We start from the raw sequence: 72089 nt of genomic DNA, 5'->3' as shown, positions 1-72089 counted from the left end.
TCTGATCAATACGAGGGAGAGCAAAAGGGTCAGCTGGACAAGCTTTGTTTAAATTGTGTAATCCACACACATACGCCAGGTGTGTTGGAAATATGCCCTAGAGGCAATAATAAATTGATTATTATTATTATATTTCCTTGTTCATGATAATCGTTTATTATCCATGCTAGAATTGTATTGATAGGAAACTCAGATACATGTGTGGATACATAGACAACACCATGTCCCTAGTAAGCCTCTAGTTGACTAGCTCGTTGATCAATAGATGGTTATGGTTTCCTGACCATGGACATTGGATGTCGTTGATAACGGGATCACATCATTAGGAGAATGATGTGATGGACAAGACCCAATCCTAAGCATAGCACTAGATCGTGTAGTTCATATGCTAAAGCTTTTCTAATGTCAAGTATCATTTCCTTAGACCATGAGATTGTGCAACTCCCGGATACCGTAGGAGTGCTTTGGGTGTGCCAAACGTCACAACGTAACTGGGTGGCTATAAAGGTACACTACGGGTATCTCCGAAAGTGTCTGTTGGGTTGGCACGAATCAAGACTGGGATTTGTCACTCCGTGTGACGGAGAGGTATCTCTGGGCCCACTCGGTAGGACATCATCATAATGTGCACAATGTGATCAAGGAGTTGATCACAGGATGATGTGTTACGGAACGAGTAAAGAGACTTGCCGGTAACGAGATTGAACAAGGTATCGGGATACCGACGATCGAATCTCGGGCAAGTGTCGTACCGATAGACAAAGGGAATTGTATACGGGATTGATTAAGTCCTTGACATCGTGGTTCATCCGATGAGATCATCGTGGAACATGTGGGAGCCAACATGGGTATCCAGATCCCGCTGTTGGTTATTGACCGGAGAAGTATCTCGGTCATGTCTGCATGTCTCCCGAACCCGTAGGGTCTACACACTTAAGGTTCGGTGACGCTAGGGTTATGGATATTAGTATGCGGTAACCGAAAGTTGTTCGGAGTCCCGGATGAGATCCCGGACGTCACGAGGAGTCCGGAATGGTCCGGAGGTAAAGATTATATATAGGAAGTGCTATTTCGGCCATCGGGACAAGTTTATTGTACCGGGACCACCGGAAGGGTCCCGGGGGTCCACCGGGTGGGGCCACCTGCCCGGGGGGGCACATGGGCTGTAGGGGGTGCGCCTTGGCTATATGGGCCAAGGGCACCCAGCCCCAAGAGGCCCATGCGCCAAGAGAAGAGGGAAAGGAAGAGTCCTAAAGGGGGAAGGCACCTCCGAGGTGCCTTGGGGAGGAGGGACTCCTCCCCTGGCCGCACCCTTCCTTGGAGGAAGGGCCAAGGCTGCGCCTCCCCCCTCTCCCTTGGCCCTATATATAGTGGGGGGAAGGGAGGGCAACCATACCCAAGCCCTGGCGCCTCCCTCTCCCTCCCATGGCACATCTCCCTCCTCCCGCAGCGCTTGGCGAAGCCCTGTTGGAATCCCGCTACTTCCACCACCACGCCATCGTGCTGCTGGATCTCCATCAACCTCTCCTCCCCCCTTGCTGGATCAAGAAGGAGGAGACGTCGCTGCTCCGTACGTGTGTTGAACGCGGAGGTGCCGTCCGTTCGGCGCTAGGATCATCGGTGATTCGGATCACGACGAGTACGACTCCATCAACCCCGTTCTCTTGAACGCTTCCGCGCACGATCTACAAGGGTATGTAGATCCACTCCTTCCTCGTTGCTAGATGAATCCATAGATAGATCTTGGTGACACGTAGGAAAATTTTGAATTTATGCTACGTTCCCCTACAGTGGCATCATGAGCTAGGTCTATGCGTAGTTTCTATGCACGAGTAGAACACAAAGTAGTTGTGGGCGTTGATTTTGTTCAATATGCTTACTGTTACTAGTCCAATCTTGATTCGGCGGCATTGTGGGATGAAGCGGCCCGTACCGACCTTACACGTACTCTTACGTGAGACTGGTTCCACCGACTGACATGCACTAGTTGCATAAGGTGGCTAGCGGGTGTCTGTCTCTCCCACTTTAGTCGGATCGGATTCGATGAAAAGGGTCCTTATGAAGGGTAAATAGCAATTGGCATATCACGTTGTGGTTTTTGCGTAGGTAAGAAACGTTCTTGCTAGAAACCCATAGCAGCCACGTAAAACATGCAAACAACAATTAGAGGACGTCTAACTTGTTTTTGCAGGGTATGCTATGTGATGTGATATGGCCAAAAGGATGTGATGAATGATATATGTGATGTATGAGATGATCATGTTCTTGTAATAGGAATCACGACTTGCATGTCGATGAGTATGACAACCGGCAGGAGCCATAGGAGTTGTCTTAATTTATTTATGACCTGCGTGTCAACATAAACGTCATGTAATTACTTTACTTTATTGCTAACTGTTAGCTGTAGTAGTAGAAGTAATAGTTGACGAGACAACTTCATGAAGACACGATGATAGAGATCATGATGATGGAGATCATGGTGTCATGCCGGTGACGATGATGATCATGGAGCCCCGAAGATGGAGATCAAAAGGAGCAATATGATATTGGCCATATCATGTCACTATTTGATTGCATGTGATGTTTATCATGTTTATACATCTTATTTGCTTAGAACGACGATAGTAAATAAGATGATCCCTCACTAAAATTTCAAGAAGGTGTTCCCCCTAACTGTGCACCGTTGCGACAGTTCGTTGTTTCGAAGCACCACGTGATGATCGGGTGTGATAGATTCTAACGTTCGCATACAACGGGTGTAAGACAGATTTACACACGCAAAACACTTAGGTTGACTTGACGAGCCTAGCATGTGTATAGACATGGCCTCGGAACACAAGAGACCGAAAGGTCGAGCATGAGTCGTATGGTAGATACGATCAGCATGAAGATGTTCACCGATGTTGACTAGTCCGTCTCACGTGATGATCGGACACGGCCTAGTTGACTCGGATCATGTAATCACTTAGATGACTAGAGGGATGTCTATCTGAGTGGGAGTTCATAAGATGAACTTAATTATCCTGAACATAGTCAAAAGGTCTTTGCAAATTATGTCGCAGCTCGCGCTTCAGTTCTACTGTTTAGTTATGTTCCTAGAGAAAATTTAGTTGAAAGTTGATAGTAGCAATTATGCGGACTAGGTCCGTAAACTGAGGATTGTCCTCATTGCTTCATAGAAGGCTTATGTCCTTAATGCACCGCTCAGTGTGCTGAACCTCGAACGTCGTCTGTGGATGTTGCGAACATCTGACATACACGTTTTGATGACTACATGATAGTTCAGTTAACGGTTTAGAGTTGAGGCACCGAAGACGTTTTGAAACATCGCGAAACATATGAGATGTTTCGAGGGCTGAAATTGGGATTTCAGGCTCGTGCCCACGTCAAGAGGTATAAGACCTCCGACGATTTTCTTAACCTGCAAACTAAGGGAGAAAAGCTCAATTGTTGAGCTTGTGCTCAGATTGTCTGAGTACAACAATCATTTGAATCGAGTGGGAGTTGATCTTCCAGATGAGATAATGATGTTTCTCCGAAGTCATTACCACCAAGCTGCTAGAGCTTCGTGATGAACTATAACATATCAAGGACATATATGATGATCTTTGAGATATTCGCGATGTTTGACACCACAAAAGTAGAAATCAAGAAGGAGCATCAATTGTTGATGGTTGGTGAAACCACTAGTTTCAAGAAGGGCAAGGGCAAGAAGGGATACTTCATGAAACGGCAATTCAGATGCTGCTCTAGTGAAGAAACCCAAGGTTGAACCCAAACCCGAGACTAAGTGCTTCTGTAATAAAGGGAACAGCCACTGGAGCAGAATTACCCTAGATACCTGGTAGATGAGAAGGCTGGCAAGGTCGATAGAAGTATATTGGATATACATTATGTTAATGTGTACTTTACTAGTACTCCTAGTAGCACTAGGGTATTAGATACCGGTTCAGTTGCTAAGTGTTAGTAACTCGAAATAATAGCTACGTAATAAACGGAGACTAGCTAAAGGTGAGCTGACGATATGTGTTGGAAGTGTTTCCAATGTTGATATGATCAAGCATCGCACGCTCCCTCTACCATCGAGATTGGTGTTTGCGTTGAGCATAGACATGATTGGATTATGTCTATCGCGATACGGTTATTCATTTAAGGAGAATAATGGTTACTCTGTTTATTTGAATAATACCTTCAATGGTCTTACGCCTAAAATGAATGGTTTATTGAATCTCGATCGTAGTGATACACATTTTCATGCCAAAGGTATAAGATAGTAATGATAGTACCACACAAATGTGGCACTGCAATTTGAGTCATATTGGTATAAAACGCATGAAGAAGCTCCATGTTGATGGATCTTTGGACTCACTCATTTTTGAAAAGTTTGAGACATGCGAACCATGTCTATTGGTGTATATGCATGAAGAAACTCCATGCAAATGGACCGTTTGGACTCACTTGATTTTGAATCACTTGAGACATGCAAATCATACCACATGGGCAAGATGACTGAAAGCCTCGTTTTCAGTAAAATGGAACTAGAAAGCAACTTGTTGGAAGTAATACATTTTGATGTGTGCAGTCCAATGAGTGCTGAGGCATGTAGTGGATATCGTTATGTTCTTACTTCACAGATGATTTGAGTAGATGTTGAGTATATTTACTTGATGAATCACGAGTCTGAATTATTGAAAGGTTCAAGTAATTTCAGGGTGAAGTTGAAAGATCGTCGTGACAAGAGGATAAAATATCTATGATATGATCATAGAGATGAATATCTGAATTACGAGTTTGGCACAGAATTAAGACATTGTGGAAATTGTTTCACAACTAATACAGCCTGGAACACCGTAGCGTGATGGTGTATCCGAACATCATAACTGCACCCTATTGGATATGATGCATACCATGATGTCTCTTATCGAATTACCACAATAGTTTATGGGTTAGGCATTAGAGACAACCACATTCACTTTAAAAGGGGCACCACGTAATTCCGATGAGATGACACCATATGAACTGTGGTTTAGAGAAACCTAAGCTGTCATTTCTTAAAAGTTTGGGGCTACGACGCTTATGTGAAAAAGTTTCAGGCTGATAAGCTCGAACCCAAAGCGGATAAATGCATCTTCATAGGACACCCAAAACAGTTGGGTATACCTCCTGTCTCAGATCCGAAAGCAATAAGGGATTGTTTCTAGAATCGGGTCCTTTCTCGAGGAAAAGTTTCTCTCGAAAGAATTGAGTGGGAGGATGGTGGAGACTTGATGAGGTTATTGAACCGTCTCTTCAACTAGTGTGTGGCAGGGCACAGGAGGTTGTTCCTGTGGCACCTACACCAATTGAAGTGGAAGCTTATGATAGTGATCATGAAACTTCAGATCAAGTCACTATCAAACCTCGTAGGATGACAAGGATGCATACTACTTCAGAGTGGTACGTAATCCTGTCTTGGAAGTCATGTTGCTAGACAACAATGAACCTACGAGCTATGGAGAAGCGGTGGTGGGCCTGGATTCCAATAAATGGCTCGAGGCCATATAATCCGAGAGAGGATCCATATATGAAAACAAAGTGTAGACTTTGGAAGAACTACTTGATGGTCGTAAGGCTGTTAAGTACATATGGATTTTAAAAGGAAGACGGACAATGATGGTAAGTATCACCATTAAGAAAGCTCGACTTGTCGTTAAGATGTTTTCCGACAAGTTCAAGGAGTTGACTACGATGAGACTTTCTCATCCGTAGCGATGCTAAGAGTCTGTTGGAATTATATTAGCGATTACTGCATTATTTATGAAATCTTGCAGATAGGATGTCAAAACATTGTTTCCTCGACGATTTTCTTGAGGAAAGGTTGTATGTGATACAACCGGATGGTTTTGTCAATCCTGAAAGATGCTAATAAGTATGCAAAGCCCCAACAATCCTTCTGAGGACTAGAGTAAGCATCTCGGAGTTGGAATGTATGCTTTGATAAGATGATCAAAGATTTTGGGTGTATACAAAGTTTATGAGAAACTTGTATTTCCAAAGAAGTGAGTGGGAGCACTATAGAATTTCTGATGGGTATATGTTGTTGACATATTGTTGATCAGAATGACGTAGAATTTCTGGAAAGCATATGGGGTTATTTGGAAAGTGTTTTTCAATGGAATGCCTGGATTAAGCTACTTGAACATTGAGCATCAAGATCTATAAGGATAGATCAAAACGCTTAATGGTACTTTCAAATGAGCACATACCTTGACATGATCTTGAAGGTGTTCAAGATGGATCAGTCAAAGAAGGAGTTCTTGCCTAAGTTGTAAGGTATGAAGTTGAGACTTAAAGCTCGACTACGGCAGAATAGAGAGAAAGGACGAAGGTCGTCCCCTATGCTTAAGACATAGGCTCTACAGTATGCTATGCTGTGTACCGCACCTGAAATGTGCCTTGCCATGAGTCAGTCAAGGGGTACAAGAGTGATCTAAGAATGGATCACAGGACAGCGGTCAAAGTTATCCTTAGTAACTAGTGGACTAAGCAATTTTCTCGATTATGGAGGTGATAAAGAGTTCGACGTAAAGAGTTACGTCGATGCAAGCTTAACACCTATCCGGATAGCTCTGAGTAGAGATACCGGATACGTATAATGGAGCAACAATTTAGAATAGCTCCATGTAGAACAGTTATTTGAAATGGCTCCAAATATAGCGTAGTAGCTGCATCTACAAGATGACATAGAGATTTGCGAAGTACATACGGATCTGAAAGATTCAGACCCGTTGACTATAACATCTCTCACAAGCATAACATGATCAAACCCAGAACTTATCAAGTGTTAATCACATGGTAATGTGAACTAGACTATTGACTCTAGTAAACTCTTTGGGTGTTAGTCACATGGGGATGTGACCTTGAGTGTTAATCACATATCGATGTGAACTGGATTATTGACTCTAGTGCAAGTGGGAGACTGTTGGAAATATGCCCTAGAGGCAATAATAAATTGATTATTATTATTATATTTCCTTGTTCATGATAATCGTTTATTATCCATGCTAGAATTGTATTGATAGGAAACTCAGATACATGTGTGGATACATAGACAACACCATGTCCCTAGTAAGCCTCTAGTTGACTAGCTCGTTGATCAATAGATGGTTACGGTTTCCTGACCATGGACATTGGATGTCGTTGATAACGGGATCACATCATTAGGAGAATGATGTGATGGACAAGACCCAATCCTAAGCATAGCACAAGATCGTGTAGTTCGTATGCTAAAGCTTTTCTAATGTAAAGTATCATTTCCTTAGACCATGAGATTGTGCAACTCCCGGATACCGTAGGAGTGCTTTGGGTGTGCCAAACGTCACAACGTAACTGGGTGGCTATAAAGGTACACTACGGGTATCTCCGAAAGTGTCTGTTGGGTTGGCACGAATCAAGACTGGGATTTGTCACTCCGTGTGACGGAGAGGTATCTCTGGGCCCACTCGGTAGGACATCATCATAATGTGCACAATGTGATCAAGGAGTTGATCACGGGATGATGTGTTACGGAACGAGTAAAGAGACTTGCCGGTAACGAGATTGAACAAGGTATCGGGATACCGACGATCGAATCTCGGGCAAGTGTCGTACCGATAGACAAAGGGAATTGTATACGGGATTGATTAAGTCCTTGACATCGTGGTTCATCCGATGAGATCATCGTGGAACATGTGGGAGCCAACATGGGTATCCAGATCCCGCTGTTGGTTATTGACCGGAGAGTCATCTCGGTCATGTCTGCATGTCTCCCGAACCCGTAGGGTCTACACACTTAAGGTTCGGTGACGCTAGGGTTATAGAGATATTAGTATGCGGTAACCTGAAAGTTGTTCGGAGTCCCGGATGAGATCCCGGACGTCACGAGGAGTTCCATAATGGTCCGGAGGTAAAGAATTATATATAGGAAGTGCTATTTCGGCCATCGGGACAAGTTTCGGGGTCACCAGTATTGTACCGGGACCACCGGAAGGGTCCCGGGGGTCCACCGGGTGGGGCCACCTGCCCCGGGGGGCCACATGGGCTGTAGGGGGTGCGCCTTGGCCTATATGGGCCAAGGGCACCAGCCCCAAGAGGCCCATGCGCCAAGAGAAGAGGGAAAGGAAGAGTCCTAAAGGGGGAAGGCACCTCCGAGGTGCCTTGGGGAGGAAGGACTCCTCCCCTGGCCGCACCCTTCCTTGGAGGAAGGGCCAAGGCTGCACCTCCCCCCTCTCCCTTGGCCCTATATATAGTGGGGGGAAGGGAGGGCAACCATACCCAAGCCCTGGCGCCTCCCTCTCCCTCCCATGGCACATCTCCCTCCTCCTGCAGCGCTTGGCGAAGCCCTGTTGGAATCCCGCTACTTCCACCACCATGCCGTCGTGCTGCTAGATCTCCATCAACCTCTCCTCCCCCCTTGCTGGATCAAGAAGGAGGAGACGTCGCTGCTCCGTACGTGTGTTGAACGCGGAGGTGCCGTCCGTTCGGCGCTAGGATCATCGGTGATTCGGATCACGACGAGTACGACTCCATCAACCCCGTTCTCTTGAACGCTTCCGCGCGCGATCTACAAGGGTATGTAGATCCACTCCTTCCTCATTGCTAGATGACTCCATAGATAGATCTTGGTGACACGTAGGAAAATTTTGAATTTATGCTACGTTCCCCAACAAGGTGCCGTTCTTCTTGAGTACAAGCACCGGGTTAGCCAACCACTCTGGGTGAAAAACTTCCACAATGAACTCGGCCACCAAGAGCCGGGCCACCTCTTCTCCTATGGCCTTGCGTCGTTCCTCATTAAACCGCCGAAGGAACTGCTTGACCGGCTTAAACATCGGATCAATGTTAAGACTGTGCTCAGCGAGTTCTCTCGGGACACCCGGCATGTCAGAAGGTTTCCATGTGAAGATTTCCCGGTTCTCACGGATGAACTCGATGAGCGCGCTTTCCTATTTTGGATCCAAGTTGGCATTGATGATGAACTGCTTGGATGAGTCACCAGGCACAAAATCGACCGTTTTGGTGTCATCAGCTGACTTGAATTTTAACACCGGTTCATGCTCCGTAGTTGGCTTTTTTAAAGACGTCATGTCTGCCGGGTCAACATTATCTTTATAAAACTTTAACTCCTCTGTTGCACAAACAGACTCAGCTTAAGCGGCATCTCCTTCTTCACACTCCAGGGCTATTTTTCGGCTTCCATGTACAGTAATGGTGCCTTTATAACCCGGCATCTTGAGCTGCAGATATACATAACATGGCCGAGCCATGAACTTGGCGTAAGCCGGCCATCCAAACAGAGCATGATATGGGCTTTTGATCTTAACCACCTCAAAAGTTAGCTTCTTAGCCCTGGAATCATATTCATCCCCAAAGGCCACTTCCAGCTCAATCTTACCAACTGGGTATGCCGACTTGCCAGGTACAATGCCGTGAAAAACAGTGTTGGGTTGCTTAAGACTCTTATCAGTCAATCCCATCCGACGGAACGTCTCATAGTAGAGGATGTTGATGCTACTGCCTCCATCCATGAGCACTTTAGTGAATTTATATCCACCAACCTGAGGTGCCACTACCAAGGCTAAGTGACCCGGATTATCAACCCGGGGAGGATGATCTTCTCTACTCCACACAATAGGCTGTTCTGGTCACCTTAAATAACGTGGAATCGTCAGCTCAACGGCATTGACTTCCCTCTTATGAAGCTTTTGGTCCCTCTTGCATAAACTAGTGGAAAATACATGGTATTGTCCACTATTCAACTATTTTGGGTTGCTCTGATATCTGGACTGTTGCTACTGATTACCTTGGCCGGGTTGTGGATTATAACCTCCCTGGTTACCCGTATGGCCCTGACCGTGAAAACCGCCTCCACCTGAACCGGCGCCCGGGCCATGAAAGCTGCCTTCGCCGGAACCGCCGACAGGCCCGTGACTTCCATCAAATGTGTTGGAATTTTTAAATGCCTTCATGATTGTACAGTCCTTCCACAGATGGGTGGCTGGCTTCTCCCGGGTGCCGTGTCTTGGACAAGGTTCATTCAATAGTTGCTCGAGGGTGGGACCTGACCCGCCTGGCCGAGGGGGTTGCCTACCCTTGCGCCGTTGGTTGTTGCCCTGTGCATTGGTGTTAGCCACAAATTCGTCAGCCTTACGTTTATTACCTCCTTGATTTGCCGGGTTATGCTGGTGACCCTTGCCGTTGCCGTTCTTCTTTCCCTTCCATGTTTTTTCTTCATCAGAGACGGGATCCTTGGTACTATCAAAATCAGCATACTTGACCAGAGCCACCATCAACTGGCCCATGTCATTGCAGTCATGCTTGAGCCGCCCCAGCTTTTGCTTCAGAGGTTCAAAACGGCAATTTTTCTCACACATTAAGAATGTTGAGCCGGCATCCATCTTATCAGATGAATGTATTATCTCCTTGACCCGGCGCACCCAATGGGTTGTGGACTCACCTTCTTCTTGCTTACAATTAGTCAGGTCCACGATTGACATAGGTTGTTTACATGTGTCTTTGAAATTCTGAATGAACTGGGCCTTCAACTCCGCCCATGAGCCGATGGAATTGGGTGGTAACCCTTTCAACCAAGTGCGAGCTGTTCCATCCAACATCATTGTGAAATACTTAGCCATTGCTGCATCGCTGACTTCCAACAGCTCCATTGCCATCTCATAACTTTCAATCCACGCCCCAGGCTGCAAGTCAGCCGTGTAATTAGCCATTTTACGAGGTCCCTTAAAGTCTTTAGGTAAGCGCTCATTAGGTATAGCCGGTACCAGGCAACAAACACCTCCTGTTCTTGTGGCTACTCCTGTCTCAACAGAGGTTGCTGGATAAGCCGGAAAAGTTCAATGAGTCGCCTGCTCAACTGCCAGTTGAACTGCCCGCTCAGCCTCTTGACGGATCCTCTCCTGATCTGCTAAGTTAAGGGCTCCAGCCTGCACCGGCTCATGCCTGTGCGATTGGTTATGGCGTTGAGCGTTGCTTGACATATCAGCTGAGTCCATATGCCTGCTATAGCTCGGGCTCCAGCTCGGGCGAGGGGTTGAATGGATTCTGTCTCGACTGTAAGAGTACGCATCCTACTGCGCCAGAGCCGTTTGAAGAAGTTCCCTCACCCTTCGTGTTTCAATTGCTGTCGGAGAGTCACCTTCCATCGGGAGAGCCGCCAAACGAGCCGACGCAACAATGAGGTTTTCCAAAGGATTGGAGAAGTGACCTGGTGGTGTTGGCACATAATGAGGTGGAGCGGTACTCATACGAGGTGGTTCCATGGCCCGCGGCTGAACCGGCGCTCCGGGTGTCGTGATCCGATTTGCCTCTGGCGGGTTACTTGGACCGGACCCGGGTGTGTGGAAAAGGTTCCTAGGATCGAGCGTCAGAGGTAGACGTGACTGAGTTTTTTGATACCTTCTCCTCATGACCTCGTTTGACGCGTTCAGATCCACCGAGAGCCGGAAAGTCTCCGCTTGAAGCTGCTGAGCACGAGCGTCCAAAGCCGCCCGTTCCACGGCCATCCTGACCTCTTCTGCTGCTAAATTTTCCTTGGCCTGTGTCATCTCTTCGCGTACCCGTGCCACCTCTGCGTCATGCTGAGCTTTATCCGCCGGCTCTACCACGACAGTCAACAGCGCCGTCAGCTTATCCGTGAGGTCCATTAGCATCTGAGCCGGGGGCGCACGAGGTCTCCTGACCCGGCCGCTGCCGACCCGGCGGTTGTTGCTGCTGCAGCCGTGGAGTTCTGCCCGGGCTGAGTGCCTGACTCCGGCTCGATTCGTCGGCTCAAGAAGGTCCGGAATACTGCTGCCATCAGAATAGCCCCCAAGCATGCCATCCTGCAGCTGATACAAAGAATCCGTCTTGCCTGTTGATGACGTAGCATCAGAACAGATGGTCGTCTCACCGCCATCTACTGATCCTTCCGAGTATTCACCTCCATGGATGCAACCCACAAAGGCACGCTTTACGGCGGTTCGGGCCCGGGCGGGCCTCACGCGCTGAGCCGTCTCAATGATGTTGGTGCAGACGTCCGGCTCAGGGCCCGATTCGCGATCCGGCCAATGAAGACATCAATCCCGCCGAAGGGGACCTGGTACCCGTACTCAATTGAGCCGGCCTCGGGGCCCCAGCCTTCATCATCGATGTAGAGCTTGCCGCGACGACTCTTGGTCATTCGGCCCACAACGTATCCCTTAAGCCCTTCGAAGTTGCCCTTCAAGAACTCAAATCCACCGTGCGCTGGCCCCACGGTGGGCGCCAACTGTCGTGGAATTGTCACGGCAGATGTCCTAGTGAAAGGACTTAGTCGTAGGGCCATCGCAACTAGGAATCTTAAAGGGGTTAATCAGGATAAAGGACACGAAAGGGTTTATACTAGTTCGGCCCCTTACGATGAAGGTAAAAGCCTACGTCTAGTTGTGTTTGGAATTGCTGGGGTTTCAAAGACGAGGGAGCGAATATGCCTGTCCTGGCTTCGAGTTGTTGTCTCTTGTTTCTCGCCCTAAGCCGCCATCGGGTCGTCCCCTTATATACACGGGTTGACGCCTAGCGGCCTACAGAGTCCCGGCCGGTTCATAAAACATGTCCGGCTCGGTGACTTCTTTGTATGCCTTTCTTTACAAGTATTTCCTTACATACGGCGGTTTACAATATTGGGCCTTAAGCCGCCTCTGGGCTTAGGCCTTCTATAAGTCTTAATAAACTATCGCCTTGAATGTTACTGGGCTTCTTTTGTAACCCGCCGTTGGGGCTGACCCGGCCCCTCCTGGGCGGGTCTTACCTGGTAGCTATATCCCCAACAAGGGCCTTTAATGTATATATGTTGTTATCTGAAATTACTTTCCTCCTGTGCGGCCGTTTTTTTATATTATTCTGAAAGTTTGCCAGTCGTCGGCTTCAGCCCCCACGTAGATGCTACGAGGGTGTTCGGGATAAATGCACGATCACGCTTGACCCAACGTCTTGGTACGTAAAGGAGGTGTCTGCATAGCGAACCAGGCAATCAGACTATGCGACTTTATCACTTTCACTTAGCCATAGGAGCTTGACAGTGGGACTAAGTACTAGCCCTTGGTGCGTATACGGCTACCCGAAATGGGATGCCTTAGACGCGTGATCGGACGAAGCCTGGTCCTTCATATAATACGAAAGAAATCACAAGAGATTTATAACAAGTTGCCGAACCGTCGACCAGCTCTCGCCTTATCATGACAGACAGTTTTCGGCTTTCTCTACTGGGGTGTTTGACCAAGCGAACCAGTAACACAATCGCAGTAGTTCTCCCTTTACTACCCTAGCCGAACAAGTGGAACATAAGGTAGTGATCAGAGGATCCGGGCAACCCAACTATTGACCAAAGACATGATTCAGAGCTGATGCATATAATGCAATGTTCGGGATGCCGAAGTGTACTATAGAAGTGTTCGGACTTTCTCTTTTAAAAAAAAGATATGTGGCCGAATAGAGGCCCTGGCATTTTAAGCCGTAGCAAAGTATATATATGGCAATCTTAGCACAAAGGAGGAATGCAGATTGTGAAACAAACCAAGACCGTACAAAGGTTGGTGAAAAAAATGTTTCCATTATAATCTGTTTGATACGTCAAGACGTGCTATTACAAATAATGCCATAAAAATCAAGGCTATTTTACATGCCAAGAATTTGAAAACAAGGGAAAACTGTTTACAGGGCCTAAAGAGAGAAAGGTAGTCTTGAAGATCCCCTTGACGCCCTTGCTGCACGTCTGCGCCGCTTTTTGCCTTGGTGCAAGATCCTTTAAGAGGAGCGATCGAAGATCGTGCATATAAAAGGGGCCTGGGAAAGGGCCCTTGTGCAACCGTAAAGTGATTTAGGTTTAAAGAACCTGTAATATGAGAAGAAAAGATCAAAGAAAAAAGGTTAAGGTCAAATAGGGTCAAGCCGCACTATAGACCTTGTCCGCAGTGGGCCTCCGTCGTTGCCCAGGGTATTTTGAGGGCGTAATTATGCACATGTGGTACATATACCGCGGTTGTGTGGGGTGATCGACGGAGGCGACACTGCTAGTCTAGCTCTGGATTACCGTAGCTGTCATTATGCAGAGTAGGCCGGACTCGTTTAACAGTGTCCGGGGGCTTGATGGCCGAAGAGGTGTTCGGCCTGATAAGGCCGCTCTGCACTTCAGCCGCAAGGGCCGCGGTATGCTCCTAGGTACCGAGGGAGAGCTCCATGTTTCCATTGACTGTTATAACGCCATGGGGTCCGGGCGTTTTGAGCTTGAAGTAAGCATAATGCGGGACTGCATTGAAGCGGGCAAAGGCGGTTCGTCCGAGCAGTGCGTGATAACCATTGCGGAAGGGGATGATGTCGAAGATCAATTCTTCACTTCGGAAGTTATCCGGTGAACCGAAGACTACTTCCAATGTTAATGAACCCGTGCAACGGACCTCGACACTGGGTATCACTCCTTTAAAGGTGGTGTTACTAGGCTTGCTTCTTGACGGGTCAATACCCATTTTACGGACAGTATCTTGATAGATTAGGTTAAGACTGCTCCTGTCGTCCATAAGGTCCCGGGTGAAATGGTATCCGTCAATGATTGAATCGAGGACCAGGGCTGTCGAACCTCCATGAGGGATACTGGTCGAGTGGTCCCTGCGATCAAAGGTGATCGGACAAGCCGACCACGGGTTGAATTTAGGGGCGACAGGCTCTACGGCGTAGATGTCCCTTAGCGCGCGTTTGCGCTCCCTCTTGGGGATATGCGTGACATAGATCATATTCACCGTTTTCACCTTAGGGGGGAATTTCTTTCGTCCCCCTGTGTTCGGTGGGTGGGGCTCCTCATCGTCCTTGCTTGGCGGCCCTTTCTCCTTATGTTCGGTATTTAACTTACCGGCCTGTTTAAAGACCCAACAGTTCCTATTGGAATGATTGGCAGGCTTACCAGGGGTGCAATCTGTCAAGACCGATCGAGTATTTTGTCCAAATTGGATGGACCATCTTTATTTCCTTTGAATGGCTTCTTTCGCTGACCGGATTTAGAGCCACTAAATCCGGAGTTAACCGTTGTATCTTCAGTTTCTTCATTGTTGTTTCAACGCTTATGTTTGTTGCGTCGTGGCCTGCCGTTGCCATCCCTGGCTTCGGAGGTGCCAGGGTCGCTGGTACTGTTGCTTCTACGGGCTAACCAGTTGTCCTCTCCTGCGCAGAAGCGGGTCATGAGTGTGGTAAGAGATTCCATAGACTTCGGCTTTTCTTGACCGAGGTGTCGGGTGAGCCATTCGTCGCGAACGCTATGTTTAAAGGCTGCAAGGGCTTCGGCATCTGGACAATCAATGATTTGGTTCTTTTTAATTAAGAACCTAGTCCAGAGTTTGCGGGCTGACTCTCCGGGTTGCTAGACTATATGACTAAGGTCATCGGCATCCGGAGGCCGGACATAGGTACCTTGGAAGTTGTCTCTAAAGGCATCCTCCAGATCTTCCCAGCTACCAATGGAGTTTTCTGGGAGGCTATTTAACCAGTGTCGTGCTGGTCCTTTCAGCTTTAGGGGGAGGTATTTGATGGCGTGGAGGTCATCACCGCGAGCCATGTGAATATGGAGAAGAAAATCCTCAATCCATACCGCGGGATCCATCATTCCATCATATGATTCAATGTTTACGGGTTTAAACCCTTCTGGAAACTGGTGCTGCATTAGCTCATCGGTAAAGCATAAGGGGTGTGCGGCCCTCTATATCGGGCAATGTCACGACGACGTTCGGATGACATCCGTGTTTGGTTTTCGGCCCGGGTGAGGTTATGCCTATCGGGCCAGGCTTAATGGCCGTCATCTCGCGTTGGGGCACACCCCCTTGATCCATAGATTGATCATCGTACAGGTCCTGACATAAGTCGTAGGTGTATCCGGGAGACGCCACCTCTTTGCCTCTATGGCGAGGTGGTGCGGGTTGGTGTTCGGCGTAGGCAGCCGCTTTGTCTTGCCCACGTGGTGGTCGGTCTGGTTCATCAGCGCGGTCGTATCTTGACGGTATTGGCTCAAGGGCCTCATTGTCGAATTGTGGTAGTAGCCGACGCTTTGGATAACTCTTTGTTGGGAGCTCGAGGCCATATTCCTCGGCGGCTAGGACCTGGGTCCATCTGTCATTGAGCGTATCCTGTTCGGCCTGAAGCTGTTGCTATTTCTTTTTTAGGCTCCTCGTAGTTGTGATTAGCTGTTGCTTGAAGCGTTCTTACTTGAGGGGTTCCTCTGGCACAATGAAATCATCGTTGCCGGGGCTAACATCTTCCTCGGAGATCGGTAGATAGTAACTATCCTGCGAATCCTCATTCCCGACCGGCTCGTCGGGGTTAACTTGTCCCTCTTCCCATTCATCCTGCTCGGACGCAGGCTCAACCGGGTCTTCGGGATCTTCGACATCGTCTGGAGTGTTATTGTCTCCGGTGCTGGTATTGCTTTCCTTTTCGTGGCGCGATTTTGAGCGGCGTCGCCGACGTCGATGTTTTGGTGGTGCCTCGATGAGCTTATCTTCGCTTGGATCCTTCCTGCCATCGTCGTCATCCTTTTTAGGTGTATCCACCATGTACACATCATATGTGGAGGTGGCTGTCCAACACCCGGTAAAGGGCGGGTCTTGGCCTGGTTTGTCTCCGGCATCATCGTCCATGCCATCGATGTCTTCGGAGGCATAGTCGAGCATGTCGGTTAAGTCTTCGATAGTGGCTTCCAAGTGGGTGGTGGGTGGGATGCAAAATTCCCTGTGCTCAGCCCCTAGTTCGAGCTGGGCGTAGTTCGAAAGCGATACTTCCGTAATGGCGAGGGATCGCACTAACTCCAAGGCCTCGCGTAAGAGCAAAGGCCAGACGGGGAACCGAGGACCTGCGGGGCTAGGCATGGCAGATTCTACTATGTTGTGCTCACTAAACGCAGACCTTGAGAGTTCAGAGTTGGAATCCAGAGCCGAGTTCGGCTCTTCGATGACAGGGAGAGTCCTGCTTAATTCCAGGCTCGGCGAAGACATAGTTGCCTCCGGGTCTCTGAAGAAGAGCTCCGTAGTAGGAGAGAGTCCGGTGGGTTTCAGACACCCATCTTGGATGAAGTGGTCTGCTCTGGATCTAAGGCCAGGGTAGGGATGATAGTTGGTCTTTGAGCGGTGCCTGATGACAGATCCGATGTGTTTCCTTCTTGGAGATGAGGAACAGTGGTCGAGGCCGTGAACCCTTCGAAGATCAAGTCTCCTCAGATGTTGGCGACCTAATTCAGGCTCCCGAATCTGATCTGATGACCAGGGGCGTAGCTGTCGATCTGTTCAAGGTGACCAATTGAATTGGCACGCAGAGCGAAGCCGTCGAACACAAATAGTTGACCGGGAAGGAAGATTTCCCCAGAAACAGCATCATTGTTGATGATTGAACGAGCCATCGAACCTTCTGCCGATGACACAGTGGAACTCTCAATGAGAGCACCAATGTCGGTGTGAAGATACCCCGAACAAGCCTCTCAAAGAATTATTTTCCATAGTGACAAGTGACAATAGATTTCAGCACATAGTATAAATGTTTCCTTTCCGAATTCCACTTACCAAAGGCGCTTCACTCCCTGGCAACGGTGCCAGATAAGAGTCTTGATGACCCACAAGTATAGGAGATCAATCATAGTCCTTTCGATAAGTAAGAGTGTCAAAACCAACAAGGAGCAGAAGGAAATGACAAGCGGTTTTCAGCAAGGTATCTTCTGTAGGCACTAAAATTATCGGTAACGGATAGTTTGGTAGTTAGATAATTCGTAACGGGTGTCGGTGTCAAAACCGGCCGATCTCGGGTAGGGGGTCCCGAACTGTGTGTCTGAGGATCGAAGGTAACAAGGGACACATGGAACATGATGTTTACCCAGGTTTGGGCCCTCATAACGGAGGTAAAACCCTATGTCCTGCTTGACTGTATTTGATGAGTATAGGGGTTACAAGAGTTGGTCTACCTCGAGATCGTAATGGCTAAACCCTAGATGTCTAGCTTATATGAATTCTCATAGCCTCTACAGACTAAGCCCTCCGGTTTATATAGACACTGGAAGGGCCTAGGGTTGTACACAGTCGGTTATAGAAGAAGGAAACTATACATCCGGACGCCAATCTTGCCGTCCACGCATAGGAGAGTCCTATCCAGACACAGGGGACGGCCTTCTATCCTGTATCTTCACGGCCCATCAGTCCGGCCCATATCATACAGTCCGGACACCCGAGGACCCCTTAATCCAGGACTCCCTCAACGGGTAACAAGTAACAAGTGTAGAAAAGTTGCAGCAAGGTGTCCCATTCCTTTTTATAGCAAAGAATAAGTCTGGATGAACTCTTATATAAAGCAAAGTGCTCCCGAGGACACATGGAAATTATTGTCACGCTAGTTTTCATCATGCTCATGTGATCCGCGTTCGTTACTTTGATAATTTGATATGTGGGTGGACCGGTGCTTGGGTGTTGTCCTTACTTGGACAAGCCTCCCACTTATATTAACCCCTCTCGCAAGCATCCACAACTACGGAAGAAGAATTCAGATAAATCTAACCATAGCATGAAACATGTGGGTCCAAATCAGCCCCTTAAGAAGCAACACATAAACTAGAGTTTAAGCTTGTGTCACTCTAGCAACCCATCATCTACTTATTACTTCCCAATGCCTTCCCCTAGGCCCAAATCATGGTGCGGTGTCATGTTGTCGACGTTTACATAACACCACTAGAGGAAAGACAACATACATCCAAGGTAGTCAGAATCCCGACTCGACTCCTAGAATCCTATGACTTCACGACCCTACGGAACCATGTCGATCCAAGTCCCATTATGAATCCAGATCAGGAAGAATCCATGTTGAGTTGATCCAAATCATAGAATCATGTACAAAACTATAGAATCCAGACTATGGTATGGACTATGTCCGATTCTACTAATTTATCTAAGCCATTCGTTTAGTTGTAGTAGAATAGTATGCCATCATCCAAACCATTTTCACATGCGTCATGGCCCTTTATTCCCCTCCCAATCCCAAATGCTCAGGCACCGACACCTTTGATCTGGCTCTCAAAATCTAGATCAAAATTGATGATCAAACTTGTCGACAAATGGAATTTGCGTGGGAAGGAGGATGCATCAAGATTAATCGAAGAATGACAGCAAGACCCTTCAAGGTTAAGCACTACAGGGTGGATATACAAGTGATCGGCTATTCACGTATTCTAAAAAACTCATAAGTAAATTTCATGCGTTGAAGATTTCAATGTTCTATATATTTGCCTCTCATATATGTTACATACATCCAAGCTAATAGTAGGTTAGCCATAAAAAGAAGTGGAATAGAACTAGCATTGATGTGTACGTCTTTGCTCTATATTTAGTGTCAAAACTCTGTAGAACCCATATAAATTTCTTCCATGGATACAAAATATCTTATTTGAGTAAATCTAGTAGAATCCTCGATTCCGCAACTCGATACTACAACTCAATTCTGTCTAAGGAAAATCGACCCGACTCCGAATCCCGACTCTGACTACCTTGCATACATCTCATCAAAATATCGAACAAATACCAAATTCATATGATTACTTATAACGGGACTTCTCCCATGTCCTTAGGAACAAACATAAATACTCACAAAGCATGCTCATGTTGAAGATCAGAGGGGTATTGAATATCATTAAGGATCTAAACATATGATCTTGCACCAAATAAACCAACTAGCATCAACTACGAAGAGTAATCAACACTACTAGCAACCCACGGGTACCAATTTGAGGTTATGAGGCAAAGATTGAATACAAGAGATGAACTGGGGTTTTAGAGGAGATGGTGCCGATGAAGATGTTGATGAGGATTGACCCTCCCACGATGGAAGGATCGTTGGTGATGACGATGGCTTTGATTTCCCCCTCCCGAAGGGAAGTTTCCCCGGCAGAATCGCTCTCCCGAAGTCCTAGATTGCTTCTGCCAAAGTTCCGCCTCGAGATGGCGGCGCTTTGTCCCGAAAGCTTCCTTCTGATTTTTTTTCTAGGTCAAAACCCTTCATATAGCAGAAGATGGATATCAGGGGCTAGCCAGGGGGCCACAAGCTTGGCGACGTGCCTTGGGGCGTAGGGCGCCCCCAGGCTTGTGGCCATCTGGTGGGTCCTCCTCTGTTGTTTCTTCGCCCAATATTTTTTATATATTCCAATATAATTCTTCAAAAAGTTTCAGGACATTTGGAGTTGTGCAGAATATGTATCTCAGATTTGCTCCTTTCTAGTCCAGAATTCCAGCTGTCGGCATTCTCCCTCTTCATGTAAACCTTGTAAAATAAGAGAGAAAGGCATAATAATTGTATCTTAAAGTGAAATAACAACCCATAATGTAATAAATATCAACATAAAAACGTGATGCAAAATGGACGTATCACAAATTTTCCCTTGGCTTGCTGGGGAAGGACCATAGCTCTCGCTTTTCATACCGGTGTTCTATCTAAAACATTTGTGATGAAGAGATGTAATGACCCAAACCTGATAAGATTCAATGTCTCTGTGCTCATTGTACTAGTCCCTGGATCAATAGCTAGCACACACAGTACAAGATGTAATATCAAAAATAAACCACATGTCATAATATTACATCGTAGATCCAGAATTTAATATAATACATACCCGCATAGCTCAAGGCTAGCTCATAACAAAAGTACAATGGAAAAGAAAATAAAATCTTCATGAAGTCCAACACCACAGGAAAATGTCGAGTATAGACATCGTAACCCTACATCGTATCACTCACTCGTCGAATAAAATCATGAAACATTGCAGCCACGAAGGGTTAATACTTTGAATATATTGGCAAGTCACACAGGAATGATATAACATACCTATTTCTACTAGCAAAATGCCCGTGCGTTGCCACGGGCCTTTTAATTTGTTTTCATCCGATTGCACCTATGAATATAATGCATATCTTATCTCGTTCCCCACTCTGTCTACCACCCTCCATCTCTATCCCTACCCTTCTATTTCCCACCCCCGCTCCCTCTTTCTTTCTAGACCCCTCTATTTCTCCATGACACAATCCCCTAATGACAAAAATGCCCCCTGCTTTATATTATAATGCAACAATCACTGTATACATCCGATAAGACCGATACAAACACACACCACCACCGCACTCAACACACACCCAAAGCAAGATACAAAGGTGCCGACAAACCACCCCAGCGACTACCAAGCACACTACGAATGAGCAAAGAAGAACCGCTTCTAGCCGACGGACCACCACATGAGTGATCCACCAAGGAGAGGTGAGGCAGCCAACGCCGGAGCGGGGACTCCAAAATGGTGCCTCCAAGAAGGGCAGGACCACTGATAGCCGCCATCATCTGATCCCGTGGATCAAGTTTTCACTCGGAGTAACACAAAGGGACTGAGAGCACCACGGCGGACCCTGCAAGAGGGAAACAACGTCTGCGGACGCCACCGCCGATGGCTAGTACAAAGATTGGGCAAGTGATGTACCCCGGTGCTCCGACCCCCTCCGTCGCACCCCCGCTCCGCCAACCACCCGCATCCATGCCGCCCGAGCAGCCTTGCCTGCTCTCCCGCTCCTGAGCCGCGCAAATCCGCCAAAGATCAACGCGCCTCCCACTACCAGGGCCGCCACCTTGTACCCAGACCACCCTGAGAACATCAAAGGGGGTGGCTTTCAATAGCTTCTCCAAATCCAACCACTGCCAGAACCGACAACGACCGTCCAACCTCAAGCATCGCCAAAAAGCACCAGGCTGAGGAAAAGGGGAAGGGGAAGGACCGGCACACGACCATGACCGGCACCCCCTACGTCGGCGACAGGCGACTCAAAAACAGCAGAGCCCCCATCCCTCCTACCGACTTCCCCCTCCCCCCGAAGCACCCCTGCTTCGCCCCACCACGGCTACTGGTGCGGACTGGCGAGAGGCCACCAACAGCCACATGTCCGCCGAAGAGGGGGTAGATCCACCGCCATCACCACCAAAGATGGGCACAAGAAAAGCCCGCCCGCGCCGCACACTGTCGTCCAAAAGCCGGGGAGGAAGGCCCGACCGGACTCCAGGACGTGCACGCACCTCCACCACCTCAGCCACGCCACCAGCACTGCCCACCGATCCATGCCAGCGCCGGCCGCACACGGCCCCTGTTGGCCTCAGCCCTCGCCGCCGGACGGGCTGCCAGCGCCAGATCTGTCTAGATCAGACCAGATCCATGTTGCACAATTTGCCTGAAGGACGAAGCCCCACCTCCACCGCACAACCACCACTACACTAATATAGCATCGACTGAGAGTATCAGTCGTGAGACTGGAGACTGTATCACAATCCCCTAATTACTTCCAAGAAAGAAAAACAAAAAATCAGCATGCAATCCCCTAATGCCGTCGATTTGATTTGATTGAAGCATGGAATCAAAAGAGAAGCGCGCTGCAGATAGGAAAGAAATAGAGCAAACAGTTACCAACGGCATTACAGTAGAAGAAAACGAAGATATATGCGAAAAGCAGTACAGAGATGCTTGTGCAACTTATCATACGTACCTAGAAGAATATTGTGATCCGCTACAGCACGCCACACTGAGACATACATGCTGAAATGCATTGTTCTCTCTTTTTTATAGGAGCCGAGACATACATGCTGAAATGCATTGTTCTCTCTCTTTTTTTATAGGAACACATACATAATTTGGTTACAATTACGAATTTTAATGCTGGTTAGTCAATTCTAGCAGAATAAAAGAATAGGTTTCATGCTATCCTGAGAATTGCTGAATCAATATCGATATATGAGCAGGCTCACACAACTTGTAAATTAAGCTAAGGGGTAGATCCTAAATATACTGTTTTTTTGCTTTAGCACATGTGTCTTCCTGTCCTCTTCACCTTTTGAGGAATATGGTACGCAGGGTTTGCTTAAGAACATGACAAAATCAACGTCGACCGAGAGAATTTGGCTGCTGCATATTACCTTCTGATAATTATTGTAGGCAAACCAGCATAGGCTGTACAACAAATATATACATGCAGAAATGTGGGCTCTTGGAAAGACGATAGTATAGAATGCCTGGCCACCCAGTGGCTTTATATTTTCAAGATACTCTTAACAACAAACTGACATAATACATGTAGGTTTAGACCAGCAAGCATAATATCATCAGGAACTCATCATTTTCTTACCACCCCATGTCTATCTCCAGCGTATCCTCGTCTTTCCAACAAAGGAAAACATCCTTTGTAAGTGTCAGCGGAGCCTTCTCCAAATTGTCATCAATGAAGCAATTCAGGACAGATCTGGGCAACCCAGTGGAGACTTCGCTGACAATGAAGCTCGAGTAGCTGATCAAGTTCTCAAAGGCACCTCCTGCAGACCTGCACAACCATGTTGACATTTAGTTTCTCACCCTGGCTCCCAGCAAGGCTGTGACTGTAGAAGCTAGTTTTTTTAAACGGGGGCATAAGCATAAGTTGTGAATCTAGAAGATAGTTTTGATGCTTACAACGACAACATTTAATTAGAAAACTAATGCATGTAAAACTAAGGTTGTATTCAAAGTGGTGACATGTTACTTCTTGATAAATATCCGCCGATAAAAGTATTTTAGTAACACAATTGAGTTGAACACATCGTAAATGGAAATAACACAAACTTTAGGCAAAGTAATTACTACAGTTCCTTTGGAATCAAGGACAGAAGAAACACAATAGACGATAACACGAGAAAAGTAATCGCTATTTTTGTTTTAACACTACCGATACACTATAAGATGTTAAGAGTTTTGGGAATCAACATCTTATCGACATAAGTACTTCACTTTTCTCAGGAACATGTGCAATAAGGAGAGCAAAAATATCCAATAGGAAGGAGTTATAGAGCACACACTTCATGCCCAAACAGTCCTAGTCAAGTAACTCAGACAACCATTAATGGTTTCAACCAAATAAAACCAACACATCATAATTCCTGAAACTCCCCGGGGTGCATGCTATGTAACCAGATCATCTATTCAAGTGTATATACCCAGCCAATGTTTATTGTTGCAAAATTGTGCACATTGTAAGAAAACAATTGTGAGGAAACCCATAAGATAAGAGAAATAAAGATGGCACCTTCCAACATGTGCCATCAAGAAAATACTAAACCCCCTTCTCTTGTAGGCTAACTACCTTCCGAACCCAAACTCTCCACACCTTGTATTGGTGCAACTGAATAAATTAGTATAGTAAAACGAGTTGTAACACATACAATTAAGAAAAGTCACAGTTTAGGCCTTAGAGAACCTAAATACAACGACCCAGGATTAATGTAGAAGCACACAACGACAAAAAAACACATGTCAGAGGAAAGTGCTACTGCCAGCAGAAGTAGCTGCCCCAGTGGTGGTGATCGAGACTATGCATGGGATTCATGTAGAAGCACCTAAACACAGGATTCATTATTGGCACCTGGAACATGGGTGCAGGCATTCCGGCGAAGTCAGCGATAATGGAAGCTTCGGGTATGGCAAGAACTTGCAAAATTTTAATGAGTGATAAAAGGATCTTATGGAGAAAAAACAGTAAAGGAATGCATATTTCTATTATGCATCATCGATCAAAACGATGGTTAATTGAATGAAGAAAACAAAAAATCACTTTTACTGGGAAAAATTGGTACTGCTACCTATTTTAATGTTATTAACTCGTTGGTGAGAGAGCTGCTCACTTGCAGATCACATAACTCCACGTATTTTCTGTACAAAGGTAATTTAATTTGGTAGTGACATTCAGCTATTTCCTTGGAGCTTAAAGGATTAGCTACAAATAAAATTAGAGGAAATGCTTGTATTGCTAAATCTCATCAAGTGGTAGCTATCATTTTCATCAAGAAAAAACAACTTGCTCTCGTTGGTCATTATGTCAGGCGAACCTTCTCTGCATATTACTGAAAAACACACAATTAGCATTATGTTATGTACTGTTTAAGAACCGTGAAATGATTGATTTGGCTCACCTGCTAGCTTGGTTTCAGACAGAACCAACCCTAAAATCACCTGTCTTGTTGGTGTGGCCGCGGGTGGAGATGGCGGCCAGCACGCGACTCCCCAGAAGACGGCCTTCTTCGGCCACCATGCCATCACTGCGTGCATGGGTGATAGCATCCTCACGGCGGCGCCCAGCCCCTGCCAGCAGAAGTAGCTGCCTCGGTGGTGGTGATCGAGACTATGCACGAGATTGATGTAAGCACCTAAACACGAGATTGAAAATTGGCACTCTCTTTGGATTGTCAGTCAACTTCCCAATTGTGGCCATTGATTTTCTTGAGTTGAAGCAACGCCTTACAAACCTACTTCACTAAGGAGCTCAAATTGCCGTTGATGGTCTAGACATGCTGCACCGAAATCATTGAAGGCCGAACACTGATAACAATACCATTGTATATCTAGTCATAGTATTCCATTCCAACTATCCCAAGGAAAGAAAGATATCTGAAAGCTGCACTCCAACCTGCAAGGCTGCAACAGTAAGGGGAGAAAATTAGAATACACATAGGCTAGCAAAAATGATTATCATGATCTTAAATAAGCAAGCGATAGAGCAGTGTCGTTCTCACTAAGGCAAACGACAGAGTACAATAGATCGACCATGGATACAAGAAAGGAATTATATTCAATATTTAATAATCTCCTCACTCATCTCTGGTGCTCTGCAAGAAAGGAATTAAACTCAATATTGAACAGTTCTCCATTTTTCATCTTGACTTGATTCTGTTGTTAACTGCATTCCCAAAAAATAATGCTCGTGTTCTGAAATTTGAGTCATCTAGCAAAACGTAGTTCAACCTATAAAGTTGGTGCTGGCATCCACTCTGCCTCTAAACCTCCATTTATCTTTCTGTCATGGTCATATTTGCAGAATTTAGTTTGGACCATCAAGTTAGCATTAATTAACTCACAAGCTTATATGCATCTAGACATTTAAGTTTTACTCAAATCTCTACAGAAAGGTGGAAAAAGATGTAGGAACTAAAACTAGATCGTGAACTTCTAAGATATCTCAAAACTGGCACATGAGGGGACATATCCTAATATTAAACGTAAGTCGACATGAAGATATCCCCTAGATACAAACTTTCTGTAATTTATCATGAAAATTGTCACTGATATAGTCTAAAGTCCAAAATTTCATCATTCTTGATTATTATCAAAAACTTTTGTTTTGATTGATTAAATATACATACCAGACCTGAAGACAATGGTGCATCCCTTGCCGTTTTGAAGTTATAAGAAATTTTCCTGGCCTGAAGTGGAACTTGGTACCCAAATGATAGTTCTTCGTTACATGGACAAGCAACAATGAAATGATTCAGTTGCCTAGTTTACAAAGGTTATTCTGATCTGATCTTATTCCATTAAGTTCAACGAAGCGGGGTGACACTCTGGGAGGCATGGTGAACTTATCTTCAGAGGTGGCTTTACGTTTCTTGCTTTTCAGCTCTGCATTTTGAGCACCACCCAAATATATTTGATAAGAAAATAGTTACAGTACTAAACCTGACCATTCCTTGAGAATACACAACAGGAATCATCAATATGTTCAATAACGATCCGGTTGCCTCTAATCAGAATCACGCATGTTGAGTTTACTTATTGTAGGGGCCCAAGATAAGGGGCCTACAAAATAAATTCCAAACTAAGGTACAGTACGGAAACAAAATATCCAAAATCATATGAAAAAAATACGCTATAAAGCAGCGAGTGCAAACATCAGGAAACAACTTGATCAATGTACCCTTTTTTCAAGGATGCATCTGACCGATGTGCCCTTGATAAGAGGAGCAAACAATGTAAGAAATGAAGTGCGGTTGTAAGGGAGATACCGCCACCGCTCGCCTTAAAGGCGATGTTCACCTTGCTCAGGAGCCATGTCATCACCCCTGTTCGCCTTTCCTCTGCTTGTCCTCCGGTCAAACAGAGCTCGGCTCGGGGTGCGGACATCCTGACAATGATGAGAAGACCATAAAAAACGTTAATGCAGAGGAGTCAAGACTGCAAACTACATAATCTGAAGCACAAATAGAGGCCTAGTAAAAATTCACAAAAGGTGTGCACAGTTCAGACGTGCCCAGGCTTGTCCATTGATCTGGAGTAGAAGATGGGGGGCAAATGAGGTTTACCTTGTGCACAGCCATGAGAGAGACGAGGAAGGTGATGAATTGTGGCTCGCCTCCTCCTCGTCACAGATGTGCCCAGTGCACCACAGCAGCAAGGGGTTGAGGGTCGCCGTCTCCAAGGCACGGGATCACCCTGCCCGCTCGTCGAGCTCCTCTCCTCAAGGCCGCCGGCTAGATCCATTATGATGTTAATACATGGGGTTGAAACCGCTCTGCTATACCTATGATTGAAACAGCCCTGCGTTTGAGTTTTCTCCTATCCATACCTCTGGTTGAAACCGCCCTGCGACGGCGATCCAGAACCATGGCCCCGACGCAAGATTCGGCGGGGTCTTCCGGAGGGGATTGGCGGGGTTTTCTGGAGGGGATCGGCGGCGGCGGCTTTATGGAGTTACGGCGGCAGCGAGATCCGGCGGGATCTTCGCGAGGAGATCGACGGCGGTGAGATCCGGCAGGGTCTTCTCGAGGAGATCGGCGACGGTGAGATCCGACAGGGTCTTCTCGAGGAGATCGGCGGCGGTGAGATCCGGCGGGGTCTTGGCGGCGGCGAAGGGATGGAGGGCGGCCGCGAACGAGGGCAGTGAGTCGGGTGCGAGTGGAGGGCAGGAGAGTCGGGCGTGCGAGTGGAGGGCAGGAGAGTCGTGCGTGCGATTGGTTTAGGTTTTTTTGCTGGTTAATTTTCGTAGGTTTTTTTCATTGGTTAATTTTCGTAGGTTTTTTTCCTTTGCTTTGTAGATGGGTGCGTGGGGGCGGGTGGGAGCCTCAATACGAGGTTTTTTTGGTTCATGGCGGCTCAGTGTGAGGTGAGAGGAAGTACCAAAGAAGTACCAAAAAAGATCGGGTGAGGTGGGACGAAAATTAAACCCGGAACGCGACCTACCAACTGAGACATTAGGAGTAGAGATATGCAAGGTGTATCAAGAGGATATTGTAGTGGTTGTTTTGCAGAAAGCTAGTTTTTCCCTGATAACTACATAATATAATAGTCAAATTTTATTTATGTCTTGCTACAATTGAATACATATGGTTGAATTGGGCAATCCAATTCCAACCTATCCCAATTATTAAGTTTCCCACTCAATTTTTATTAAGGTATCATCTGTCAAGATGATCCAACAACTGTAATGGCATAGTGGCTCAAATTTGTCCATAACCGAGAACACGGCTAATCATGATTAGTTTATACACTCTGCAGAGATTTGTACATTTTACCCACTGGACTCAACCCGAAGATTGAGACATAGTCTTTCAGAAGTAGTCGCCTAGTCCCACAGGAGGCCCATCCCAACTATCATAGCTACATTTGCTGGCACATCCGGGTAAGGTCTCCACAATTGATCAACTAAGCCAGAGCGCATATTAGCAGTGGTTGTACATGGAAGCTACTATAGTCACTAAGTCTGTCTGATCTTTTTGAGCCTGAATGGCACCCACTTACATTCAGAGGGTATAAACCATGATGTTCTTGAAACCACCCAGCAATATTGTTCGCGTGCACTTAGCCATGGTCCATGCCCTTAGAAAAGGAACAAGAAACCATGATGCAACCCTGTCCGTCCAGAGGTGAATTATATATTATGTTTTTACTCAAGTTATATTATATATAGTCCTCACAAAATCTCGATGAATACACGAACCAATCCCCGCCTACATAGCGTAGCAAGAATACACTACTGCGGTCTACAATAAGGCCATACTAACTGCATCTCAAACGCAATAGCATACTACCATAATATTCCTACACATGCATAATGTGTATTGTGATATATATAACTACATGCATAGAAAAATAATAGGATGAAGGATGATCAAGGTGTAACTTGCCTGGTACGTTGGATGAAGATCGTCGCACTCACAATCCTGATAATTCTACTAGTCACGCTCCGAGCAATCTATCGCAAACGAAAGAATCCAAATAAACAACCATGCCATATAAAAGAATCAAAAGAACAACAAAACAAATATGGCAAGGTTGAACAACAACAATACATATGGGCTCAATATTATAATATGGGTCTAGATGTGCTATAAGGTGACAAGGGAAAGGATCAACTCACAAGAGTTAATACAGAGAGGGATATTGCTATAAAAGATTATGTTTGAGATAATATAGAATAAAGTCAGAAGTATTTGAATATGAGTGTTCAGAATATTTTTAGCAAGTATTTGATACAAGTGTTTTACGGGCAAAAGAAATCAATTAAATAGGATATATGGTTTGCAAGATATGGCCTCCAGAAGGTTGAATCCGAATTCAAACAAATTCAAATTTGAACAGTGCAAGGGTGTGAATTTGCTTCTAATGGATTCTCCGGATCAATTTGAGTACACAGGAAAAATAATTGATGAATTTGGATATACGGTTCAAGGGACATAGCTAAACGAAAAATTGGTGAAAATATGTCTAAAACATGATTTTGAACCGCGGTTACTGTAGCATATCGCCATGTGCCACATGCGGATTGGCTGAGATGTTGCTGTGCGCGCGTGCTCACCGAAGCAGGGGGAAAACGGCGACGGCTTCGGGCGTGGGTGGCGGCGCTCCTCCGGTGGCTCTCCGGCGAAGATGAGGTGACGGGCGGATGCAGCTTGCGATGACGGAGACGATGGTAGCTTCGACGGAGATGTGAGCGTCCTCTGCTAGCGCTGCAGTGGCGTTTGGAGCTCCGATGTCGGTGTGGCTATGGCGTTTCTCGGTGTGGCCTCTCCGGTGGACCAAGGCGACTGGGAGGGTGGACCAGCAGGTGCGCAGAGTGACGGAGAAGAAGGTTGTGAGGTCAGTGACGACGGGGCGTCGTCAGGCGATGACAGTGTACGGGTGGAGCGACGGGTGGCGGTGATTTGCTCCGGGCAAGCTCGGCGTGCTAGGTTTGATTCTCTCCTGCGCGAGATAAGAAGTGAGGGAGAGATAGGAGAGCACGGAGATCATGGCAGAAAGAAAAGTAGGGGATCCTCACCCTTGGTGGCGCCAAATTCGCCGGCGGAGGGGCTGCTGGCGATGGGAGCTCCGACGAGATCGGGTTGGCTGGGGAGCTCGAATCCGAGCATCTGCTAAGGGGTAAAACGGTGAGGGGGAAGATATAGGACTAGGGAAGGATGGTAGGAGCTCCGAGAGGTCGAAGGCCTACAGGCGGCGACGAATTTCGTCGATGAAGTACCGGCGACGAGGCGAAGATCCGCAAGGTCGCTGCGCTCGATTCCCTGCTCGGTTGTGCGAGGCAAGGCAAGGGATCGAGAGAGGAGATCGACGGCTGTGCGGGGTTGTGCGTATGCGAGCGAATCGCAGACGGATCGGAGGGATCGGTGAGATCATGCGCAGGATACGCGCGCGGGTTGCGTTCTCGGTCGGGAGACCAACTGGAGGTGGAAGACAGCTGGGTGGGGCCCACCTGTCGGCTGGACAGAGAGAAAAAGAAAATACATTTTTTTAAGTGTAACTAGGGCTTTATTCAACCTTCAAACAGTTTGGAATACAAATGATGTTCGGGACATTTCCTAGCCACACATGGTGGCCGACGTCAAGAGTTGAGGCGGCCTTAGTAAACTATTAGCCTCACTATTACATTTCCTGGGTTCATTTCGGAAGATAACATGTTTAAAATCATTCATACGACCTGATATTTCATGCAGAATTGGAGCGTAAACTGCAGCTGTATATCTGCTGATGTTAGTAATTACTTCAGCGCAGTCGGATGCGATTAAAAGCCGTCGAACATGAAGATCCTGTCCCAGAGCAAGTGCCTCATTGCATGCCCACGCTTCCAAGCTGGTTGGGTCGGATAGACCGTCAAAAACAACAGCTGACGCACCCAGGAAGCATCCATTGCTATCTCTACAAATAGCTGCTGCTGCACCAATGTTTCTGTGGCGGGATAAGCCCCCATCCACGTTTATTTTTTGACCTTAGTATCGGCCGGGGGAAGCCAGCCCCGTTGCCTCTGATGCGGTGGAGAACCTGTAGTAGCTTTTGGTAATGATGCAGCTGTGATCTCCAAGTCCTGCAAGTACCGATTGATAAAGTTTGTCGATAAGGGGCTCTGGAACTCATTGTCGCGGATGGCTTTCTTCCTAGACCACCATATAGACCACATTGTGATGAGCACACGGACTAGGTCATGTTGCGGAAGAGTATCGAACAGCCAGAACAGCCATTGTCTTGCATCTTCAGATTGATTTGATATCACATGCTCCAATATACCTTCATCTCCCACCGCCCAAACACACCGAGCCATACGGCAGTTGAAAAGAGAATGACGCCAAGTAACATCCGAGGCCGAGCATATTGCGCAAACTGGAGAGGTAGCCATCTTCCTCTCATATCTGGTCGTTCCGGTCGGCAGGGACGTGCGAGCCAAGCGCCACACAAAGACCCGGACCTTTGATGGCACTTCGGTTTTCCAAAGCCTGGACCAATCTTTTTTTGCTGCTGACTGATTTGAGATACTTGTTCGATTCTCCAGCCAGTCTTCTCGCTGATGTTTAATCCTCGAGATCATTCTATAAGTAGAGCGAACAGAGAACATGCCCCTTCGATCATAGTGCCACGCCCAGAAATCACCATGTAGTCGTGTACTAAGAGGGATATTCAGAATAACATCAATGTCTGGTGCAATAAAGTGTTCCTCCAACACTTGCCTGTTCCAAGTTCTGGTTGTATGGTCGATCAGTTTGGACACCAACACGGGCGGATGTGCTGATCGCTGGCAGATCGGCCGGAGCTTGTAGTCCCGCGGTAGCCAATTGTGGTGCCAAATTTGTGTGTCCTCCCCTGTACCAATACGTTTGATCAGACCCATAGATAAGACTTCTCTCCCTTCAACTATTGAGCGCCAGACCTGAGATGGATTTGATCCAAATGGCGCCTCCAAAAAATCTCCATTCGGGAACTACCTTGATTTCAGTACACGGGCACTCAGAGAGTTCGGCTCTTGCAGGATCCTCCAGGCTTGTCTAGCTAGCAAGGCTAAATTAAACAATTCGATATCCCGAAACCCCATTCCTCCCATGAACTTTGGCTTTGTCATAGTCTCCCAAGAGACCCAGGCTGTCTTCCTCTCCCCCCTCTTACTTCCCCACCAAAATTTCCTCAAGATCCCATTAATATGGTTACATAGACCTCGGGGAAGCTTGAAGCACGACATCGAGTATGTGAGTATTGATTGAGCAATTGATTTAATTAACACCTCTTTCCCTCCCGTTGATAGGCACTTCTCCATCCACCGTTGAACCTGCTTCCATATTCCGTCCTTCAAATATCGGAAGCAACCCTCCTTGGATTTGCCAACATCAGGTGGAAGACCCAAGTATTTCTCCGATAGTGACTCGGTGGAGTGGGTTGCGTCGTTGGTCCGGCCTGCTAGCACTTGCTGCGGCCTGCGGGTGTGCTGCGTTGCGCCAGAGCGGTGGTTAGCCAGTGGGCCACATAGGCTAGGCTTAGATTTTTTCCTGTTTAATTAAATACCAGGAAAATGGACATGGCAAAATAAATGACAATTGACGAAAAAAATCCAAACATACACAAAAATAAATATAGTTATATTTGGGGCTTAGTGAACATTTTCTTCAGGCCAAAATACTTATAAAAAAACATATACTATTTTCATATCTTCACTTTGACACTTATAAAATGTTCCATCAAATATTTTTAAACTCCAAAGAAGATTCGAATAACATTTAAAGATTTTCCAACTATTGAAGGAGTCATGTTACCTTCTCTCATAAAAATTATTCTTGAGTTAGGATTTGTTTAAATGTTCAAAATCCAAATGGGAGAATATTCAATTATTCACCAATATTACTCTTTGAGGAAGTCATGTCATCCTCTCTCACATTTAAATTGGAAATAGTTTGAATATCCTCAAACCCAAAATAGGATGCAAATGAATAATTGGGAAAGTCATTTTATTCCCTCTCTTTTAATATTCATTTAAACTCCAAAGTTTCAAATCCTAGTCAAAATTTACTAACAACAAGAAACACAAGCAAGTTTTGAATTACTCCTATTTAAATAATTAACATTCCAAAATTTAAAATTTTGGGATGTTATAAGAGATGCACAGATCCTGCGCGACACATTTCCCCTTGGCTTACTAGGGAAGCTCTCAGTTTGCATACGTGTGTTTTATCTAAAATGTTTGCAATGAGTGTTTTAAATCTAAAACAATGATCTTTTCTTAAAATCGTTTGATAAGTGTGTACATTCAATGAGAAAAATGCAAGTTTGTTCAAACCATAGGTTTCATTCAGTCACACTATGACTTTATATTCATACGGCCGAGATACATTATTAAACCAAAAAAACTAATTGTGGCGGCGACGAAGGTGGTGTGCTGCACCGGTGTTGTGGTTGTCATCCTCAGGGACACCGTTGTTAAAGTCTCCAAGCCAGCACATAATGTTCTTCACTTGGAAATCAAATACCCTGTCATCGCGCGATTGACGGGCGGGGCGCGGGAGGACGGCAACTCGCGGCGCTGCGAGGTAGCGGTCAACAGCGGCGTCACATGACGCCGAGGTGTGCGTGCATGGGCACGGGCGTGGCGAGTGCAAGCAAATGCACGAGGACCGGCGCCGCGGTGGGTGTAGGGGCGTACACGGGCACAGGCGGGGGCGTTGGCGCTGGCATGTACATGAGCTCGCGCGGGTCCACGGGGACCTCGTTGACGCCCGCAACTTCTAGCGCTGCGATAGTGCTTGCGATCAGCCCGTCAATGCTATGGGGATGGTCGCTGTCGCGGGCACGGGGATGGGAGCTGCAACAGGCGCTGGGGCAGCAACCTCGGTGCTTCCCATCGTTTCCCTGCAACACATATAAGGTAGTTAGCGATCAGGTTAAGTGAGGGTTGGCATGCTATCAGTAAAATATGTAGATGAAAAATAAGCACATTGTAGATTCATCAGAATAATTCTAGCCACATGGAAAAGCCATTTATCTAAACCAAGCATGATCAAGAACTAGGAAATATAGTAATTGTATATGTTTCTCATGTATTAAGTGCAACAAAATTCAATTTATTCCTCAAATGCATAACAATACAAAATTGCACCCACAACAATTGGACATCGCATTGCAGAATTGAACCAAATAGTTAACTAAACACCACAACAAATGAACCAAACATTAACTGAGCACCACATTACACAATATAACATACTCCTAAAAGAGGACCAGACAGTAAACCAAACCAAGCATGCTTAACAACTTGGAGATATAGCAATTGTATTTGTTTCTCAATTATTTTAGTACATCCAAATTCGATTTATTTCTCACATGGTAGACAATAAAAAAATGCACCCACAATAATTGAACATCGCATTACAGAATTGAACCAAATAGTTAACTAAACACCAAAACAAATGAACTAAACATCAACTGAGCACCACATTGCATGATATATAACATACTAGAAGATCAGACAGTTAACCAAACCAAGCATGCTTGACAACTTGGAAATACAGCCAAATTCGATCTATTTCGCACATGGAAGACAATACAAAATTGCATCCAGAAGAATTGAACATCACATTGCAGAATTGAACCAAACAGTTAACTGAACACAACAACAAATTAACCAAACAGTTAATAAGTGAGCACCACATTGCATGACATATAGAACATATACACTAGAGGAACATATTGCATGGTAAAAGTAGATAGGAAAATTCACTGGAATTTGCTAAGGAAAGGCAGGAGCAGCACATGCAACAGGTAAATCGAGCATGCTTAACCGGCGTAGCTAGATAACTGAACATACGTCCTTATAGTGAGCTAATAAGGCAAGCTACTCCTCATCGTTAGAGATATCGATGATGATTGGCTCCTTGGACATGGAAGAGGGCGAGGCCTCCACGTCGTGAGTGCCCTCCTCGTAGTGGTGAGTTTCTTGAGACGCTCCAGGCACCAACCTGCTGGCTCTCGAGTTGAGGTAAGCACAGGCACACTAAGAAAACACATCTTAGTCTTCGTAGGAGGCACCGATGATATAGGATGAAATCCTAGAGGGGGATCTTTTCACACTTGGAGGGGGAAAAGGGAAAATTCACAAGAACACAAAGAGGAAATCACTCAAACAATTCCCCAATCACACATCCACTAGAATAGCAAAGTAAGATCCACAAGTCACAAGCATAATCAAAGGAAAGATACAATGGCAAAGTTCTTCCCACTCCTAGGAGATGAGGTCTTGAAGATAGTCTTCTCCTAGAGGAGGTCTTGAAATCCACTAGGATTCTTCCCAAGAGGGGCCTTGATTCCACAAATGGGAAGGTAGAAGGAGCAAAGCTCACAAATATCTCATCTCATACTTTGCTAACCCTAAACATAGCCCTAGGTACGGTTTATATAGTCTTGGGGTCGAAAGAGATGAAGAGGGGCTCGGTTTGGGGATCTCAGCCGTCCATCCTGGGAGGCCCGTGCGCATGGGGTAAGTTGGGACCGTGCGCACGGGGGTCCCGTGGGCACGGTACAGGCCCGTGCGCACGGGGTGCTCCAGCACCAACTTCCTGGACAGCCCGTGGGCACGGGGTTTCGGGGCCCCGTGCGCAAGGGGTCACCTGGGACTTCCAGTTTTGCTGGTGTTGCACTCCGTCTTGGTCCTTGTTGCCTTGGGTTGGTTCCTCTTCTCCTTGGGGGTGCTCCTGAGCCTCTTGGTGGTGTTCCTCTTCGTACCTAATGAGACATAGTGTATCTTGGTGAGGTAGCAACAATGTTCCATGCGTATCCATATGCAAGCTAAGTAGGAAGGAGTTCACCTTGGTTTCCAAAGCACGTGTTCTCTCTCTTGTCATAGGTCCACGTGGGGCTTGATGTGTCGGTGTAGAGTCCATGGGGATGATGGAAGGATGCTCCGCATCATCTCCCCCCCCTTGAGAGAGATCCGTCCACGGATCATGATCTTCATCACCATGGTATTTGGCCAAGTCTTTGACGTTGAATGTGTCGCTCACATTGTACTTGTCTCGTGGGATGTCGATCTTGTAGGCGTTGTCGTTGTAGCGTGCGAGTACCTTGAATGGGCCATCGGCTCTTGGAAGTAGCTTGGACTTGCGTTCCTTGGGGAAACGATCCTTGCAGAGATGTACCCAAACTAGGTCACCCGGTTGAAACACCATTGGGAACTTGCTGGCGTTGCGCTTGGTCGCGAGTCGTTGTACTTGGCGCTCTAAGGTGTGCCTTGTGTCTTCATGCATCTTCTTGAGGTGGTTCACTCGGTCACTCGCGTCCATGTTGATGCGCTCTTGTAGTGGTAGAGGAAGAATGTCCAATGGGGACAATGGGTAGAATCCATAGACAACTTCGAAAGGGGACTTGCCGGTAGTTGAATGTGTTGCACTGCTGTAGGCGAACTCGTCGATTGGTGGGCACTCCTCCCACTCCTTGATGTTCTTCTTGATCAAGACTCGTAGTAGAGTGGAGAGTGTACGTTTCGTCACCTCCGTTTGGCCGTCGGTTTGAGGGTGGTACGCCGTGGAGAAGAGTAACTTGATTCCGAGCTTGGCGCATAAGGTCTTCCAAAAGTAACTCAAGAACTTGACGTCGCGGTCCGAGACAATTGTCCTTGGAATTCCATGAAGACGTATTATGTCCCTACAAAACAAATTTGCAACATGTGAAGCATCGTCTATCTTGTTGCAAGGAATGAAATGAGACATTTTGGAGAAACGGTCCACAACAACAAACACGGAGTCCTTGCCATTTCGAGTTCTTCGCAAACCAAGTACAAAGTCCATGCTAATGTCTTCCCAAGGTTGGTATGGAATTGGTAAAGGCATATAGAGACCATGAGATTGAGCTTTGGACTTAGCTTTGCGACATGTAGAACACCGGTTGGTGAAACGATTGACGTCCCTAACCATCTTTGGCCAAAAGTAGCTCTTGGAGAGCGTAGCGAGTGTCTTGTCGCGTCCGAAGTGTCCCATTAAGCCTCCTCCATGCGATTCCTGCAAAAGCAACAAACGAAGAGACGACTCGGGGATGCAAAGTTTGTTAGCTCTCATAAGATATCTGTCTTTCAAGTAATAGCATTCCCAAGATGTATGTGACAAACACTTGGCATAAGGAGTAACAAAAGTTGCATCATGCTCATACAAGTCTTTGATATGCTCAAAACCAATGACATTCAATTCAAGTTGGGTGACAAGCATGCATATACGGGAAAGCGCATCCGCTACCACGTTTTCTTTACCCTTGATGTACTTGATGACATAGGGAAAAGACTCAATGAATTCACTCCATTTAGCATGACGCTTGTTCAACTTAGTTTGACCCTTAAGATACTTGAGAGTCTCATGATCGGTATGAATGATAAACTCATGGGGACGAAGGTAATGTTCCCATTCATGTAAAACGCGGACTAAAGCATATAGCTCTTTGTCATAGATGGGGTAATTGAGTTGCGCTCCGGAAAGTTTCTCACTAAAGTAAGCTATGGGGCGCTTCTCTTGCGTTAACACACCTCCTATGCCATTACCGCTAGCATCGCAATGAATTTCAAAAGGTTTGTCGAAGTTGGGTAAAGCAAGCACGGGAGCATGAGTAAGCAAATTCTTAAGCTCATTGAATGCGATATCTTGGGATGGTCCCCAAACAAAAGGCACATTCTTCTTGCTCAAGGCATGCAAAGGCGAAGCAATGGTGCTAAAATCCTTCACAAAGCGACGATAGAAACCTGCAAGACCAAGGAAACTACGCACTTGATGCAAGTTGGTTGGTTGCAGCCAATTCTTAATTGCATTGATCTTGGACTCATCTACATGAACACCCTTAGAAGAAACAACAAAGCCCAAGAAGATGAGCTTATCAACACCAAAAAGGCATTTCTCCATATTAGCATAGAGGCGCTCTTTTCTAAGAATTTGCAAAACGGTATGGACATGGGTGACATGCTCTTTGATGGATTTGCTAAACACAAGAATGTCATCGAAGTAAACCACAACAAATATACCAATGTAAGGGTGAAAGACATGATTCATATGGCGCATAAAAGTGCTCGGTGCTTCCGAGAGACCCATGGGCATGACTAACCACTCATACAAACCAAACTTGGTTTTGAAGGCGGTTTTCCATTCATCACCCTCTTGTATGCGGATTTGATAGTAACCACTCTTAAGATCAATTTTGGAAAATATAGTGGCACCGCTAAGCTCATCAAGCATATCATCTAAGCGTGGAATGAGGTACCTATAGTGAACGGTGATAGCATTGATAGGTCTACAATCGGAGCACATGCGAAAGCTACTGTCACGTTTTGGCATAAGGATGACTGGTACGGCACAAGGGCTCAAACTTTCACACACATGGCCGTGGTCTATGAGATGCTTTACTTGCCTTTGAATTTCTTTGGTTTCCTCGGGGTTGATGCGGTAGGGAGATTTGTTTGGGAGTGGCGCTCTGGGGATGAGGTCGATGCGGTGCTCAATGCCTCGAAGTGGAGGTAGTCCCGGAGGTAGCTCATCGGGGAAAACATCTTGAAATTCCTGCAATAGAGAAGATAACACCAAAGGTAGATTGTGAGAGGTGTTAGTTTTTGGTGCCTCATCCTTGCACAATAGGACATAGTGTAGGACACTTGATGGGTTCTCACACACTTCTCTCGTCTCATGTTTGGTGGCAAATAGGACTAAGTTTTTCTTGTCGCTCATCGTGGAGGCACTCAATTTGGGCTTGTGGCGCTCACTCTCTTTTTGGTGTCTCACTCTCTCACTATTCTCTCCACGATGGGTGTTTTGCTTGTCGGCGAGCACTTGGCTTGGAGACATAGGACGTAGCACAAACTCTTTCCCTTTCATTTTGAAGCTATAGTGATTGGTACACCCATTGTGAATGACACCTCGGTCAAATTGCCATGGCCGTCCAAGAAGAAGATGGCAAATGGTCATCGGAAGGACATCACACTCCAAAGTGTCTTCATAGGCGCCGATCTTGAAAGAGACTTGTACTCGATGCTCGACTTGTATGGTGCCGGTGTCACTTAGCCATTGAACCTTGTAGGGGTGAGGGTGCTTCGTCTTGACCAATTGAAGTTTGGAGCATAGTTCTTCACTTGCTAAGTTGTGGCAACTACCTCCATCGATGATGACCTTGACGGACCGTCCATTGATGCCGACCTTTGTGTGGAAGATATGGCATCTTTGATCTTTGTCTTGTTGATGTTGAAGAGTCAAGACCTTGGAGACAACAAGAGCGGGACTTGAATCTTCATCACAAAAGACTTGATCATCTTCGTCTTTGTTGTTCACTTGTCGGTGCATGGCCACTTGCTCAAGGGCTTCCATTTCTCCTTCACTCATGGAGTCGCAGGTTCCGTCATCGTTGAGGATCATGGCGCGCTTGTTTGTGCACTCAAAGGACTTGTGGCCTCGGCCTCCGCATGTGAAACATTTGATGGAACTTGTCTTGATGGTCTCATCGGTTGGAGTAAATGATGATGAAGCTTTCGGCTTGAAGTTGCTTGTAGTAGGAGGACGACTTGCGCTTGTCGAAGTCTTCTTGTAACTTGACTTGTCGCCGGTACTTGGTGATGCTCTAGTTGAGGTAGGAGTTGCCGAAGTCGCGGGAGCTTGATAAGAGGAGCCGTAGGTCTTGGACGAGAACTTGGCATACTTGAAATCATCTTGTACTTGGCGTTCCACTTTGGTGGCTTGGTGCACTAGCTCGATGAGATTTGAGTATGGTTGAAAGTCGGCGATCTTCTTGATGGGATGGTTGAGGCCATTCAAGAAGCATGCCATTGTTTGTTCATCGTCTTCCATGACATTGGCTCTTATCATTGCAATCTCCATCTCTTTGTAGTAATCTTCAACGCTCTTGGTTCCTTGCTTGAGTTGTTGGAGTTTCTTGAAGAGGTCGCGGTTGTAGTAGGTAGGAACGAAGCGTGCTCTCATGGTAGCGACCCGACCCGAATGGATCAAGTCTCTGTGCTTAAGTGTCATCCCTGGATCGGTATGCTGACACACACAGTACTCGAGGATTTATAACAGAGGTAAATCACATGTATAAGTAACGTAAAATACTATTACCTCAATCCAAATAGCGGAAGTAACAAGGTTGTGGATTCCCATCAACACCAACGGCAAAGTTGAGTGTAGAAATCGTAACCCTAACGTATCACTTACTCGTCGTAAGAAATCCTGCAACATGAGACGTTGCAGCCACAAAGGGTCAGTACATTGAATGTACTGGCAAATTCACACTGTAGAGCAATGATGAATAATGGCTATCACTACATGCATATTTGGCTGGTGGAAAAGCTCTACGGTTATAAGTTTTTTGCGAAAAGCCAATTTTTCCCTACTGTAAAGGAATAAATTTTATTTAACTATCATGGTGGTTGTTAAACATTGAGAATGGTTGACAGCATTCTCAATCCCAATTAAGTATTATCATTAAAACCCAACAATATTAATTAAAGTAACATGATGAGATTCACATGATAATCCAAGTACTAAATACTCAAGATGTCCATAACCGGGGACACGGCTAACCATGATTAGTTTATACACTATGTAGAGGTTTGCGCACTTTTCCCTACAAGACTCGATCTCCTCCGTTGGATATCTTGCACTGCATGGTGTTTGAGAAACGGATGACCGAGACATAGTCTTTCAGAAGTGCTAGCACCTTACGATCGGGTAGACCGTACCACCTACATCCCCTACATCTACTAGTCTACCACTGTAAGAGTTCGCACGACTTAGTCAGCTATGCTAGAGCCCATAATAGCTTGTGGCTGCACACGGAAGTTTCTAGCATGAAAAATCTCATGATCCCTTTGAGCCTGGGTGGCGGTCCATAAAAAAATAGGCAATCCTGGTCTACCCAGGTGCCTAGACAGGCAATCCTAGAATAACCAGGTGCCTCAATCCACCCAGATGTGTGTTTAAGTTGCCACCTTAAGTAAACCATTAATTAACAATCTCACATCTGTCATGAATACTCTCAAAACCCAATCCACGTCTATGAGCATAGCATGGCACTATAAGCATAACGTAATACTAACTCCCAAGGGTTTGATAATAAACAGGTAATAGGTACTACCTCATCAACTACTTCCCAATACCCACATGTTATTAATCCTACTCATGCAATGTTTGAGGGTTGTAACTAATGCATAAAAACTGGGTATGAAAAGGGATATGATCAAAGTGTGAACTTGCCTGCAATGTTGATGAAGATGATTCACACTCAAAAATCTTGCTAGATCTACTCGTCACACTCCGGTTAATCTATCGTAAGAAAGCAATAGTAACCATACATAAGCAATCACTCAAAAGATCAGAAAGATCGAACAAGTCGATTCGGAAAACATCAAAACCAAGCAAATAGCTCTTGCAACATAAAACAATTTCTAACAGTACCAAAATTATATGAATTTGGCCTTATCAGAAAGTTTAGGTCAAGAGCTTCGATTTGCAAAAAGAATCAACTCAAACGGAGCTACGAAACTCAAGTTATGTTCAAAAGAAGTTTGAATATAAATCTGAACAAAATTCGAAAATTTGAAAAACATGTTTGGGTTGGATTACTGGATAGAGGGGATCATAACGAAGAAGTGGGCGTTGGTTTCGTTGGATTTGGACAAACAAGTAAAAAGTTATGGCTATTTGAAAAATCAGGGCTAAGCTGTTTTACGAAAAAAATAGATACAGGCTAGGGTCTAATGTATAAATACGTAGACTAATTGATAATCTAATTATTTTATCGTATTAGTCTAAAAAAATTAATAAACTACGAAAGTATAAAAAGAAAAAAGAAGAAAGAGAGATACCTTTATAAGGCAGACAAAAGATGATTTTGGAGAGAAGAGAAAATTTCTAAAAGTCGCGCCGGAGAGGAGAAATATATTTTTCTTAAATGAATCTAGTCAAACCAAAATATTGATTTAACCCGAATCGGATGATTTTTGGAGGCTCTATGGGTCTATATTTATTGGTGGAAAAGAGCATTAGGGGTCAAAGGCTAGGCAATGTGGGACTAAACATAGACAAAAATATACAAAACACAGATGAAAAGAGACGGATGGGCCTAAAAGGCCTTCGGCCGGCCGCACGCGCACGCTGCGGCTGCGGTTTTTTTTAAACAAAATCGGTCTAAGAGAAAAAAATGAAAAGGCTGGCTGGGCCTGGCCCATATAGGATAAAGAAAAAAAGATAGGGCGCCCGCTAGTACTACGATGTGCACGTGAGCGACATTTAGTTTCAGGCGCGCGCGCAGATTTGTTATTTTTTTAACAAAAAGCGATAAACTGAAAAACAAAAATAAAATAAAACTTTATATAGGCATATTATATATCAAAATTTTCAGAAAAAGATTTTCTACAAGATGAGCATTTTCCTAGCATTAAATAAAATTCACACAAATTCAGATAATTCAAAGAGTGCTACTGGTCTAATAAAATCCAATAAAAATCATTTTAAAAATATCAAAATGATTTGAAATTTATTTCTCTCCAATTTTCTGTTGTAGGGAATCATGTTACCCTAATTTCCATATATTTTATTTTTGAAGAAAAATAATTTGAATAAAACTCAAATAACTCCAAATTAAAAATTAATTCCAAAAGGACTTTGAACTTGATCCTTTGAAACTCCCAAATCATATTTCATATAATTTGAAGAAGTCATTTTATCTTTGCTTATGAAAATCATTGACTTGCATAAACTTTCAGAATTGGAAATATTCTCAAATGAAATTCAAATATTTTCAACACCCCTTGTCATTTAAATAAATGGAAGAAGTCATGTCATCTTCTCTCCAGGGTTTCGTGGTGAAAAGAATTTGAATTCCTGGAGATCAAAAAGCAAATATGGAAGTTTGGGAAAGTCCTTTTATTCCCTCTCATTTAACTTTCAAAAAGTTCCGAATTCACTCACTTTCAGACAATCAATCAAACAATCAATCAAATCTATCTATTTATTATAACATTCCAAATTTTAGAATTTTGGGATGTTACAAACCTACCACCCTTAAAATGAATCTCGTCCTCGAGATTCGGAGAGGCTAGAAAGAAATAGGTTAGGTTCGGGGTCTTCTCAAAATCCATCGATCGTCTCCGGGGTCTCGGGTGCTACCACCCTTAGAAGCATGGTTACGGTTCCCTCGAAACTCATACACTTCATCCATATTTTTGACAGTGTCGGTCTTCTCAAATCTCGGGAAATTCCATCTCTGGGCTCTTCAGATAGTGGCATAAGCTTTACCGCAATTCTTCTGTCCTTTCCTCTTGGTAAGGTTATTTCGAGATTGGGTCTCGTAGGTGACGGGTCTGGCGCCAATACTAAACAACTGTCGATAACTCATGGTGGTCAACCATTTATGGTTTCTCCTGCAGGAAATGGGTCTGGGTTGATCCTCACCGTATAACCTACGGTTGGCAAAGCTGCCTTGTACAAGGGAAAAATTGCTATACCATTCTAAGGTTTAAACAAGGTTTAATATCATCGTCTCTCTACTATAGGTAAGTCACTCAGATTTACCATCCCACATAGCAAGGCGAATAATAAGAGTAAGTCGGTATGGTGATCAATCCATCCCGCACCCAATTCATTACCTTGTATACGGTTTAGCGAATCTCGCGTTCTAACACTCGGTCATCCTCACAAGCATTGCAGAATTTCTCTTGTCCACGAACTGCGTTCGGAATAATCCATTGATTCTGCAAGCCAAACAAACATCTATCGTTCCTTCACCACTCTCAGGTTTTGCGTAACCTCCTATAAAATCGTCGGTTGATAAGTCGTAACTCCTTCCAGGTTTTTTTTCCTTCAGCAAAATGTGCTTGCTTCTTGGCAGGTCCTGGGGCCTGTGGGTTATGGCCCATCTTATCACTTGTAGTCCTTGAACTTATCATCGGGCAACTGATCATTATTCCAACTTCCAACTTCCTAGTATTCTTAAATCCATACAATTGTAATGTCTTCCTTCCTTCTATTGGCACCAAACTAGGACATGATTACTCAGACTTATCAGGGAATTTCCCTTGATCCATATTTCCAACATCATACCTCCTTATATCCAATAGTAATTCATCTCTTCATCCTCGTGGGATATCCCACATATCGAGATAAAATTTATACTCATGAAGTCCATATTCCACTTCGTGGAACATCATTATCCTTTCCAGGGTCAAGCGTTCTTACAGGGGAATATTGGCCATCTCTGCATGGCACTTCTTCAACTGGGAAACGTGAAACACATCATGAACTCCTGACAGTCCTTCGGATGACTCCAACTTGTTGGCCACTTCTCCCTATGCTCCAAAACTCGGTATGTCCTACAAATCTCGGGGCTAATTTTCCCTTAACTCCAATTCGTTTAACTCCTCGCAGAGGGGACACACGAAGACATGCTCTATCTCCAATTTCATAGGCTACCTCCTTGCATTTTTTCTTTTTGAGTCTGCATAACTCTTCTGCCTGGACTGAGCTACCTTCAGTCTATCTTGAATCAACTTAACGTTCTTTTCCGACTCCTTGATCACATTTGGTCCAAACAACTGACGATCTCCAACTTCATCCCACATACTCTTGGGGTATCACACATATCGAGACAAAACTCGTATTCATTTTGTCCAAAATCCACTCGGTGGAGTATCCTTATCTTTTCCAGGGGTCAAGGGTTCTTACAGGGTACTACCACCCTTAAAATGCACAAATCTTCCATAGACCATATTTCTCTTATCCTCAAAATGGTCAAAATCCTTCTTCATAGAGTAACAACCCATAAAATCCATATCAGTACCAACGATGCTACTTTATTCATTCTCAAAATGATCACAATCTCTCGCTTCTCCATTACATGTCTCAACTCAACACCTCAATATAGAAGAAAAATGTTCTCACTTCTACTACTCCATTTCTTTTGTTGCAAACTCAACTATCTAGCACAAGTTTCCTTCTCCTTAGGGCATTCTCTGGCAAAGTGCCCTGCTCCATTACAACTAAAACATATTACTTCTGACAAGTCTCGAGGTTTCCTTTTTGGGCAACTGTTGAGGTAGTGCCCTGACTCCTTGCACCTGTAACAGGTGATATGACTCAGGTCCCTCCTGGGCTCCAATCGGTTTCTCTTCCTGGACTTTTCCATTCCAATCAGGGCTTCTATTTCCTGTGGGTCATATTCTACTTCCTCTGTCGGGAATTCTACTAGATCCCCATTCAAACAATTTTGGGAGATGTGTCCTTCTTCTCCATATGAATAACAAGACTTACTGTAGGGTTTACTCGGGTCTTCTTTAGGTGTGTCCTCCATCTCTTCCTTCATCACGGGTTCTTCTAAAATTTCCATAAGGGCTCCTTTCTTTACTTCTTTTTTTGCTGGATGGTTCGTCGTACCATGGGGTAAATGTGACACTGAGCAGGATAGTGGGTAGTCCCTTCACGCAAGAAACAAGTAATCTGCCTAGTTGGGCATTCTTCAACTGGGTGACTTCCTTCACAATTAGTGCATTCATCCTTGTGTTCTTTATGGGTGTGTCCTATTTCTCCACAAATCTTGCATGCACAAGGTTTCTTCATATCCTTTCCATAAGGCTTCAACTTCTGGGACACAAACTAAGACTTTGGCAGAGTCAACTTAAATTCTTTCCAAGTGGTTACTCCTTGCCATCCATTGATGGTTTGGTACATCCTCCACCAAGTAGCAGCACCTCTTTCAAAGCACTGAAGAGCATGCTGGGTCATATCCTTTCCGACTATAGGGTTATTCTCCATGTGATCCTCCATGTTCTGAATCCATCGGTCTGTCTCCAACTGACTCATCGATCCAGAAAATACAAGCTCATCTCCATTCATCCTCTATTGGGTCCATGTGGGTTTGGGGTACGATAGGAGAGAGGGAGAGGGATACACACAATACAAACAATGGTTTTAAAAGACATATTTTATCTGTGGCTGTCGGAAAAACATCAAACAAATGACAGCTCACAAACGTCGCATCTAACGTAGGTATATAACAGGGGTTTGGTCTTCTAAAGGTCAACAAATCTTCAACGTCTCCAAACTCTTCAAGCCTTGTTCATGCCTCCAATGGCTTCTTCCGATCATGCTTGTCTTTCTCAAGTTCTTTTGCCAGATCAACTCTGTTGACGCGAAGTCTCTCGTGACGTCCTTTAATATTCTGGAGTTGCGTTCCAAACTTCTGGGTTTCAACATCCTTGGCATGAGCCATGGTCCTACTGTCCTTCAGTTCCTGACAAATCTCCGGTATCTCGAGGTTGTAGCTCCTCCAGCTTGGCTACTTTCAGCTTTTGGTTCCTAAGTTCTTCACGAAATGCTTCCTTGTCTAATACGGCTTCATGGAGCTCCACCTTAAACTTCTTGATGTACTACTCCAGATCCTGGTGATACACCGGCTAAGGTTAAAACTTCATCTTACTAATAGGTGCTCCATCAGCCTTCTTCCATCAAATCCATTCTGAAGAAATGCATCCTTAACTCAGCATGGTGACAATAGTATCAGCGGGCGATGACATCACGGATAACCGTGTTTCTGCTCTTGTCATTCCCATGAGCTATCATTCCATAGTTGATATCTCCTGCCTTAGGGTTTTATTTGACAAAACTTCGAGTTCTCATGCTCCTTGTTTCAGTCTTTCTCCGATACACCTTGATCTCGGGTATTGACAACTTCCATAGTCTACCAAGTTCCATAAGGGTAGCCTTCCTAGGTCATACAAATCCGGGAATTCTTCAGAGCCTTCAAATTCTACTTGTCTTCGGTCTTCAACTGTTGTAGTTTCCATTATTCAGATGCACGAAAAATACTCTTCATTTCGAAGTGGTCTTAGTTGTCCGATATCTTGTACTTCTTGGAGTGGTCTCATCAGTTGAATCTTTGTGTGTTCAAAAGGGGAAAGGGGTATGGTCTCACTAAAGGGAATTTTTGAATAAGCTCAGAAGAGAAGAGAGGAAAAGATCTTTTTGAAAATGAAGTTGTAGAGAAAAATCTTTCCTATGGGCTTGCCAATTTCTAGGGTCACGTCCTATAGTCAATATGTGCTCTGATACCATCTTGTAGCGACCCGACCCGAATGGATCAAGTCTCTGTGATTAAGTGTCATCCCTGGATCGGTATGCTGACACACACATTACTCTAGGATTTATAATAGAGGTAAATCACATGTATAAGTAACGTAAAATACTATTACCTCAATCCAAATAGCGGAAGTAACAAGGTTGTGGATTCCCATCAACACCAACGGCAAAGTTGAGTGCAGAAATCGTAACCCTAACGTATCACTTACTCGTCGTAAGAAATCCTGCAACATGAGATGTTGCAGCCACAAAGGGTCAGTACATTGAATGTACTGGCAAATTCACACTGTAGAGCAATGATGAATAATGGCTATCACTACATGCATATTTGGCTGGTGGAAAAGCTCTACGGTTATAAGGTTTTTGCGAAAAGCCAATTTTTCCCTACTGTAAAGGAATAAATTTTATGTAACTATCATGGTGGTTGTTAAACATTGAGAATGGTTGACAGCATTCTCAATCCCAATTAAGTATCATCATTAAAACCCAACAATATTAATTAAAGTAACATGATGAGATTCACATGATAATCCAAGTACTAGATACTCAAGATGTCCATAACCGGGGACACGGCTAACCATGATTAGTTTATACACTCTGCAGAGGTTTGCGCACTTTTCCCCACAAGACTCGATCTCCTCCGTTGGATATCTCGCACTGCATGGTGTTTGAGAAACGGATGACCGAGACATAGTCTTTCAGAAGTGCTAGCACCTTACGATCGGGTAGACCGTACCACCTACATCCCCTACATCTACTAGTCTACCACTGTAAGAGTTCGCACGACTTAGTCAACTATGCTAGAGCCCATAATAGCTTGTGGCTGCACACAGAAGTTTCTAGCATGAAAAATCTCATGATCCCTTTGAGCCTGGGTGGCGGTCCATAAAAAAAACAGGCAATCCTGGTCTACCCAGGTGCCTAGACAGGCAATCCTAGAATAACCAGGTGCCTCAATCCACCCAGATGTGTGTTTAAGTTGCCACCTTAAGTAAACCATTAATTAACAATCTCACATCTGTCATGAATACTCTCAAAACCCAATCCACGTCTATGAGCATAGCATGGCACTATAAGTATAACGTAATAGTAACTCCCAAGGGTTTGATAATAAACAGGTAATAGGTACTACCTCATCAACTACTTCCCAATACCCACATGTTATTAATCCTACTCATGCAATGTTTGAGGGTTGTAACTAATGCATAAAAACTGGGTATGAAAAGGGATATGATCAAAGTGTGAACTTGCCTGCAATGTTGATGAAGATGATTCGCACTCTAAAATCTTGCTAGATCTACTCGTCACACTCCGGTCAATCTATCGTAAGCAAGCAATAGTAACCATACATAAGCAATCACTCAAAAGATCAGAAAGATCGAAGAAGTCGATTCGGAAAACATCAAAACCAAGCAAATAGCTCTTGCAACATAAAACAATTTCTAACAGTACCAAAATTATATGAATTTGTCTTTCAGAAAGTTTAGGTCAAGAGCTTCGATTTGCAAAAAGAATCAAATCAAACGGAGCTACGAAACTCAAGTTATGTTCAAAAGAAGTTTGAATATAAATCTGAACAAAATTCGAAATTTGAAAATTTCAACAACATGTTTGGGTTGGATTATTGGATAGAGGGGATCATAACGAAGAAGTAGGCGTTGGTTTCGTTGGATTTGGACAAACAAGTAAAAAATTATGGCTATTTGAAAAATCAGGGCCAAGCTGTTTTACGGGAAAAAAATAGATACAGACTAGGGTCTAATGTATAAATACGTAGACTAATTGATAATCTAATTATTTTATCGTATTAGTCTAAAAAAATAATAAACTACGAAAGTATAAGAAGAAAAAAAACAAAGAGAGATACCTTTATAAGGCAGACAAAAGTGACTTTGGAGAGAAGAGAAAATTTCTAGAAGTCGCCTCGGAGAGAAGAAATATATTTTTCTTAAATGAATCTAGTCAAACCAATATATTGATTTAACCCGAATCGGATGATTTTTGGAGACTCTATGGGTCTATTGGTGGAAAAAAGGCTTAGGGGTCAAAGACTAGGCAATGTGGAACTAAACATAGACGAAAATATACAAAACACAGATGAAAAGAGACGGATGGGCCGGCCGCACGCGCACGCTGAGGCTGCGGTTTTTTTAAACAAAATCGGCCTAAGAGAAAAAAAATAAAAAGGCTGGCTGGGCCTGGCCCATATAGGATAAAGAAAAAAAGATAGGGCGCCCGCTAGTACTACGATGCACACGTGAGCGACATTTAGTTTCAAGCGCGCGCGCAGATTTGTTATTTTTTTAACAGAAAGTGATAAACTGAAAAAGGAAAATAAAAATAAAACTTTATATAGGCATATTATATATCAAATTTTTTAGAAAAAGATTTTCTACAAGATGAGCATTTTCCTAGCATTAAATAAAATTCACACAAATTCAGATAATTCAAAGAGTGCTACTGGTCTAATAAAATCCAATAAAAATCATTTTAAAAATATCAAAATGATTTGAAATTTATTTCTCTCCAATTTTCTGTTGTAGGGAATCATGTTACCATAATTTCCATATATTTTATTTTTGGAGAAAAATAATTTGAATAAAACTCAAATAACTCCAAATTGAAAATTAATTCCAAAAGGACTTTGAATTTGATCCTTTGAAACTCCCAACTCATATTTCATATAATTTGAAGAAGTCATTTTATCTTTGCTCATGAAAATCATTGACTTGCATAAAGTTTCAGAATTGGAAATATTCTCAAATGAAATTCAAATATTTTCAACACCCCTTGTCATTTAAATAAATGGAAGAAGTCATGTCATCTTCTCTCCAGGGTTTCGTGGTGAAAAGAATTTGAATTCCTGGAGATCAAAAAGCAAATATGAAAGTTTGGGAAAGTCCTTTTATTCCCCCTCATTTAACTTTCAAAAAGTTTCGAATTCACTCACTTTCAGACAATCAATCAAACAATCAATCAAATCTATCTATTTATTATAACATTCCAAATTTTAGAATTTTGGGATGTTACACATGACATCTTTCATTTGCACCCAAGTAGTGATTGGTGGATCACCTCGTGCCTCTCGGCGCTCATTGACTTGTTCCCACCGAATAAGGACATAGTCTTGGAACTCAAGGGATGCCATCACGATCTTCTTCTCTTCTTCATAATTGTGCAAACGGAAGATCTTGTCAACTTTCAATGCCCATGAAAGGTACTCTTCGGGATCGTTGCTTCCGCTGAACTTGGGCATGGTGAACTTGAGCTTGTCGTAGCATTGCTCTTCATCATATTGGGGTCGGGGATGATGACGCCCATGTTGTAGATGATTGTTCAACTCGTGGTGCTCTTGACACGGAGGGTTGTCAACCTCATGTTGCTCTTGTCATGGAAGATGTTCATTGTCTTCATGCTCTCGATGAACTTGATGGTGTTGTCAAACTTGAGTGGGAGCTTCGCGAGCTCGAGGAGGAACTTGACGATGCATGCGAGCTTGAAATCTTTGTTCTTGAATTTCTTCGTGAAGTGCTTCATCTTGTTCACGGGCTTGACGGCTTCGGTCGGCAATGGCTCGACTTGAATCGCGTAGAGCTTGTTGCGCCGCAAGTGCTTGAGCGTCACAGAGTTGTTGTTCTTGACGTTGTGTCTCGGCATCTTGTGCAAGTTGGTGTAGACGCGCACGTTCTTCCTCTTCATGTTGGCGTTGTTGTTGCCGTTCTCGTGCTAGCTCAAAGGCCTCTTGAGTTTGACGTTGGCGGCGCTCTTGAGAGTCGGTGTCTCGAAGTGGATTGAGGCTTGCTTGATGGTCGGTGCACGCGGCTCGACGAAGAGTGTTCGATGTCGGTGTACTTGAGCCGGAGAGGGTGAAGTCGGAGTGGCGGCTTGAACGGCTCCTTCTTGAAGTGGAAGACGAGTGGTTGAGCAACAAAGCACGAATTTCGTCCATCCTTGCGTCATTCTCTTGCTTGTGATCATCGAGCTTGTGGTCGAAGTAGTCCCTTGTACGTTGCTCGGAAAGTCGCAAGTCGGTGGCAAGGTTGTCGATGCGGTCACTCATAGCTTGTTGCTCTTGATGCAAAGCACGTTGTGCACCAAAGAGGTGACTCTTGGGGACGAAGGAGTTCATGTCGTCGTCTTGTTCCATGAAGAGTGGATTGGTAGAAGTACTTGGCCTATCCATCATGAGATAGTGGTGGTGAGTAGGAAAAATGAGAGAACAAAACCAAAGTTACCTTTTCCGAAGATTGTGGATGTAACAAGTACGATCTCACGATGCTATAATAGGGGAATTGGTACCGGGAATTGTTTCTCACACCTACAAGTAAAAGGCTTATGGAGGAGCTCGGTTAGGATGGTGGCAAAAATTTCAAGCAAATGCTAGTCAAGATATCGATGAGGTTGAGAATATTCACAAAAATGCAAGTAAAAACAAATAGATCAAACCCAATGATGTCACTAGGAACACACACACGGAAGATAGATGGGATCCGCACAACCAAGGGGTGAGCTCCAAATGTGCAACCACGGAAAATGCTCTTGTTGTGCGAATACTAGAGAGACGCTAGCTCGATTGCTCGAATGGGCTAGATACGCATGTGCACCAACCTATAAGAGAAACATGCCGTCTTCAATCCCAACTATGCTACGTATGAGGTGTCGAAGATGATATACAAAATGGCTCGATGCTATTGCTTACAAGCTCTTTGTTGCTCCTCTTTTTCTTAACAACTTTTCTTGTTTTTTTCCGAAGCTAGAGCCAAGTATGATATGAGATAAGTATGTAAGATATGCACGGGAGAGACTTATGGCACTAAGATGGTAACAAGATCACTATGGTGCACAATAGCGTGGCCCGGCAATTCTCAACTTGCTAGTCTCGACGGGTAAGTGACGCGAAATGGCTCGAGTTGTCAAGGCAAAAGCGAGGGTGAGATGTCGTCGAGGTTACCGTCCGAGTTGATGATTGAGTAGCGGTGATGATGACGTCCAAATGCACCTAAGTAGCCTAAACACCTTAGGACACAAGGGAAACCGCGGTCCGAAACTCAAACAACCACGAGAAATAGTGCGGAAGAACACGAGTGTTGGTATGGATGCAAAATGGTGCAAAACAAAGATGGCCGAAAGTTTCTGGTAGGTCCGTGCGCACGGGGTAAGTGAGGCCCGTGTGCACGGGGTATCGAGGGCCCGTGTGCACGGGGTGTGCTGCGAGCGGATGAACAACTCCGGATCTGAGGGGATTTGGCAGGGTGAGGCAATTTTCGTGGGTTTGGAAGGTGGGGAAGTAGGAAGATGGGTAGATCCACTTGCCAAACTCCAAATTCGTGGATCAAAACAACCAAATCTCACAAGATCCAACAAATTGCAAGAAAAAAAATTATGGGGGCTATTTTTGTGGGGATTATCGAATTAGGACGAAAAACAACAAAATCAAGCTAGCAAATGGGGGGGGGAGGGACTCCAAGATGTGAATCAACCTTGCTCTTGATACCAAAATGATATAGGATGAAATCCTAGAGGGGGATCTTTTCACACTTGGAGGGGAAAAGGGAAAATTCACAAGAACACAAAGAGGAAATCACTTAAAAACAATTCCCCAATCACACATCCACTAGAATAGCAAAGTAAGATCCACAAGTCACAAGCATAATCAAAGGAAAGATACAATGGCAAAGTTCTTCCCACTCCTAGGAGATGAGGTCTTGAAGATAGTCTTCTCCTAGAGGAGGTCTTGAAATCCACTAGGATTCTTCCCAAGAGGGGCCTTGATTCCAAAAATGGGAAGGTAGAAGGAGCAAAGCTCACAAATATCTCATCTCATACTTTGCTAACCCTAAACATAGCCCTAGGTACGATTTATATAGTCTTGGGGTTGAAAGAGATGAAGAGGGGCTCGGTTTGGGGATCTCAGCCGTCCATCCTGGGAGGCCCGTGCGCACGGGGGTCCCGTGGGCACGGTACAGGCCCGTGCGCACGGGGTGCTCCAGTGCCAACTTCCTGGACAGCCCGTGGGCACGGGGTCACCTGGGACTTCCAGTTTTGCTGGTGTTGCACTCCTTCTTGGTCCTTGTTGCCTTGGGTTGGTTCCTCTTCTCCTTGGGGGTGCTCCTGAGCCTCTTGGTGGTGTTCCTCTTTGTACCTAATGAGACATAGTGTATCTTGGTGAGGTAGCAACAATGTTCCATGCGTATCCATATGCAAGCTAAGTAGGAAGGAGTTCACCTTGGTTTTCAAAGCACGTGTTCTCGCTCTTGTCATAGGTCCACGTGGGGCTTGATGTGTCGGTGTAGAGTCCATGGGGATGATGGAAGGATGCTCTGCATCAACCGACAGTGGCCTCGAGGAAACGCCACGAACTCGTTTAGAGCAACCAACCGCGTCGAAGCATCGATGCGCAAGGCATCGACGGTGGCCTCGACGGCGAGGTGCTCCTCCAAGATCTGGGGATCGGCATGAATGGCATCCATCGCAACCTCATTCGCGCGTGCAACCGCGATTTGCTTCTCCACTGCCAAATACTCCTTGAGCTCCTGGCTATACTGTGTGCACCATGGCTTAGGGCGGCGCTTATTTGGGGTAGGGGGTCAGTGATTTGGGTGGAAGGTGTCAGGCCGGTGGTCGGGGCATGTGGGATGTAGAAGGAGAAGGAGGACGGGTGTCTGGCGTGGATTGATACGTCTCTGTCATATCTATAATTTTTTATTATTTCATGCCAATATTCTACAACTTTCATATACTTTTGGCAACATTTTATATCATTTTTTGGGACTAACATATTGATCCAGCGCCCAGTGCCAGTCCTGTTTGTTGCATGTTTTATGTTTCGTGGAATACCCATATCAAATGAAGTCCAAACGTGATAAAAATTTATGAAGAATTACTATGGAATATATGTGATTTTTGGGAAGCGGAATCAACGCGAGACGATGCCCGAGGGGCCCACAAGCCCTAGGGGCGCGCCTGGCAGGCTTGTGGCCACCCCGTAGGTCGGTTGGAGGTGTCCTTCGGCCGCAAGGAAGCTTATATCCGGATAAAAATTGTGTTAAAATTTCAGCCTAATTAGAGTTACAGATCTCCGGGAATTTAAGAAACGGTGAAGGGCCGGAAAACAAGAACGCGAAACAGAAGAGAAACACACACACACAGAAAGAGAGAAAGAGAGAGAGAGAGAGGGAGATCCAATCTCGGAGGGGATCCCTGCCCTCCGCTGCCATGGAGGCCATCGACCAGAGAATAAAATCTCCTCCCATCTAGGAGGGAGGTCAAGGAAGAAGAAGGAGGAGGGGGCTCTCTCCCCCTCTCTCCCGGTGGCGCCGGAACGCCGTCGGGGCCATCATCGTGACGATGATCTACACCAACAACTTCGCCGCCGTGATCACCAACTCTCCCCCCTCTATGCAGTGCTGTCACACCTCTTCTCCCCGTTGTAATATCTACTTAAACATGGTACTCAACGCTATATATTATTATCCAATGATATGTGGCTATCCTATGATGTTTGAGTAGATCTGTGTTGTCCTATGGGTTGATTGATGATCATGATTGGTTTGAGTTGTATGTTTTATTATTGGTGTTGTCCTATGGTGCTCTCCATGTTATGCAAGCGTGAGGGTTCCCCACTGTAGGGTGTTGCAATATGTTCATGATTCGCTTATGGTGGGTTGCTAGAGTGACAAAAGTTTAAACCCGAGTAAGGGGGTTGTTGCATATGGGAATAAAGAGGACTTGATACCTTATAATGCTATGGTTGGGTTTTACCTTAATGATATTTGGTAGTTGCAGATGCTTGCCAGAGTTCCAATCATAAGTGCATATGATTCAAGTAGGGAAAGTATGTTAGCTTATGCCTCTCCCTCATATAAAATTGCAATAATGATTACCGGTCTAGTTATCGATTGCCTAGGGACAAATAACTTTCTTGTGACAAAAAGCTCTCTAGTGAAACTAACTTAATTGTTTCTTTATCTAAACAACCCCTAACTTTTATTTACGTGTTCTTTATTATCATGCAAATCTATCCTATCACACTGTTACGTCTCCGCCGTATCTATAATTTTTTATTATTTCATGCCAATATTATACAATTTTCACATACTTTTGGCAACATTTTATATGATTTATTGGACTAACCTATTGATCCAGTGCCCAGTGCCAGTTCCTGTTTTTTTAATGTTTTTTGTTTCGCAGAAAATCCATATCAAATGAAGTCCAAACGCGATAAAAATTTACGGATAATTATTGTGGAATATATGTGATTTTTGGGACTTGGAATCAACGCAAATGGAGGCCCACGGCGCCCAAGAGACACCAGGGTGTGCCCAAGGCTCCAGGCGCGTGGTGGTGGGTTGTGCTCACCTCGTATGTCGGTTGGGGCTCTACTTCGGGCACAAGGAAGCTTATATAAAAAATCGTGTTAAAATTTCAGCACAATCGGAGTTACGGATCTCTGGGAATTTAAGAAACGGTGAAGGTCCAGATCTGGGGAACACGAAATAGAAGAGAACCGAGAGGGAGATCCAGTCTCGGAGGGGCTCCTGCCCCTCCGCCGCCATGGAGGCCATGGACCAGAGGAGGAACTCTCCTCCCATCTAGGGGGAGACCAAGGAAGAATAAGAAGGAGGGAGGCTCTCTTCCCCTCTCCCCCGGTGGCGCCGGAGTGTCGCCGGGGCAAGGATTGTGACAGCGATCTACATCAACAATCTTGCTACCGTCAACACCAACTCTCTCTCCCCTCTATGCATTGGTGTAACAACCCTTCTCCCCGCTATAATCTCTACTTAAACATGATGCTCAACTCCATATATTATTTCTCAATGATCTATGGTTATCATATGATGTTTGAGTAGATCCGTTTTGTCCTATGGGTTAATCTTGATCTTGGTTGGTATGATTGTATATTTTATTTATGGTGCTATCCTACGTTGCCCTCCGTCTCGCGCAAACGTGAGGGGCCCCCGCTGTAGGATGTTGCAATATGTTCATGGTTTGCTTATTGTCAGTGTTGCAGGGTGGCAGTAGCCTAAACGCGGATAAGTGGGTTATGGCGTATGGGAGTAAAGAGGACTTGATACTTAATGCTATGGTTGGATTTCACGACCTTAATGATATTTAGTAGTTGCGGATGCTTGCTAGGGGTCCAATCATAAGTGCATATGATCCAAGTAGAGAAAGTATGTTAGCTCATGCCTCTCCCTCATGTAAAATTACAAGAATGATTACCGGTACTTGTTATCGATTGCCTAGGGAAAAATGACTTTCTTGTTGACAAAAGCTATCCACTTTTATTACCTTGCAATTTATTCATAGTTTTATTCTCGCAAAGTACTCGTAGTTTTATTCTTGCAAAATAGTTTCAACTTGTTCTAGGTAAAGCAAACGTCAAGTGTGCATAGATATGTATCGGTGGTCAATAGAACTTGAGGGAATATTTGTTCTGCCTTTAGCTTCTCGTTGGGTTCGACACTCTTATTTATCGAAGAAGGCTATAAACGATCCCCTATACTTGTGGGTTATCACACACCTACAAAGTACTTCTAGTTTCATACTTGTCCTAGGTAAAGCAAACATAAAGTGTGCGTAGAGTTCTATTGGTGGTCGATAGAACTTGATGGAATATTTGTTCTACTACTAGCTCCTCGTTGGGTTCGACACTCTTACTTATCGAGAAAGGCTACAATTGATCCCCTATACTTGTGGGTTATCAAGACCTTTTTCTGGCGCTGTTGCCGGGGAGTAATAGCGTGGGGTGCATATTCTCGTGTGTGCTTGTTTGCTTTATCACTAAGTAGATTTTATTTGCTGTTCTAAGTTGTTCTCTATCTTCAGTTATGGCTATGGTACATGAAATACCAAAAATTAGGTGTACTTGATACTCATGGAGACGGCGAACCTCCTAAAACAATCAATGGTTGTTATGTGAAAAATATTAAACACTACTTTGATTATCCTGAGAAAACCCCATTCAACTTGATAGTGAGAGACATGTTGAATGAACATGAATACTTTAGGGATTATCACTTGAATCAAAAAGGAAAACTCTTATGGGATCAAATTGAAATGTTGCATTGGCATGCTTGGAATTTATGCTTGAGATATGATTATACTTGTTGCTCTAGGATGAAGGCTCCACACTTTCCCTTTTCATGTAAATTTAGTGATAATGAAACCTTGGCTTCTTATGCTAATGGTATATATGATTACTATGATGTGGTATGAATAGAAGAATTTGTTGCTTTTAAGGGTTCTTATGAAATTGGATCTTTGTTTGAAAAGTGTGAAAACTATGATGATGTTGTTTACAGACCTAAAAATTATGCTATACTTATATATTGCTATGAGAATTATGAATATAATGGTGATATTAATGAGTTTATTGAGAAAGTCTCCGTTGTCCAAGAAGAGATTAATATTTTGTAGGAATCTATGGAAGAGGGATTTGATGACACTATGAGATCATTAGATGAAAAAGATGACGAGGAGAGCGAAGAACAAAAGGAGGAAGAGCGTATTAGCTATCCATGCGCACCTTCTAACACTACAAAAAAATACACTTCCGTGATGATACGTGTTTGTCGTAGTAGGTCATGTTTTTTGTCATGCATGTACATCCATGATGATTTTATGACAGAATCAAGATAGTCATACCTGTGCTGTCGTAGAAGTGTTCCATGACAATACCAAAATTATCATCATGGAAGTCTCCACTTCCATGACGATAAATGGCGCGTCATGGAAGTGCTTTCGTCAAGGGTAAACGACATGTGGCATCCACTATAACGGGTCGCCGTTAAGCTATGGGGTTCCGGTTTGGATCTGATAACCCGTTAACAGCCCAGACCAATGGGGATTTTCCATGTGTAAAATCATCATTGGCCGGAGGAAAAACGTGTCGGCTCCTCGGTGGGCCAGATGTCGTCCGTCCAATGGAGGAGACATGCCTATGATACATCGACACGTGGCAGGGACCAACAGAGGCCCATCTAGGTTAAAAAGGTCGGCCAGTCAAAGCCCCGTAGTATTTACTCAGGTACTAGTGGGCTAGCCCAATAATGACCTGTTTAAACATGGCCCATTTACGGCCAAAGCCAGATTTGGCCCATTAATTGTTCGCCGAATATTTGGGCCCAATTACGGCCCAGTGACATTTTGGCCTGTTAGAGGCCCGAGGTAGACATGGGCCCATTTCAACTCGGTGTGTCTTTCGGCCTGGGAATGGCCTATGCTGCCCATGGGACATATGTGGTCTGACGCGACATCTGTCCCTCTAACGGCCCGTGATAAAGGTGGCAACAATTCAGCCCCACATGACTTTGGGCCTGTTAAAGGCCTGTCATATAATTCGGCCCGTTGATGCCTCTACTAAGCTTTCAGCCTCTTAAAAGCCCATGATATCAGTGGGCCAACTAAGGCCCGAGATATGTTTCGGCCTGGTAATGGCCCATCATATAATTGGGCCCAAAAAGACCCGGTCTACATTTCAGCCTGCTGAAGGCCCGTCGACGACTAGTGAGAATTGAGGCCCAACATGCATTTTGGCCTGCTAAAGGCCCATGGTTTCTTCTGGGCCGTAACAGGCCAGCAAAATATTCAGCCTGTTAATGGCCCAAAGCTACATGGGCCCAACTAAGCGCTGGGTCCACTAAAGGCCCAACTAAACTTTGGGCCGAATATAGCCCCATGTAAGTTGTGGGCCTGGCGCTAAGTGTGAAGGCCCCAATGGCCTTTCAGGCCCAAGAAAGTTGCAGGCCGACCCAATTGTGGCCCGCTAAAAAGAAGGCCCGTTAGAGGTGAATGTTTCGGCCCGGTCAACTACATTAGATTTTCTTTGTTTTTTCAGATAGCGAATGATGGCAGTAACTAGCAGGAATTAAGAACAAACCTACTCTATACAATAAAGAAATTACGACATAGTAACTTAGAATAAACCTACACTATACAATAAATGATTTATGGTATATTACACCCACTGGGCATCGAAGTTCGCCACTAGTTATCATAAAGCGCAACGAAGAAGTAGATTACAAAAACTAGGCACCATTGCAGCGTAACAAAATAATATTGAACCACGACCACTTTCAAGACAGTTCAAGAAAGGTTAGCCTTGTGCAAGAACTGCTACGCAAGCTGCTGAGCAAGGCCGTGAGACCGACCTAGCATGTCGGTCATAGCTTCCAGGTGTAGCTGTTTACCAATGAGCTTCTCATTGGTGTTCTCCGTAATCTTTCTTAGAGATACGACTTCAAGTCGAAGTTGAGTTGCAGAATGCCTTCCCGCTAGAACTTGGGAGTGAAGAAGTTGAACTGATTCAGACATCGAATTCTGTGAGCTTGTCTGACTGATAGTCTCAAGTAACTTGAACACTGCATCAAGACAAGACTTTGGGGTTGTCTTGCTATCTTCAAGATGTTTTTGCCTTCTTTGCTGCAATATATGTTGGGTTTGTCTCACAGCCTTCAGGAGACTTGTGCATGCCATCAGGCATATCACCCTGAAACAAGCAGAGAGATGACAGGTTTTGCACGTGTATAAACAAAGATCATAACTGTGCTGTCAATTCCATCCAATTTCAAATTAGAAAATAAAGTAAGTTCAAAATACGAATAGCATAATTTGGCATTGTTCATAATGTGGGGAGCTTTGCCACACTACTGGATTACCATGTCAACAAACCAAGCATAGAGTGTTTTGAACACTGGTGTACTATACGAAATGTTCTTATATTATGGGACGGAGGGAGTAGCTGTTAATGTAAGTACGGTGATAGACGACGTTCAGTCCTTACAAGAGGACTGCAGAGCTAAACCTCTTCAAAAGCATTGGGTTGATTCTAAATTTATGTAAGAGTCCATACAGATCTTATAATGTCCACCAAATGGACAATAACGAGGCTAACATGTGCAGTGATGCTACATAATCAACTAGTTATGAAAGTAAGTATGGTCATACAGGGCAAGAGGTACTCACAAGAGCAATGCAATGTGTAGTATAGTTGCGAGATTCTGTGGTCCCTTGAGAATGAATGTTTTTCTACAAACAGTTTTCGTACAAGTGAGACGTTAAGGCACATGCCGAAATGTAGTTCAAATTGTGATGTGATATCATAGACAGTACCTTATGCTGTAGACGAGGCCAATGTGTAACAAGATTATTCTAGTCACTGTCTGATAAATGTAGCACCGGTGACTTTATAGAAATTTCATTTAGAGGCTTGCCATCGAAGTGCGCTTGCCTCAGGTACGAATGATACTTCATCAATGAGTGCTTGAAAAGCGCAACCAACCCTTGCTTGTCTTGACAACCCAGTTTGGTCCTCACCTATTTAAAAGAATGAAATCTTGTGTCTTCTATCAGCAGAAACATATGCCGTAATTACCATGAATAATACTAGTACATTACTTACGTGTAAGTTGCGGAGGAAGATTGGAAATTGTTCTTTGTATGTGGTATAATCTTCCCATGAAGGAAAGATGCGCACAAAGTTCCTGACAACAATATAAGCTTCGTCTTGTAAACTGGGAAGAAGTGGAACATGAGTCCTATTTTCTGCAATTGGGTCTCTCTCTCATTCGAAAAGGGATTTGGCAACTGGATTTGGTGTACTCTTAGCTGGAATGGGGGTTTTGCATCGTAGAGCTGGTGCTATGTCAACTAGCATCATCATACTGTTTGCGGCAGTTGGGGTCTGCTGAGTTGGGGCATCAGAGATGGCCAGTGCCGTAGGGCTAGAGTTTGCTAGAGTTGTGGCCGTGTTTTCTAGGTCTGGTGATATTGCAACTACACCTAATGGGCTATTTGATCTATCAGGTGTCACTACCTTTTTCCAAATACTTTGCTTGTGCTCCTCCGCGATCAGCAATCGCCCTCTTCCTTTTGAACATCTGATACACAAGAACATCATTTTAATGGATAAACATGGTATGATGACAGATGGAATATGTACTAAAAATGTATAGGCAGGGCGTATTCACATACACGATGTGTAAACTAAGCTAATGGCAGTGCAAAAAAGTAGAAGCAATGCAACGCATTAGTTGCAAGATATGTGCAACCAATATAACCTTGGAAAGTTAGAGCAAGCACCTTGATGGGTGAATAAGATAGGGCATCTGCCTCTGACTCCTCAACTAGGGAGCTACATTGACTTAGGTCTCCCTCTAGCTCAGAATCACCGTTAGGATCATATTCCAAGCATGAATCTGCAGGTGGAGAGTGTTTGCATTGCATTGCATCCAGACTTGATTTCAGTCCCTTAATGCCAAGTTTGACAGTCATGGCATTGTTCCGCTTTATTCTTTTCATGCACGCAAGCTCATAATCATTATGATTCTGTTCAGTATCTGAGATTCATAAAAACATAAAAAGTAGTCAGATTATCTATGGAATGCATTGCGGATTCAACTCGAAGAGTGTCTCCCTATAAACCCCTGCATATGCAAAGTTCACCCCCAACTGTGCTGACCAGACCACACACAGAAATACAAACCTCTTATGTCTCTATAACAGGCAGACACACATTTGAAAACTGAAGTAGGAACATTAGAATCATATCAAATTCGTATTTGAACAAATAAACTAAGGAATTATTTGTGGCATATTTTTTAGCTTCAAGGTGGAAGTGCTGGTAGTGCGACGCAAAGCAAGTAGGCAGATTGTATTCCATGTAAAAGACCGTAGTCTATGTAAAAGGTGGAAATGACACTTTTCTTTTATACAATGCAATGTTTGTCGCCCATACATGATGGAAGCGATCACATAGAGAAATACTATTCAGTCATGTCTACGGTTCTAGTATTTTGAAACAGGGTGGTCCACCCTAAAATAATATTGACAACAAATATGACAAGGCAAGCATAGAGGTAGTGAATCAACCATTACTTGTGAGCTTACTAGGACAAGTATGTAGAATTGTAACTGCAGTAAGATACCATCCAAAATCTGAATCAAGAAGTTGGTCTAGCACTTATTGGTTGCAACTAATCGACGTGAATAATTGGAAATCATATCGAATGAGTAAGAAAGACAAGTAAAATTGTCAACAAACCTGGCCTGCAGTAGTAATCTGGGTCAATGTCACGATGACCAACAATCCAAAATGACTAGTGTCTATTCCTAGGCCCGGGGTTTTGAAACCCTGTGAACTTTATAGGTACAAAAGATTACTGAAATACATCTGAACCATTAAGTGTAGGTTGCACTCAGTACACAACAAACCCTAATGATAGTACTGCCTAATGAGTAATGAATTAATTAGAAAATGGGTGATGAGGAGTGGTTACTGAGTGTTGAGGATGTATCTCAGGACAAATTAGGTTAGCATAGTGGCTGCTGCACGCCTAAGGCCTGAACAGACTGGGAAGGTAGGCACGACGGCGCGCCGGAGCAACGGTGACGTTGTTGGGCGAGCAGCTCCTGACCACCTGTTAGTCAGGCGTCTCCTCCTAGAGTCATGTCATCCGGGGACGGCAAGTCACCAGCGAGGTAGGCAGCTCGGGGCGAGTAAAGATCGGAAGCGCAACAGAACAGAGGGGAATCGGGGCCTGGGCCGACCCAAAATCCCAGGGTGGGCCGCGGCCCACTGTGGGCACCCTGTAGATACACACCTGAGTGGCGTACATGCATTTTTGAAACTAAATTAGGAACATTTAGCTTACCAATTAAACGACTCTATTTTAATAATATCATATTCGTATTTGAACAACTAAGCTTGTTTAGCTTGATGGGTGGAGCGGTGCTATTATGACACGAAGCACGTATGCTAATTGTATAGTGGTCATAAAAGGGGGAAACCCTAAGCATTTTTTGAGCAAAAGAGGGTTTCCCCTCTGATTTCTATTAAAGAAACCACCACGGAAGCAACATGATCAATTAAACCCTAAGCATGACCAATTAAACCCTATTATGACTGTGCCATGGAAGATTTAAAGCTACACACAGCAGAAATGCTATTTAGCATCCATTGTTTGCTTCAAACTAAGAACTAAATTCTAAGAGATGAAAAGAAAGTACAGTAACCAAGCTACGAACAAATTTTCTGGTTGAGATCGAAAAGTTGAGCAGATATGAAGTACCACCTCTCTTGCGACACCGTGTAGGCATCGGGGGTGCGATGGCTGTCGGTGGCGTTGAAGTAGATTTGCGATGGTAGACGGGTGCATCAGGGGATAAGTCCCGTTGCGGTGGACGAGAAGGTCATGTGAGTGGCCCCGACAAAGAGGACGACAACGCCGATGAAGTGAGAGGACGAGATGCAAGGCTCTTGGTCCGTCGCCGTGGATGAGAAACGTCCATCTCTAGCAGTGGACGATGCGGTCTTGGTAGGTGCTCCGACATGATGGAGGACGGTGGCGATGGATGGGGTGGAGGACGGCGGCGATGGATGGGGTGGCGGATGGAGGAGGCTAGTGTGGGGATGGTGTTCTGTCGCGGGAAACCATGGCCACCTATGGGACCAGAAGGCCCCTTACTGGTTCGGTAGGAGGGCGTCACGTTGCACAAAGAGCAGACGAGCGTGGGGCAGCACGACCGAGATCACGCATGCATTTTTACCCAGGTTTGGGCCGCCGCGAGGCGTAAAACCCTACTCCTGATTTGGTGGATTGATGGTGGAAAGGTGGTGTTGGAGCATAGTACACTTGCCCGGCAGGGGTTGCCTCAGGGCGAAAGTGGCCACCCGCGTATGGGGGTGTGAGTTATCCAACCTTCTAACCCATTCTACGGTTGCCATGGGCCTTGAGGAAGTCCTAGATTAGGGGGTCCCCGGGCGTACGGGCTATGTGATACAGGCCGAACTAATGGGCCAAGAAGATACAAGATAGAAGGCCTTCCCCCGTGTTCGGATGGGACTCTCCTTTGCGTGGATGGCAAGCTTGGCGTTTGGATGTGAAGATACCTTTCTCTGTAAACCGACTCTGTACAACCCTAGGCCCCTCGAGTGTCTATATAAACCGGAGGGTTTAATCCGTAGAGGCGATCATAATCATACAGGCTAGACATCTAGGGTTTAGCCATTATGATCTCAAGGTAGATCAACTCTTGTAACCCCTATACTCATCAAAGTCAATCAAGAAGGAAGTAGGGTATTACTTCCATCAAGAGGGCCCGAACCTGGGTAAACATCATGTCCCTTGCATCCTATTACCTTCGATCCTCAGACGCATAGTTCGGGAGCCCCTACCCGAGATCGGCCGGTTTTGACACCGACATTGGTGCTTTAATTGAGAGTTCCTTTGTGCTGTCGACAGAAGGTTCGATGGCTCGTTCGATCGTCCACAACGATGCCGTCTCAGGGAAGACTTTCCTCGCCGACCAAATTTTCGTATTCAGTGGCTTCATACTGCATGCCAACTCGACTGGCCACCTTGAGCAGATCGACAACTATGCCCCTGGTCATCAGATCAGTTTTGGAAATCCAAACTATGTCGCAGATATCCGAGGAGACTTGATCTTTGAAGGTTTCATGGCCCCGACCGCCACTCTGGCCTTAGATCCAGAGCAGACTACCAGGTCCGAAGACGGGAGTTTAGAGCCCGCCGGACTCCCTGCAATTATGGAACTTGCTACCGGAGATCTGGAGGGGATTGCGTCATCGGCAAACCCGAAGATGAACCGGGCTCCCTTGTCGCTAAAGAACCGAACTCCCCCTCAGACTCCAGATCCGAATTCTCGAGGTCCGCGTCAATCGAGTGTGACCAGGAGGCTCTCACCCCGGCCGCCCCTGCGGACTCTCGCTTCCCTGCCCAAACCTCGCTCCTAAATGAGGCTCTGGACTTAATGTGATCCCTCGCCATTATAGAGGAATCTCTTCCGAGTTACGGCCAGCCTGGACTAGGGGCTAAGAGCGGGGAATTTTACGTCCCACCCACCACCCACTTCATGGCCACTATCGAAGACTTAACCGACATGCTGGACTACGCCTCCGAAGACATCGACGGCATGGACGACGATGCCGGAGACGAAAAGGCCAAGACCCTCCGTTTACTGGATGTTGGACGACCACCTCCACATACGATGTGTACATGGTAAGAAGGATCTCCAAAGAGGATGACGATGACGACAAGAAGGATCCGGCTGAGCACAAGCCTGCTGAAGCACCTCCAAAGCGTCAACGTCAGCGGCACCGCTCAAAATCGCGTCGCGAAAAACACAGCAATATCGGCACCGAAGACAATAACACTCTGGAGAATGCCGAAGACCCCGAAGCCCCTGTCGAGCCAACATCCGAACATGATGATTGGGAGGATGGGCAAGTTAACCCTGACGATCCAGTCAGGAACGAGGACTCGGAGGATAGTAACTACCTACCGATCTGCGAAGAGGACGTGAGCCTCGGTGACGAAGACTTCATCGTGCCGGAGGAACCCCTCGAACAAGAGCGCTTTAAGCGCTGGCTAATTGCCACTGCGAGAAGCCTAAAAAAGAAGCAGCAACAACTCCAAGCCGAACAAGATACGCGCAATGACAGATGGACTAAAGTCCTGGCAGCCGAGGAATATGGCCTCGAACGCCCAACCAAGAGCTACCCGAAGCGCAAGCTGCTACCACAATTTGATGATGAGGCCCTTGAGCCAATACCGCCAAAGTATAAACCCGCTAACGAACCTGACCGACCACCACGTGGACGGGACAGATCGGCCACTTACGCCGAACACCAGCCCGCGCCACCCCGCTGTCGAGGCAGGGAGGCAGCAGCCCCGGGCTATACCTATTACCTACGCAAGGACCTGGGCAATAGAGCCGGTCAGACAAGATCAATCTATGGGTCAAGGGGGCGTGCTCCAATGCGAGAAGACGACCATCAGGCCTGGTACGATAGGCACAACTCCACCCAGGCCGAAAATCGCATTCCGACTTCATCTGAGCAGCGCCGCGACGTTGCCTGATACAGTGGCACCGCACACCCCTTGTGTTTCACCGATGAGGTGATAGAGCACTAGTTCCCCGAAGGGTTTAAACTCGTGAACATTGAATCATATGATGGTACTACAGATCCCGCAGTATGGATCGAAGATTTTCTTCTCCATATTCACATGGCCCACGGCGATGATCTCCATGCCATCAAATACCTCCCACTAAAATTAAAGGGACCAACACTGTTGGGGATATAACTATCAGTTATGACCCTCCCAGAAGGGGCCAGGTCAGCCCCAATGGCAGGTTACAAAAGAAGCCCAGTAAGCATTCAAGATGATAGTTTATTAAATCTTATAGAAGGCCCAAAGGCCTGGAGGCGGCTTAAAGCCTGATATTATAAACCGTCGTATGTAAGGAAAGACTTGTAAAGAAAGGCATGAAAAGGAAGTCACCGAGCCGGACGCGATTATGAGCCGGCCGGGACTCTGTAGGCCACCAGGCGTCAACCTGTGTATATAAGGGGACGACCCGGTGGCGGCTTAGGGAAAGAAACAAGTGATCGATAACCAAGCCGGCTAGTTAAGCCTCTTGGTGATCGAAACCCTAGCAATACCAACACAACTAGACATAGGCTTTTACCTTCATCGTAAGGGGCCGAACTAGTATAAAACCTCTCGTGTCCCTTGTCCCGATTAACCCCTTTAAGCTTCCTAGTTGCGATGGCCCTATGACTAAGTCATTCCACTAGGACATCTGCCGTGACAATTCCACGACAGTTGGCGCCCACCGTGGGGCCAGCGCACGATGGATTTGAGTTCTTGAAGGGCAACTTCGAAGGGCTCAAGGGATACGCTGTGGGCCGGATGACCAAGAGTCGTCGCAGCAAGCTCTACATCGATGACGAAGGCTGGGGCCCCGAGGCCGGCTCAATTGAGTACGGGTACCGGGTCCCCTTCGACGGAATTCACGTCTTCATCGGCCGGATCGGCGAGTCAGGCCCTGAGCCGGACGTCCACACCAACCTCATCGAAACGGCTCAGCGCGCAAAGATCACCCGTGTTCAATCTGTCGTGAAGCATGCCTTCGTAGGCTGCGTCCACGGCGGTGAATACTCTGAAGGATCGGTGGAGGGCGGTGAGACGGTCGTCTGTTCTGACACTGCATCATCAACAGGCGAGATGGACTCTTTGTACCAACTGCAGGACGTCATGCTCGGGGGCTGTTCCGATGACAGCAGTATTCCGGACCCTCTTGAGCCGCCGAATTGGGCCGGAGTCTTCATGGCAGGGAGACAGCCCGGGCAGAACTCTACAGCAGCGGCGGCAATAGCTACCGGGTCGGCTACAGCCGGGTCAGGAGACCCCGCGTGCCCCCCGGCTCAGATTCTAATGGACCTCACGGATAAACTGACGACTCTGTTGACTGTCGCGGTAGAGCCGGCGGATAAAGCCCAGCATGACGCAAAGGTGGCACGCGTACGTGAAGAGATGGTGCAAGCTAAGGAAAATCTGGCGGCAGAGGAAGTCAGGATGGCAGCAGAACGGGCGGTTCGGGATGTTCGTTCCCAACAGCTCCAAGCAGAGACCTTCCGGCTCTTAGTGGATCTGAACGCGTCAAACGAGGTCATGAGGAGAAGACATCAGAAAACTCAGTCACATCTACCTCTGATGCTTGATCCTAGGAACCTATTCCATACACCCGGAGCTGGGGGAAGCAACCCGCCGGAGGCACACCGGGTCATGACACTCGGCACGCCGGTTCAGCTGCATGCAATGGAACCACCTCGTATAATTACCGCTCCACCTCATTACATACCGATATCATCGGGTCACTTCTCCAACCCCTTGGAAAACCTCATCGCAACGTCGGCTCGTTTGGCGGCTCTCCCAATGGAAGGCGACTCACCAGCGGTGATTGAAACGCGGAGGGTAAGAGAACTTCTTCAAACAGCTCTGGCACAGTAGGATGCGTACTCCTACAGTCGAGACAGGATCCATTCAACTCCTCGCCCAAGCCGGAGCCCGAGATACAGTAGGCATATGGAGTCCGCAGACATGTCAAGCAATGCTCAACGCCACAACCGGCCACACAGGCATGAACCGGTGCGGGCTGGAGCCCTTAACCTGGCAGATCAGGAGAGGATTCGACAAGAGGCGGAACGAGCGGTTCAAATGGCAGCAGAACAGGCGGCTCATCAAACTTTTCCGGCTTATCCAGCAACCTCGGTCGAGGCAGGAGTGGCCACAAGAACCGGAGGCGTCCCTTGCTTGGTGCCGTCCATACGTAATGAGTGTCTGCCAAAGGACTTTAAGGGGCCTCATAAGGTGCCTAATTACATGGCTGACTTACAGCCCGGGGCTTGGATTGAGAGTTATGAGATGGCTATGGAGCTGTTGGAGGTCAGTGACGCAGCAATGGCCAAGTATTTCACTATGATGTTGGATGGAATAACTCGTACTTGGTTGAAGGGATTGCCACCCAATTCCATCGGCTCATGGGCGGAGTTAAAGGCCCGGTTCATCCAGAACTTCAAAGACACGTGTAAGCAGCCCATGTCGATTGTGGACCTGACCAATTGCAAGCAAGAGGATGGTGAATCCACAACCCATTGGGTGCGCCGAGTCAAGGAGATAATACATTCATCTGATAAGACGGATGCCGGCTCAACAATCTTAATGTTGGAGAAAAATTACCGTTTTGAACCTCTGAAGCAGAAGCTGGGGCGGCTCAAGCGTGATTGAAATGACATGGGTCAGTTGATGGCGGCTCTCGTCAAGTATGCTGATTTGGATAGTACCAAACACCCAGTGTCTGACGAAGAAAAGACAGCGAAGGGAAAGAAGAACGGCAACATCAAGGGTCACCAGCATAACCCGGCAAATCAAGGAGGTAATAAATGTAAGGCTGATGAGTTTGTTGCTAACACCAATGCACAGGGCAGAAATCAACGGCGCAAGGGTAGACAACCCCCTCGGTCGGGCGGGTCAGGTCCCACCCTTGAGCAATTATTGAATGAGCCTTGTCCAAAGCACGACACCCGGGAGAAGCCAGCCACCCACCTGTGGAAAGATTGTACGATCATGAAGGCGTTTAAAAATTCAAACGCGTTTGATGAAGGTCACAACCCAGGTGGCGGCTCAGGTGGAGGCGGTTTCCAAGGCCCGGGGCGCTGGCTCAGGTGGAGGAGGATTCCACGGTTAGGGCCATCCTGGTAACCAAGGAGGATATAATCCGCAACCCGGCCAAGGTAATCAGCAGCAGCAGTCCGGATATCAGAGCAACCCGAAGCAGCTGAATAGTGGGCAATACCATGTATTCACCACTAGCTTATGTAAGAGAGACCAGAAGCTGCACAAGAGGGTCGTCAATGCCATGGAGCCGGCGATTCCACGTTACTTACGTTGGTCAGAGCAGCCTATTGTGTGGAGTAGAGAGGATCACCCACCCCGGGTCGATAATCCAAGTCACTTGGGTTTGGTAGTGGCGCCTTAGGTTGGTGGATACAAATTCACTAAGGTACTCATGGATGGAGGCAGCAGCATCAACATCCTATACTATGAGACGTTCCGCCGGATGGGATTGACTGATAAGAGTCTTAAACAATCTAACACTGTTTTTCACGGTGTGGTTCCTGGCAAGTCGGCATACCCAGTGGGTAAGATTGAACTATAAGTAGCCTTTGGGGATGAGTATGACTCCAGAGCAGAAAAATTAACTTTGAGGTGGTTAGGATTAAAAGCCCGTATCATGCTCTGTTTGAACGGCTGGCTTATGCCAAATTCATGGCTCGGCCGTGTTATGTGTATTTGCAGCTTAAGATGCCGGGTTATAAGGGCACCATTACAGTACACAGGAGCCGAAAAATAGCTTTGGAGTGTGAAGAAGGTGATGCTGCCTATGTTGAATCTGTCTGTGCAACAGAGGAGTTAAAGTTTTACAAAGATCATGTTGACCCGGCAGACATGACGTCAATAAAGAAACCAACAACAGAGCATGAGCCGGTGTTGAAGTTCAAATTAGCTGATGACACCAAGATGGTTGACTTTGTGCCTAATGACTCATCCAAGCAGTTCATCATCAGTGCAAACTTGGATCCAAAATAGGAAAGCGCGCTCATCGAGTTCATCCGTGAGAACCGGGACATCTTCGCATGGAAACCTTCAGACATGCCGGGTGTCCCGAGGGAACTCGCTGAGCACACTCTTAATATTAATCCAAAGTTTAAACCTGTCAAACAGTTTCTTCGGCGGTTCAATGAAGAAAGGCGCATGGCCATTGGAGAAGAGGTGGCCTGACTTTTGGCAGCTGGGTTCATTGTAGAAGTCTTTCACCCAGAGTGGTTAGCCAACCCGGTGCTTGTACTAAAAAAGAATGGCACCTGGCGTATGTGTGTGGATTACACCGATCTGAACAAGGCTTGTCCGGCTGATCCTTTTGCCCTCCCCCGTATTGATCAGATCATTGATGCTACAGCGGGTTGCGCACGTTTGAGTTTCTTGGATGCTTATTCTGGTTATCATCAGATCAAGATGGCAGTCAAAGATCAGGAGAAGACGACTTTTATCACTCCTTTTGTAGCTTTCTGCTATGTGTCTATGCCTTTTGGGCTTAAGAGTGCCCAGGCGACTTACCAACGGTGTGTGCAGAATTGTCTTCACGATCAAATTGGGCGTAATGTTCATTCTTATGTGGATGATATAGTGGTAAAATCCAGGAAAGAGGAAACCTTGGTCGCAGATCTGAAAGAGACTTTCGATAATCTCCGGGTCTACAAAATGATGCTTAACCCGACCAAGTGTGTTTTTGGAGTCCTAGCTGGCAATCTCTTGGGTTTTTTGGTGTCTAACCGAGGTATTGAAGCTAACCCAGAGAAAATCAAGGCAATTACATCCCTGGCCAAACCAACATGCATCAATGACGTTCAATGACTGGCGGGTCGTGTTGCTGCTTTGAGCCAGTTCATAAGCCGGTTAGAGGAGAAGGCAATGCCTCTGTATCAGATGATGAAGAAAACAGATGATTTTGTTTGGAGCGATGCTGCAAACTCTGCTTTTGAAGATCTGAAGACGCAGCTTGCTGAGCCGCCGGTCCTGGCTGCTCCAGTTGAGAAAGAGCCACTGCTGTTATACGTGGCCGCCAACTCACGAGCTGTTAGTGTGGATTTTGTGGTGGAGCTCAAGGAGGCTAGCAAGGAGCATCCGGTTCAACGGCTGGTTTACTATGTCAGTGAGGTGCTAATTGAATCCAAGCAACGATATCCACATTGGCAGAAGCTCGTATACGGGGTGTTCATGGCGAGTCGGAAGCTTAAACATTATTTTCAAGGTCATCCAATCACTGTGGTTAGCTCTGCTCCTTTGGGGGATATCATTCAAAACAAAGAAGCCACTGGACGAGTTGCCAAGTGGGCCATTGAGCTTGGGTCTCACGGGTTGAAGTATGTACCACGTACTGCGATTAAATCTCAAGCACTAGTTGACTTCATTAATGATTGGACAGATATGCAGATGCCAGAGGAGAAACCAGACAACACGTATGGGACTATTCATTTTAATGGGTCCAGACAGTTGGAAGGCTCGGGGGCTGGAGTTGTTTTAACCTCTCCTTGAGGTGACAAGTTTTGTTATCTGTTACGGATGATGCTTCCTTGCACTAACAACGCAGCAGAGTATGAGGCCTTGCTCCATGGTATTCGAATGGCAAAAGAGATGAGTTTGAGCCAGGTCAGATGTCTTGGCGACTCAGATTTAGTGGCTCAACAGGTATCAGGCAAGTGGGATTCCAAGGATCCTCTCATGGGGGCTTATCGCCGGGAGGTTGATGCTATTGCAGGTCACTTTAAAGGTTATCAGGTGGAGCACATTGACCGTAGGAAGAACAAAGCGGCTGATGCTTTAAGCCGGTTGGGGTCTCAGCGTAAGCCGATACCACCTAACACCTTTTTGGATGTTTTGCATAATCTGTCTGTCAAGTTGCCCACAGAAGAAGATTTAGCTGTTCCTGACCCGGCGGTGCAGTTGGTGGCGGCT

General features: G+C 45.5%; 1 protein-coding gene across 14 annotated transcripts; it reads right to left on the bottom strand.

Annotated features, from left to right (window-relative positions):
- Positions 1-22976: 22976 nt before the first annotated feature.
- On the bottom strand, positions 22977-30606 carry LOC125507781. Of its 14 annotated transcripts, none has more exons than XR_007283035.1 (8): positions 30306-30602; positions 30135-30225; positions 29673-30058; positions 27444-29069; positions 27181-27348; positions 26250-27002; positions 25355-25519; positions 22977-25251 (listed from the first exon to the last, which is right to left on the bottom strand). XR_007283035.1 is itself a non-coding variant. In XM_048672281.1 (5 exons), the coding sequence occupies exons 1-5, from the start codon at positions 30488-30490 to the stop codon at positions 26370-26372; spliced, it is 594 nt and encodes a 197-aa protein (XP_048528238.1). In that variant the 5' UTR covers positions 30491-30602; the 3' UTR covers positions 22977-26369. The 14 variants fall into 14 exon arrangements, 2 of the variants coding, with proteins under 2 accessions (XP_048528238.1, XP_048528243.1); XR_007283026.1 differs by having other exon boundaries at positions 22977-25519; positions 26245-26500; positions 26884-27002; XR_007283027.1 differs by having other exon boundaries at positions 22977-25519; positions 26245-26500; positions 26915-27002.
- Between the last annotated feature and the right edge of the window lie 41483 nt (positions 30607-72089).

The sequence above is a fragment of the Triticum urartu genome, chromosome 1 (assembly GCF_003073215.2).
Source record: "Triticum urartu cultivar G1812 chromosome 1, Tu2.1, whole genome shotgun sequence".
NCBI lineage: Eukaryota > Viridiplantae > Streptophyta > Magnoliopsida > Poales > Poaceae > Triticum > Triticum urartu.
The sequence above is the reverse complement of the archived record's forward strand: the minus strand, read 5'-3'. Positions and strand labels throughout refer to the sequence as shown.

Bases quoted from the DNA above. Each gene is read 5' to 3' on its own strand.
- LOC125507781 (XM_048672281.1), bottom strand. From the start codon at position 30,490: ATGATCTCACCGATCCCTCCGATCCGTCTGCGATTCGCTCGCATACGC. The intron at 30,226-30,305 runs GTAGGCCTTCGA...ACCCCTTAGCAG, and splicing joins GACGAAATTCGTCGCCGCCT to ATGCTCGGATTCGAGCTCCC. The intron at 27,003-29,001 runs GCAAGTTACACC...CATCATTGTCAG, and splicing joins ATCTTCATCCAACGTACCAG to GATGTCCGCACCCCGAGCCG.